This window comes from Nicotiana tabacum, chromosome 14 (assembly GCF_000715075.1).
Source record: "Nicotiana tabacum cultivar K326 chromosome 14, ASM71507v2, whole genome shotgun sequence".
Lineage (NCBI taxonomy): Eukaryota > Viridiplantae > Streptophyta > Magnoliopsida > Solanales > Solanaceae > Nicotiana > Nicotiana tabacum.
Window position 1 is genome coordinate 11742504 of NC_134093.1, and position 72089 is coordinate 11814592.

Here is a 72089-nt window from a genome sequence, read left to right on the forward strand (position 1 = left end):
TCTGTAAGTGTTTTTTTTTTGCCCAAATCTGCTGAGGAAAACTGATTTTACAAATACTTGATGGGGCCTAGATGCTGCCTGATTGATACAATAAAAATAACCTATTACTCTCTTTGTGGTGTCAGCAAACATGACTTGCCATTTGGAAAGCTGTGTTAAATCATTGAAAAATTCTGAGGTGGGTGCAAAACAAAGCTAGAATCAGGATACATATATATATATAAATGTTTTTTGGTTGGTTTTTTTTTGGGGTGGGGGGGGGGGGGGAGGATAGAATCAGGCTGAGTACTTGTCAGATGGGTATGTTTGGCACAAGTGGTTGGATCTTTGCTACAATTTTGAACTGAATTTTTCTTTCCAAGATATTTTTGGAGAGAATAACCTGAGAGATAGATGCAAAACTAGTTTGTTTTACTGGTCTTGGCATTTGTATCTGCTTGACTTGAAATTTTATGCATTTTAGAACTAGAAAGAACATTGAACACCAGCATAATCTGTGAAATTCTGTTGGGGGCTATGGAGAACAGTGAATAGTATCAGTTTCCCTTATTGTGGATAAATGTGTAACAGCTAATTATTCTCTTTATACAGGATGGTGAAATTTGGAATTTCACTGTTCGTTCATTTGATCCACCACTCCCAGAACGCACCGTTACTGTTAACTATGATGGCTTTGCTGAAGGTTTGTTGCTCTATAGACTGTTAATTATGATGGCTTTGCAAAAATAAAATGATCATTTTTGCCAAGACTTTCTATATGTTTTCACTGTCACTCCTTATACTTGGATCAATTTTTAATTTTCACTTAATTTTTGGCTTAACGACTTCATTGCAGATGTGAAAGTGGGTGATGAGCTACTAGTAGATGGTGGAATGGTGAGATTTGAAGTGGTTGAGAAAATTGGCCCAGATGTTAAGTGTCTTTGCACAGATCCTGGACTACTTCTACCTCGGGCTAATCTGACGTTTTGGCGGGATGGTAAACTAGTAAGGGAACGCAATGCCATGCTTCCAACAATTTCCTCAAAGGTTTGCACCTATATTCCTTTCCAGATCCTTTGAATATAATTATGAGTTTTGTTTACATAGTTACAATTGAGATCTACATCTCTGGTGTAGCTGTTTTTGACATGAACTATTTTTCTTATTTTGCACCTTTTATCTAGTTCAGTTATGTTGCACCTTAATGTTGTCAAAATTAATTTAATCAATAGCTCGGACCATTAATACTCACTATTCCAATTCACGTGACATTTTTTCCTATTTTGGAAAATTGTTTGACACCACTCTACTAATATTATCATTGGATACACCTTTCACAAGTTTCAAGTATTCAAATTCATCTTACAAGCATAAATTAAAAATTCTGATGTGACAGCTTTCCTATCAAACCAACATTTAGACTACTACTTCAGTATTTTCTTCCACTACTACTAATAGTACAATACTGTTAAATTAACTTAATTTGTGCCTAAACACTTGTTATCACATAACTTGAGAAAGAGGGATTATTAGAATTTAGGGTATCTACTTTCTCCCAATTGCATTCTTCTTATACCTAGCGGCTAGCACCAAGGATCTTCTTCCAGATAATTGTTTAACTTTTTCCCGTAAATGTTTGCTTACATTTTGAGTAGGCATTGTACTTCAAAAGTTTTATGGGACCCACTAATTCTCTCTTATTTGCAAAAATAATAATTCTGTGTCTGTACCTCTTGATTTTTTGGAAGAATATTTTATTTTACTCATAGAGGGGAGGGGGAGGGGAAACGGGGAGGGGATTACAAGGTGGGGAATCGAACCCCTATCAATAAGGTGGAAGTTCAGCTAGATAGCCAACCAGCCGGGCTACATAATTTCCCCTCTACCTTTTGACTTATTGCTCTTAAACGCGTGTATCATGTTTTTACTTAAATCTTTAATAACACACCCCAATCAGAACGAACACAACAAAGATGGGAAAAAAGAGTAATTTATATCAGCTAAAATTTCCAGATATTCTAACTTTAAACGGAACTAGGAACTCTTAATAGCTGTATCTGACGACTGTACTCTTGATACTGCAATATTACCTGTGTGACAAAAATTTTGTACTGTGACTTCTAGTATAATAGCTTGTAGAATACACTGTGATCTACTTCTACCAAATTTAACACAGGATCCATGTATACAGCTGTTTTAATTTTGCTTCACTGAAGAAACTTAGTATATTTAGATGGTCTCTATCTCATGAATTTTGTTGCTGCAGGATTGGCTAGACATAGACTTTGGTATTGCTGAGGGTGTTGATTTTATTGCTGTATCATTTGTCAAGTCTGCTGAAGTCATTAAGCATCTTAAGAGCTACATTCAAGCCCGGGCTCGGGATAGGTAAGAATGTAGTTTCAGCATGGAAAGGTGCATTTAGCAAGATGCACCTTTTTACTTCCAAATATCACTAAGATGTTAGATTCTCAGTGATCAAATTATTCATATATCCACCTTGACGGTGCTGTGCAGTGATATTTCTGTAATTGCAAAAATAGAGAGCATTGACTCATTGAAGAACTTAGAAGAGATAATCCAGGCATCAGATGGTGCTATGGTTGCGAGAGGAGATCTTGGTGCTCAAATTCCATTAGAACAGGTTCCATCAGAGCAGCAGAAGATTGTCCAGATATGCAGGCAGCTGAATAGGCCTGTTATAGTAGCCTCCCAGCTGCTGGAATCTATGATTGAATACCCTATTCCAACTAGAGCTGAAGTTGCTGATGTTTCTGAAGCAGTTAGGCAAAGGGGGGACGCTTTGATGCTTTCTGGTGAGTCGGCCATGGGACAGTTTCCCGAGAAGGCATTGACTGTCCTAAGAAGTGTTAGCTTGAGAATTGAAAGAATGTGGAGGGAACAGAAACGCCGTGAAGTTATTGAATTGCCATCCATAGCATCTTCATTTTCAGATAGTATTTCAGAAGAGATCTGCAACTCTGCCGCCAAGATGGGTAAGATTCTATTTTTGTGAATACTGATTGTATTGCTTTTTTTAAATTTGTTTTATCTCCCGCAGATGTAAAAATACCTTCTTAATATTTTTATGCAGATTAGACTAATTAAATGGTAAAATAGTAAAAATCATGAATATTCACAATAAATCATGTATAGTATTTTCCCAATATTTATAAAGTGAGTAAGTAACTTCAAGAAACTGGGCATGTTTATAGTTTATAAACAAGCAAGAAATAAATCTGAAAAATAGGAGAATTAACAGAAAGCTGCATGATACGAGGAATTTTTCTGGGTTAACCAATCTGCTCAATTTTCAACATAGTTAGAAACAATTAAAGGCGGAAATAATAAAACCCTCATAATTATGTCAGAACAACTTGAGTATCATGAATCTCAAATATTCTGGCTGTGATGCACAGCTATTAGATTTTCACGGTTATTGCATGCCTTAATGCTAGAACCAGATAAAAAACACAATAAATTTCTATTTATGGTTCAAAGTGTAGGGAATACTGAGAAGTGTCTAAAAATCTTGTAGCATGTCAACTATTATCTGAAAAATTATCATGTGGACACATTTAAGAATTAGTATAGTTATTCAGGATGAGTTTTTGGAGAATTCAGTTATTCTAGGAAAATGCCTGGTATTTAAGTGGAGTATGGTAGACGGGCAGGCCCATTTCCACTGAGGTTCAGACTGCGGGCCAGATGGCCTTCGCGGATTTTCTCGGTTATCAAAAATATGTGGACGGTTAGTGCACTTGGGGGGGCGGTGGGATGGAGATTCCTTGGACCTCTACATGAAGGCTTGTGATGCTTTATGATAAAGTCATTTTGACCCGTGCTTTTTGGTCTCTGTTAAAATTTCAAATACAGTAAGGTTATTAATTCTTCAAAAAGGATGTGTATGAAAAGATTTGTCATGCCCTTTATAATAATGTCAGTAAAGGATATAGCATCTTCCAAAGTAATAGGTTTTACAGTATACTAGCTCTCTTACACTTGTATTTTTTGCAATCTACTTTGTGGGTTTTTTTCGCAGACATTACCCCTTAGGGGGATGTACTAAAAGTGCACGTCATCCTTACATGTGTCTAACATTATGTCACTATCAAGAGAGAAGGGGTAGCGAACACATTTGATTATCATCTACAAAAGAATGTTATTGACCACAGCTTTTAATTCCCTGATAGTTTAAGACCTTTACACTGTAATCCTGCACGTAGTGCTGCAAAGATAAATAAGTAGATATTATGTGCCTTTTCTTTTTACAAATGATATGAAGTACTTATTCTATGCTATTGATTGGATAGAATAAGGCTGATTATATATTTGTATGTGGGTTGGCAGTCAGCTGACAAAAACTTTACATATATGTCTATTGCCTTCTCAACCACACTTTTCAAACATGTCATCTCTCAGTTCAGACTTAACTGGAAAATGTTACTTCCTTTTTCAAATACTAATGAAATGGGTGGTGGGAGTAAACCAAAAAGCACATTTCCACCCTAATAGTCATCATATATTGAAGGGGAGTCTTCAATATTACACTTCATAAAAAAGATGGTCCTGAATATTACACTAATTTATAAATACAAAAAATGGATTCTGAATATAACCCTACCTTTGCATAAAGGACCGTAATCTTCTCTACTTCTCTATATAATTGCCTTCCATGAAGCTGCCTTCTGGACAACCCATACGAACTGTCTTGTCCTGCTGTAGTTTTTTTGGTTGAGAAAATACAGAATTTGGGCTGATCACTCAGGTACTCTTTTGGTCATTCTATTTTTTCCTATCTTAAATAATGAAAGAGGTAACTCTGCCCAAGCCTTGGTGGGCAAAGTTACTTGGTACCTGTGCTGGTGGAATTAGTCGAGGTGCGCGCCAGCTAGCTTGGACTCCACCGCCATTAAAAGAACAAGGTTGCTGAACGGGATTAACTTTTCAATGTTCATCTTCATGAAAGTACATTCTAGAAATAGAAGAGGAAAATGAAAGATTTAACTAAGCCAAGCTTCTCTTTCCGAGCTGGAAGAGACAAATGTCATTTCAAAGTGAAAGTGATTCTCGTAAGAATTTTATTTCTCTATGTGAGTGGGAGAAATTTTAATATCTTCCAGAAGTATTACATTACAGTTTTGTGGGACAATAGCAAGTACTTTGTTCTGAGCATATTGATGAGAGTTTGAACTCAGGAGAAGAAAACATATCCTAATATCTAATCATGATCTTTTATATTCTAATGTCTTACTGTTTGATCCAATGCTTATTTCTGTTGTGCTGTGCAGCTAACAATTTGGAAGTTGATGCTCTTTTTGTTTACACCAAGAACGGGCACATGGCATCTCTCTTGTCACGCTGCCGTCCTGACTGCCCAATATTTGCATTTACAACGACAACATCTGTACGCAGACGCCTGAACCTGCAATGGGGTCTAATGCCTTTCCGCTTGAGTTTCTCCGATGATATGGAAAGCAACCTCAACAAGACATTCTCTTTACTAAAAGCTCGGGGCATGATCAAGTCAGGTGACCTCATCATTGCTGTTTCCGACATGCTGCAGTCCATTCAAGTTATGAATGTTCCATGAGTGCACATATTAGTTCTGTGTTTTGAGTTTTGAGCTAGGCAACCCCAATTATATGCCAATTAAACCAATTATGAAGTTCAACAGTTGGTTCTGCTAGGGAGTAAAACAACGATGAGCAATCCTTCCTCGGTGTGTCCTCGTTTCAGGTGCTGGATCTCAATGACATTTGGTGTAATTCAACTGTCGCTTGTAGTCAACATAGATATGTTGCAATGTATACCCCCTGTTTTCCTAGGATTCTGAAGATGTATCTTCAACTTGAGTTATTGATTTAGAGGTGAGCTTTAGAAATGATCGCGATAATTATGGATTTGTTCTTACAGTTGCTATTAGCATGCTGTTGTTGGTGTTTTTTTTAATTATCTATCGGTTTGGATTACCTTTTGGAAATTTGTTTAATAACATTTGGCCTAAATAGAATTCATCTGATTGACATTGAAAGGATATAACCTGTCTTTAGTTTGTCAATAGAAAGAGCAGTACAATGGGAAAATTATCAGCCTCATATATTCTGATTTTGATTTTTGTTTTATTCGACCGAGATATATTTGTTTCAATAACTATACTGAAAATATTTCAGTACTTTTCATGAATTATTAGTCGATTTATTATAAAGGTGTAGTTTATCATTTGATTGCTTATTGATATGGAGGTTGGAATAAAGAGTGAATTTTCCTCTGTGGGGTAAGTATGAGGTTCTCTAATAATTGAAGGTTCATTATTAGTTTCTGGGTATTTTATTTATACATTAATGATTCCAGCTCTACTACGATAATTAATCATAATTGAAACAAACATAGAATATGATTGATGTAAGTGGAATAGACTCCAAAATCACAAGGACCCTGTATTGACAAGGAAATTACATTTTTTAAAATAAAGTAGAAAACATAAAATAAGAAAAAATAGCTGGCAAGACGTAGAGACAAGAAAAAACAACAAATGACCAACAAGAATTGTGGTAGTATTCATTTATCTTTAATCAGAGATTTAAAAAAAAAAGTGTAACAAATACTCCTTCGGCCCACTTTAATTGATTTTTTGAATATTTTCATACATATTAAGAAATTCACTTTTCTACATTAGTTAACAATAAAATTGATCATATTAACCTTAATTTGTTCATTGAAAATATAACAAATATTCCTATACTCTTTACTTCAAGGGTAACTTTGAAAAAGTAAAGTTAATTTCTTCTTGATATTTAAAAAAAATCAAATATTATGGACCATCAAAAAAGATACAAAAAAAATTAAATTAAAGTGGACGGGGGTGAATAATTGAAGAAGGAATAGGAGATCTGAGATACTAGGTTCAGATTTATTCTTTCAAATAAAATTTTGTCCCAAAAATTGATGGCATTTAATTTTAAATGAGTTGTCATCATCTTTCTTATTAATTAGTGTCTGTTTCTTGTTATATTGTGTTGAAAGTCATTTCTATACTGTTCTTATCTTTATTGTTATAGTTATTGCCTTGTAAGTCATTCTCCTTATTGCTTTTTTCTTTTCTTTTTCAATGTGGCTATTTTTGTTGTTGCATTGGAAGTTCAGTCCTTTCTTTAAAAAGATAATAATAATAATATTAAAACAAACAATACAGTCTAGTATAGTCTCCTCTCGCATATAAATATTAGACTCTAATGGCAGAAGAAGATGGTTATTATTGATGCCTAATGTCATTCACTACTATAAAATATTAACAGAATTGATGGATTTCCATATCCTTTTCAATCTTTTAGCAAAAAAAAGGAATCAAACTTTGATGTTCCAAACTATGTGATATTATTCTATTTTCAAATGTTCATTTTGCCAATATTTAGGTTTACATAACCACAAAAAGTTTGCCTAGTATGAACACTTAGGTTTCAACTGTTGAGGTACCTTTTGGGTTAAATCTCAAAGGGACAAACTATGAAACTGCAAAGGTTGGGTTAAAATAGATTATACATTGAAAGTTGGGCATGAATTGTTACAAGTGGTATAAGAGTCTCTCGTCGTGCTGATTAGAGGACACCTCTGATCATTCACTTCTAATGTGACACGTTTCCTCCCAGTTATATGATCAACGGGATCAGTCGGCTAGAGAGCGGGGCTATTCTTCTTCCGGGGAGACAAAGTCGTCCCTTCTACTGACCGAACCCTTAGTTCGGGGGCCTTCGACAACATGTTATGAAGCTCCAGTCTTCGGTGGGTCACCATTACTTGACTTAGAAAGGCGAACATTTGGGCAAGGGAAAGCGCAGTGCGCCTGGTACAAATGGCTTTCTTTTTTCATGATATACCAATCAGAATGGAGGGTTCTACCTACGTACATTATTGATAGAAGTCATTTTTTCTAGTACCGTGGTGGAGCAAACCTCAGCTAGGAAACTAAAGAGCCCGTTTGGACATAAGAAAATTTTTGCTTTTTTCGAAAAAAATTCACTTTATTTCCGAAATCATTGTTTGGCCATAAATTTTTAAATTTTCACTTGAAGATGAGTTTTGAAATTTTTCGAAAATTTGAAAAACTCCAAAAGGCTATTTTTCAAAATTTTCACTCAGATCACTCACAAAATTAACCCAAAATTATATTCATGTCCAAATACAATTCTAATTTTCAAATATCATTTTCACTTGAATTTTTTTTTCACTTTTTTCCGAAATTTTATAATTTTTATGTCAAAACGCTTACTAAATCCCTAAGGGGTGAGTGTGATAACCTACATACCGCCATCGATTGAACTCAAAAGGGATTTCACTTGAAGCTTGAAGTTAGGATTCATATATAAAAGGACGAATTCAGAAATAACTCTCCTTTTGGGTTAAATCCTAAGGGACAAAAGCGTGAGACCTCATAGGTGTGACTAGGGGCGTTCATCGTTCGGTTTGGGTCGGTTTTTTCCGAAAAAGAAACTAAATCAAGTAAGTCGTTGTTTTTTTATCGATTCGGTTTGATTCGATTTTTGTCTGTTTTTCGGTTATTCATCGATTTTTTTCTTAAATATGAGATATACACTACCAAACGCATATTCCGGTGACTATATTTTCAACGTAACACTATCAAATCAATTACTCTTTGAGAAATCTATCATTTACCAAGATATATTGATGATGATTGAATCAAATAGTGATAAATAATTAAAGTACTCAATTAAAAATCGATTATTTTTAGCATGAAATAAATTCTTGTACTTAGCAAAAGAAAACTACCAATCAAGCTAGAATGTAAAGGCAAAGAATTAGATTATTATAATAGCAAGGAACTAGACTAAAAATATAAATGACTAGTATGTACCATAAAATTTTATATAAAAATATACATATATATATGTGTAATAATAAATTTAAATAGCTACTTTTATAGTCAGTTTCGTTCGGTTTTTTCGGTTATTTTTTTTATTAAAACCAAAATCAAACCAAATTTGATCGGTTTTTAAAATTCAAAACCAAAACCAAACCAAACCTAAAAAATATCGAATTTTTTGGTCGATTTGGTTCGATTTTCGGTTTGATTTGATTTTTCGATTTTTTATGAACACCCCTAGGTGTTACCACAACAGACAATACCTTGCCAGGCCAAAACCTTTACGAGAAAATAAAATTTATCTACTATAGAACCACCAAACTTCCTTAGAAGTTCAAATTAGTGTTATTTTTTATAAGTAAATAAATTTGCACGCCATGTTTAGTTTGTTTTAATCTTGAAACATAAAGTCATTTTTGCATAATTTTTTATCGAGTAAAAACAAGAAGAATAGTCACAAATGTTATTTCTCCTCTTTCCAAAATATATATATGTGTGTGTGAGGTTAGTAAAGAGAGAAATTAATCCAAGCTTTGCAAAATGAGATTGTGATCAACATAAAACATGTTATTATTATAAAGAGGCAAGTAGATGGTACAAAAGAATTTGTTTCCATATAAAATTTACCATCCAATAAAATAAACCTAAGATATATTTTTTCTTATATCTTTGAGTGTAGTGGTAGAATGTATATGGTTGTACAAGACAAGGAAACATGAGTGCCTTTAACAAGTTAGCCACTTGGAAGTATATTCCTGAATGATATGCAGAATATAATTTCCTTTCTTTTTTTGAAAATAATAATTGGATTAGGTTGAAATGGGCAAATGATTCATAACCACCAAACTTTCTTTTGCACAAGTCACAACCATGGCCTCAAAAACTATCAAGTTCTATAATTTCAAAGTGGGACCCTTCACCTGCTTTTTTTTTATTTTTTATTTTATTTTTGGAAATAAAAATAAAAGAAAAAAGGGTTTTGGATGTGACTTGAAAGCCTATTATCACCTGCTACACTAAAGTAACATCAATTTCAATGACAACCACATTCACACATCACTTAATTTTACTACTCTTGTTACCTATATAAGTTATATGTTTGAGCTGTAAAAATAATTATTAATATTTGTAGTATGGTAGATTGTTTTCGTCACACTTCTTGACGAGTATTTATTCACTAAACTATGCGTAAATACGAAATACCTTGTGCACCTAAGCTACCCTTTTTATGTTCTTTACCTTCAAATTGTGGGGTTTTTCTGTTGTCTTTCCTTCCCTGTTATTTTTCACTAGTAATTCATAAAGGTCCTTTTCTAGTGATCATGGACTTAAGTCATGCCTATAAGAAAGGAATATTACCTCTAATTAATCTTACTACATTTTTTACTTTAATTTTGAAAGAGTGACACGAACTTGAATATTGGAAAAAGAAAAGTGATTACGAAAAGATGGATTTGGGATTTGAAATTTATAAGTTCTTACGACAAACTCGAGTTATATATACATAATAACTAGGTTCAATAGTCAAATAATTGTAAATATTCAGTAATTTTTTAATATAAATTATACAAAATTTAGGCAAAAGTTACTCGATTCACGGGAACTCATAAACATAAGGCTAGATCCGCCCCTGGTGACCAACAAGGGATGTGGTGGGAAGAATGAGATCAATCCCTTTAATCTTAACCAGAGAGTTGTAGAGTTCAAGCCCTGGGAACGGAAAAACCCTTGATAGAAAGCACTTCTCCATTTAATGGTCTTACACAACATGAATCTGAATTAGCCGACTCAATGAGACAGGATACAAGAGGTTATACCCAAAAAAATAAAAGTCAATTTAGAAATATTACTATATTATTTTATATGTTTCTTTGATTATAACTTTAGAAAAATTTCGGATATTTTCAGTTATACAAAACTGTGATTCATACTTTAAATTTTAGGTGAGTTTTAAATATTTAAATCTTATTTAAAAAAATAAAGAATCAATGTTTGGTTTGAGACTACTAATTAAATAATTCGATCAAAGTATTTTGAACTTTGCAAATTTTTTTGGGATGAAGAGATTAATAAGTGCATAATTAATTTTTTAAAGGATATTGTAATGTTTAGGTTTTTTACCAAAGTAAAGAAAAGAAGCCAAAAGCAAGAATTCAAACTACTACTATGATGAATCTGACTAGAAGTATAGTATTGATAAAGAGAAATGAACAAAAATAATGCCTTGTATTTTACATAGTTTTTCCTTATCAGAACAAGCTTCATGTCTTTATCAGTCATTTTCTCACTTTAAATAAAATCATTATTTCTCTTGTGAAGTTTTGATACCCTATTTTTTTCCCCGAGTAGTAAAAACATGGTCATTGTGAATAATGTAGCTTCAAAATATAGGCCATGCAACAAAATATTTTAGTATGATTCCAATTTTATGGGTTATAATTAATTCTCGGTTGAGATTAAGCTAGTTTAATCAGCTTATAAGTTTAACCAAATATCTTTTTAGCATTAAATTTGTATTCGGTCTTATGAGCGGACATGTATTGTCACTCGCTATGCTTAACCCAGTCCCGTGTTAGCTATTTAATCGAGATGTGAAATATCCTTCGTGCCGCTACCTTTCTTCAGAGATAGCCCGATTGAAATCTTCCACACTTTAAAATCGTTTCGAAGTGTAACAGTAAAGTTACTTTTGTGAGCCCTATATGTATGGGTTCGAGCCGTGGATAAATTGTCTATATATATCATACCCTTTCGGGTGCCGTCCTTCTCCGAACCTGTCCGGGATGCTTTGTCATGCTCTTTTGAAAATCGTTTCGATATCTTGAAGAAAGATAGACCCTTATCCTCTTGTATTTTAATAAAACCAATATAATATAACGGCACGCTAATGAATATGAAAAGCCACTTCTCCAATTTTGATAAATGGTGTTTTTTTCTTTTATTAGGGTATCACAATGAAAATACTATATATCATGAAGATTAGAAAATTGTATTTCCTTAAAATATACGATGACAGCAAAGAGACGATTTGAAAGATTATCTTTGAGAGCTTAAGAACATTGAAGATTACAAGGCAAAATAATAAATAAATAAATAAATAAATAAATAAATAAATAAAAACATAGCTATGATATAAAGCAAACCTCTACTTTCATGTGGGTCATTTTTCATCTATAGTTAATCAAGATTTAATATTTTTAGACAAATATAAGTGTTCCCCACACACCATTGACATGACTTTTTTTGGATCGGATCGTCCCACAAAAACAACATAAAATATAAGCTAAATAATATATACACCTACATACATCTACATAATCTTGAATGTTTACAACTAAATCTACGTACTGCTCTGTTCGTTTCATTTTAAATGAAGGTGTTTTTATTCTTTTATTGCAATTTTCTAAAATTCTTTCTAAGTTAATTGAATAGTGTTGTGCGAATTCACATTGAAAATTAAGTGCTTTGACTTCTGTATGGCGAACCTCTTCACATAAATTGAGACGGAGAAATTATACGTTATGCTTAGGGGTGGCAATTTGAGCCCAAACTCATCCAAACTGTCCAACCCGCCCAGAAATATAAGATATGAACAATTTGTGTAGGCATAAACACTATATTTGGCTCGAATTATGTATAAAACTACTTGAACAAAATTAAAAGGTATATATACTTATACTAACTTAGTATAAATCGACACAAATAGGTTCAATGGTACTCTAAACCCAAAACTTAAACACATGAACAGAGTTAGAGTATAACTTACAGGTTAGACCGAACTCAGTAACTTTAAATCAAATTAAGTATTTGTATTAAGAAATTCATTAAATATATATAAATTATTAATTTAAACACTAAATACTCCATAACTTAAAAACTAAAATTACTCATTCATATCCCGGCTCCGCCTCTACTTAAATGATCCATTTGCTTCTAATTATCTTGTCCTTATGGATAAGGAAAATTTGTATTTGTAGGAATTATAAAAACAAAGGAGTGTAGGGTGCAGAGGGGGGGGGGATATAGGTATTGACTATATTTAACATTTAGGGATTTGTTGGCCAACGAAATAATGTTTGAGGTGGGGTCTTTCTAGGATGTTTTATTAATTAATAATTAGACTGACGTATTCTATAGTTATTTGGATAAGATGTTGAAATAATTCCTTTTAAAAATAAATAAATAAATAAATAAATAAATAAATAAATAGGATGAGATTAGTGTGGAATTTTACAAATGTAGCTTCTCAAAGGTTGTCACCAAACTTTGGCATTTTGCCAGGAGAAAACTAAATTTAGCCTGCAAGTCAAGCTACTAAGATATTGTGATGAGCTTGTATTTCAGAAAGATTTATGAAAAAAGATATATTTAAAATTTCTTTTAGGTAGTAAGTTAGAAACTAATAAATTTGATTTTGACCTTTTGAAAAATTCAAACCTCTACTTTGTTACGTTTTTTTTTTTCTTACATAAGAGGACAAAAGTGATATGCTTTGCACAAGTGGTCACAAATTAAAATTTTTGTTTGGCCAAAAGGTTGAAGGAAATGATAAATATCTAAAAAGAAATTGGTTGCTAATCCTTAAGACAATATAATAAAATTGGTTTATACAAATGAACATTGCTTTCAATGATCAAGAAAGAAAAAAAAATACAAAAACTATTAAATAATTCCACATGCATAAGTCCACATTGGAAAAAATCTTCATAGTTCTATTAAGCGACAAGTCTTTTATGAACAAAATCATTTGCACCGGGTGTTTACATTAAATTACATCAACTTATTATGGTGAAATGATTTAATAGGATATAAATATATTAATTAACCATAGTTAGGTTAGGTAAATATTTTTCTTGAGCCGAAAAGGTCTATCGAAAACAGTTTTCTATCTTCACAAGGTAGGGATAAGGTTTGCACATGCACTACTCTCCTCAGACCCCATGAAAAAACACCGAGTATGTTGTTGTATAGTTAGGCTAATGTGCAAACACATACAATGCACTTATTAATTTGCTATAAGCGCGAATAATTTTACCTAAATGTGATACCCCAATTGGTAGATATTCCTATTTTGCATCAAAACAATTAAAAAAAGAATGTGAAAAAGAGAAACCAGCTTCTAGTATAAGCTTCTAATGTCTAGGAACTAAAATAATTGTGATAACACAAACAATTGAGGAGGACCCCTCAAAAAACTCCATAATTATGATGGGATGTGTAATATTGTACAAAGTACTATCAAAATTCTAACACTCGGAATTTGATGTCTCATCTAATTTGGTGGAAGTTTAGTGAGGGGTGTGAAATGCAAATAAAGGAAATTAAGAGGACCCACATGCAAATTTTCTTTTACAAAAACCTCCTTCAAACTGCAATAATTTGATGGGAAATAATCCCTTGTCCGTTTTCCAAAAAGAATGAAAAGAGTCTGAAGCACCAGAGTTAAACTTTTTTATGTTAAATCTTAATTTGCACATTGATTTTGTAGGCGATTGAACATAAATGTTGTTTGAAAATAATAACATATATTTATAAATCATCATCTATTTTATAATTTCGTTCAATTTTAAGTGAAATAATGCATTTCCCTCGTATTAATTCTTTCCCAAGTTAAATTCATATCCAGATTAAATACAATTTTAATTTTCACATACTTTTGATCTGGCCCTATTGCTAAGTAGAAAATGACGCTTCATATTTGCTTACACTTTAAGCTACTAAATTAATTCAGATTTGTGCTGTATATGACCAATTCTAATTTTGATATCATTTAGGACGTTAATCGTTTGTATTTTTTTTCTCAAGTAATAACAATATCATACTTATCCCACTTCTAACAATTTGATATTTTAGATAACTTTTCTATATGACGCAATAATATAATCAGATTTCAATTATAAAGATAATGGAACAAATATTCAAGATTAATTTATGCTTGGAGAAAGAAGATAGTAACATATATATACTACTATTTATTTTTAAGGGCCATTTTAAAATGCATAATTATGAGATTAGGATTTCGAGGAGATTGATATCCCTAAATCTAATTATGAAATTTGGGTCCCAATAATTTCATTATTATTCTTTTCCCCCATACATAAAGTGTGCAACTTTACCTTAACGTACAAAAGGTAAAACAAGGTAAACAAAAAGCACATACTGAGTTATAAAATTAAAGCTACTAGTACTCTACTTAATTACGATCCCATGTTCTTAAAAGTCTATAAAGAAAAAGAAGATATAATGAGTAGTGCTAAAGAAAGAGGTTTGATTATTTCAAGAGACAATCATAAAAAGTATTGTGTTATTAATACTATTGTCTCTCTAAAGTTCCTACACAGAAAGAAAAAACATACCTTTTTTATTAAAATCAGTAACGACTAGTTACATTTTCTTTTTGCATTTTTTGAAATGTTTCTTTATTTTATTGAGGGTAAATTATTAATTATTCTTTTCCTTTTTGGGTCTGATTTTGTTTTAATGGGTAATTTTCGTTTGCAAGGTTTAGGTTTTTATTTAGGCTAGGAGGTAATACAACGTTCTTTCTTTCAGTTCTGTAGTTGAAGTAGTAGTCTAGTATTTCTTTATTTTATATTTCTATTATTAATTGTTGTTTTTCTTGCTTCAGTTTTCCTCTTATCTTATTATTATTGCTATTGTTTCTCTTTTTATATGGTTACTTCGATATTGTATTTCCTTTTCATCAATGTCGAGATTTTATTTTTTTAAATCAAGTGTTTATCGGAAACCGTCTCTCTATCTTCACAAAATATGAATAAAATTTGTATACACACTACACTCTTAAAACCTTACTTGTTAGATTACAATTATATTATTATTGTTGTTAGGTTTTTGATGGCTATACAGTTGTATATTGCTAACTTTTCTTTGTTAAGGATTCACATTTGAAAATATCTCACGATATTATTGACTTTCGTTTTCCCTATTATTAGGTCAAGTCAAGGTGTTCCAATTTAAAAATAATTAGTGCAATTGTAAGAAATTCTCGGTCAGACCATTCCATTTCTTTTAATTATTCAATATATTTTTGGAAATTAATATGGATTTTTTGCTCTTCTTATCATACTATATCAAGGAAATAAAAGATTCACTTTCTTTTTAAAGTTATCTCCGTGTGACCTATAAGTCACGGATTCGAGTCGTGGAATCAGTCATTAATACTTGCATCAGGGTAGATTGTCATTTTCATCACATCCTTAGAGTACAGCTCTTCCTCGAACCCTGCGTGAACTTGAAATACTTCGTGTACCGTGCTGTCTTTCCCCTATATTGGCAAACATTAAGTTACTATTTTAGTTTTAACACCAATTGTTATTACTTATCAGAGCGTCTGTTTAATGGTGAAAACTACATAAAAATTGAATTGTTATAGAAGAAATCTTAGGCGACGGTATAATTAATTAGATTTAAAATATTAGTCCTTTTACACGTGTGGCTTAATGTATCCGTGTGGAGATATTGTCAATGGTTGTCCGGTGGGGACCAGTTTGAAATGATAGTTTCTCTGTTCCCAATTCACACGTAATAACTTCTGTTTGCACAAAATGGTACATTGTCGTTTAGTGGATTTATTTTTTAAGTATGGGTCCTTCCGTCTAATATTATTAGTCGTGGTTACTAAATATAGTTGTCTCAAATTATTTGAGACTTTAAAATTTAAAAATAAAATGATTATATTTTTTTTTTTACCCTTAGTAATTATTATCATTGGAGACTACAAACATCTCAATTATGAATAACTTTGTTCAAATATAAATAAAGAAAAATTAAATATTAAGACATGAATAAGGGTAAAGTAGTCTAAATTTCATCGTAATTAATTTTTTTAAGAGTCGTGTACAAGAGAATCATGACATATAATATGAGACGGATGGAGTATTGTACTACTTTCTTTTGGTTTCCTATCCCATGTCCGATACTCGTATTAGAAACCGATTAAATACAAATTCGCTCTAAAAAATTTTATATTAGGGCTAAAGCGTTTCCGAACAAAGACGATTTCATACGTCTCGAACCCGAGACCTCTAATTCAGAATCAAGAAATACTTACCACTCCATTACTATATTTGTTTGTTATTTACGTACTACCAGTATGTCGTATGCGTGCAAGAATACAGTATTCTTAATCTTTTTTCTTAGGTTTTTTGACCATTTACCTAATGAAGAAGATTTTTACTCTAAATATGTACTTTATAATAAAACTATACACGGGTTAGATCAGGAACTATTTCGATTGCACGGTTTAAAAGATCATTTAGTTCACATATTAATTATTCAAAAATCATAATATAAGAGTTATTTATACAATAGATAATAACGAGTGGATTATTATACAATAATTAACAATATAAAAATCAAAAAATAATAATTAATAATAAAAAGAGTTATGACGTAGAGATTACTTACTTTAATTTAAAGGGTATATTTGTCTTTAACATGTATAAACCATGTGGAATGGTGTTGGCCATAGTAGATAGTCATAACCAGGGGCGGCTCTAAGATTTTGGGCAGTGAGGCCATTGCCTTAGGCCCCAAATTTTTACCTTCCCCATTTTTTATTATTATTCTTTTATTTATTTATTTATTTATTTATTTATTTATTTATTATTATTATTATTATTATTATTATTATTATTATATACTATATAATTTATATAAATAATTAGTTTTGATATAGTATATTTTTTGCTATTTGATTGAGGTTATTTTATAAAATAAATTTATAAATTATGATAATTTTCTTCCCTCATTAATTAATATATTTGCTTCACTTTTCTATTTTAATTTTATCTTTTACATATAAGATTTAAGTTATATATATCGACAATATAATAAATTTCTTTTATAATGTTCTCTGAAACTACATGAACACAAAAACATTCATGCACCGATTTTCTTTACATATTATATTTGGTTATTTATAATTTATTTTAGATATTCACCAATAAGTGTTACTTAATAGAATGAACTAGAATCACCGTTTAAATTGATCGGACAGAGTAAATATTTTTTACACCGTTAATACTCGAAACGTAAGCTATTATGTTATGTACGTTTATTTTATTTTTTTCTGATTTATGATGATAGCCGAATCAAAATTTTTACTTTGAGTTCTGGACCTCAATATTCGATAGTCCTCCACTTTATTTTTTGTTCTCTTTTTCCTATTTTTTTTGAAAAAAATTGTAATGGCCTCTAAATATGATTTCGCTTTAGGCCACGAGATTCGTTGAGCCGCCCCTGATCGTAACGAAGGAGAGGTATTTCTGCATCAATTTTATAACGTCAGGGATAATAGTAGAACGAAAGTATAACAACTTGCAAAAATAATCTTTTACTCATAGTATAAGATTATTTTTGATCCTTTTTCTTTTATTTATAACCAATTTATTTTCTAAACTCACATGATGGCCTACAATATGGGCCCCACAGCCTTATCTGAAATTTGGAGTACAAATACATTACTAGGCCCAAAATGTCATCCAATAGCAACCATGGGCCATGTTACTATTGACACTTTTTTTTATTTCATTTTTTCCATATCAATAAACAATTTTCTCAAAATCAAATGCAAACACTCATAAAATTAATACAAAAAAAAAAAAAAAATCGTTCTGTTCTTTTAAAACATTTATGTATATATGAAACTAGGGGCTGACATCAGATTAAATAGAATATCTATTACCAATGGACATTTAGACCTAAAACAAAATTTATTTCATGTGCATCTCATATGTCATTCTCAGAAATTTAAAATACTAAAAAAAGAAAACGACGGGCAATTTTCGAAACTAATTAAAAAACAAAAAATAGGAAATATTTTAAAAAAGAAAAAGAAAAAAAGGAGAAATATAAATCAGTAGAAACTAAAAAAGAAGTAAACACAGTTAATTATGATGGGCTGGTAGTAGGCAACAGTTTGAGTATGACAGTAAGTGCTATTTTTACAACACAATTCAAGAAATACTAGTATAAAGTTAATTTTGAAGTATATAGTGATAAAAAGAAATATTAGGAAATTTATATGTTGTTAAAAGATAAAATATTTGGATGGTTTTTTGAGTTTATAATGTGTCATATACGCTTCAAAATTTTCAAATATCCTTTTTTTAATTTAACACAAGTTATCTTATAGGAAAAATATACCGTATTAATTTCTTGAACTCATCAAATTTAAGACAAAGTAGCACAATAGGTGCGGAGTCTACTTTGCACGTATCATCTTTCAGCCTTTCGTCAATTGGTTTGAAGACAAATTATCTTGATTCGTCTTTGACTTCAATTCATCATACTAGAAAACTCGAAGTAGAATGGACCAAACGAAATTGAATTGAGTTTAAAGCACACAGAGAAAAGGAAAACAGCTAGGGAAAGGAAAAGGAATGGTCCCCTTAAAGTTAAATGGACACTTGGCAACAAGCTATTCCATCTTTTGTCTATCTTTTTCTTTTTTATTTACCTCTTTCTTATTTTTGTAAAACTCAATAAATTGTTCACAAATTTCAAACTTTATCTGATTTTGGATTTTTGGAAGTTAACTTTGCCTGGCAGTCATGTTTTCTTTAGGAGAACAATCACAAAAAAGAAAGTGCCATGTGGACCCCCATTATTCTTTGTTGGTCGGCCATGTGGACCCACTTTAAATATTTTAAAAAAATAAATTATAATGATTGAGAAAACAGTTTAATTCCGTAATTCATACTTACTATTTATAGTTAAAAATTACGTAAAAGCTTGTAAAATATTACTCCCTCCATTCCACTTTAATCAAATTTTTTTTTGTTATTTTCATACATATTAAGGAATTCATCTTTTAATATTAATTAATAATAAAATAGATTATATTAATGTTAATTTATTTAATAAAAATACAACAAAAACACATTGATTTTTTACTTCAAAAACAACTTTGAAAAAAAAAATTAATTCTTTCTTGATATCTGAAAAAATTAATATTATGGACTATAAAAAAAATGACAAAAAAATCAATTAAAGTGGATCGAAGATAGTAATCCTCTTCTTTTGGAGATAGAGTAAGTAGTATGACAAAAAAAAATAATTAATTTTTGAATTAGTGTGTAAAGCTACCATATTTTGTTAAAAAAATTTATTGCATAGGGGCTATGAATATGAAAACAACAGTTTATTGTGTTTTCGACTTCGCTAAAGCACTACACTAAATAATCAATTCTTTAGGATTCATTTATATGAAGAGAGTAGATCAATTTTTCACATGAAAAATATAGCATATAAAATAAAGTTGTTAGTCTTAGGCTTTTCTAATTGAGTAAAGTGCAGTGTACTTGGTATGACCTTTAACTTATAGCCATGGACCCCATCAAAAAATGGTTTCAGAAATAAAATGCTAAAGACGAAAAAAGAAAAAGAAAAAGAAAAAGAAATAAAATGCTAAACATTACCCCTATTGTCAAGCAACCAGAGCAATGGTCAAGGTATCTATTCAATTTTTTTTTTGACCCAAAAACCAATTTAATGCCAAATGGAATCTTTTTGCGTTTAACTGGACCAATAATACAGTGCAATTTAATTGTAGTATTCGTAAACTTCAGAAATCTTTGAGGGGAAAAAAAGAAAAAAAAAAGTGATCGTATGAACTATGAAAAAAGAATTGTACCAATTAATAAATGTGTGATTTGTATTTCAAAATAACTTTGTTTAATGCCAAAAATAGATGATATATATATAATTTTTATTTTTAAGCTTTTAAAATAAGATTTTCTTTGCTTAATAGGTAGCTATTTGTTACCAATAGATCATTTCTTATCATCTTAAATTCTAGTGATTGAATTTACACCAATCGAAACCAAAAACTTAATACACAATATATATCTTATAGGACATTATAAGAAATATACGTCTATACATACACAGGGGCGGGGCTAGCTTATTAGTACATATGAGTCCCAATGAATTATGCAGTTTCTTCTTAAATTTGTATTTGTATTATAAAATTTATTAAATAAGTTTAAATATATAATTAAGAATCCAATAATTAAAACGAGTAATGAGTTCGATGATGAGCTAAATATCCAATTCTGAATCGGGCTCTTACGTATATTATATATACACATGTATTTGTATATGTGTGTGTACGTGAGGGAAATTCTATCCGTTCCGTTAGGGGTGTCAATGGTTCGGTTCGGCCATTTATTTTATAAAATTTGTACCATACTAATTTTTCGATTATTCTATTATGTATAACCAAAATTAGACTTTTCGAAACCGTCTCAATCATGTCGGTTTCTCTTTGTTATCGGTACGGTTCGGTTAATTTTCGGTATTCTTTTAAATATTATGTAAAATTCACCATTAGAAGTAGAATGCAATAACATACATTCTTTTATAGGACTTGACAAAATTCTCTAGACATTTTTACTGTTTAAAGGGTGATGAATTAAAAAAAAATGGTTAGAGTATAGATCCATCAACTATTCTACAACAACGTAAAAGAAATCAAGCAAAGGCAAATAAAATATAAATCACACGAGTGGAAAGATATTAACCAAGTTGGGACTGAAGAATAAAGTCTATAGAAAATTAAATATTCAAAAAGATAAATCTAAATTATATGAAAAGAAACATATTCAATACATCGTAGTTTGTTACTCATTATCGCTAGAATACTTTGCGTCTTGCTAATAAAGATAATTAAAATAACTTAGTTCATAATTCTTAAAATTTAATGCCCAAAGAAAATTTTAATGCATTATTATTTTTAAACTTACTAGAGAAATATATTTTTCATATGTAAAATTTATTCGGTACGGTTCGGTATTTTTTCGGTTTATTTTTATAAAATAAAAAACCTACCCTAATTATCGGTGCGGTTAGAAATTTATATAAAAACCTACGGTTTCTTAACAAGAAATTTAAAATTCGGTTCCGTGTGGTACGGTTCGATCGATTTAGTCGATTTTTGAATATCTATTGACACCACTAAGTGCAGTCAAGGTCAATTTAAGTGTTCATTAAAAATTAAAGACAAAATAATTACAATGATGTGGTCATAATTCAATAATGCTAATACCAATGGTCCCATACTTAATAGGACACTAGGGCCTTATAGGGCAATAATAAAAACAGAGAGAATGTAATGTCATGAAGCATGAAAATTTGACTAAATAAAGCTAGTTTTCACCAAAATCCTCAACATTACACTTTCATATGATCAAAACCATTTGTTGAAGAAGTTGATATAACAGTTGACTGTGACATCTATGCCAAAAATAAAAACTAATCTCTGTTTCAATTTATATAAATCTTTTTTTTATTTCCTCCAAAAAAGAGTAACATCTTTTATAATTTTAAAATAATTTATATTTATGCAATGATTTATAACTATACAAAATATATGTGACCCATTTTACATCACATATTTAAAAGTCTTCTTTATTTTTTAAAATTCTGTGTCCAATCAAATAGGTTCACATAAATTAAAAGAAAGAGAATAGAACAATTAAATTATCTAGAATACTATTTGAGTGAGAGAATCACTCAGTAACACTGTTACCGTAGGTGCAATCTTTTTTAGGAAAATGACACTATATACCCATTGTCAAAATAATAGCTGAAATTTTATTATTTATTTTTTGAATATATATACATTTTGTATGTTATATACAAAAATTATATCGAATGTAAATAATTTCTGACGCAAGTTAAAAGTGAAAAAAACTAATTTTTTTCTTAAGAAAAAACGTATCTGCGAATTTGAGCTTTCTATTAAAGATTATTTAATTTACAGTCTCGAATTCGAAAATTCTGATTAATGGTTAAAGAATACGATTAATAAAAAATTAATCGCATCTATAATTTATATCATACCAATAGATGTATAATGTGTTTGAACATATTTACCTCTTTCACTAAACCATGATTAATAACTGCACGTTTTTACCCATAAGAAAAGTAAAAGAATGAGAACAGCCAAATTACCTCTGCCCCAACAACGCCATAACTCCCATAAAACCAGGGTCACGCTCTTCACATAGGCCATAGCTCTAATCTGAACCGTTCACGTAACACCTTTCACTACGTGTCATAATCTTAAAGCCCTTAACTTTACCCTACGCCTTAATACCTTCACTTGAGCAAAAACCCCGTAATTTGTACAATAATTCGTGCATGTAATTTCCGACGTGGAATTTAATATCCTAGTCAGCAACCCCCCCACCCTCGTTGTTCTTCACCTCACTTCCCGCTATATAAACACCTCAAATCTCGTATATCATTTTAACTTCAACTTCACAAAAAACCAAAATCTGAGCGAAAAACAAAAGGCAAAAAAAGGTAGAGAAAATGAAAAGTCATTCATTTTTCTCCTTCACATAGTTTCCCCTTTCCCGGCGATAACGACCTCCCGTCGGAAAATGAATATTCCGGCGACATATTCCTTTCTTCACAAATGCAATGCTCGTGTTTCTGTTCATTATAGTCACGTTTTCCATGAAAAAACCTTGACCTAAAAATACACTCATTCTTTTCTTTTCCTCAACTCCGAATCCAAATTTTGGCCAATCTTTCCTTTTTCTTTAAAAGTAAAAGTACGTATGACTGCTTTGATTGATTCGATGAGGTTATCGTTGATATATGTGACGGTGATGATGTTGATTGGATGATGTGCAGTTGTGTAAAACTGTAAACTTTGGTCCAATTTTTGGTAAAGGAAGTGGTGTAGGTGAATATTATGATGAACTTGATATTTTCAAAGCATTGATTTTAGGTGAAATTTTATTTTAATTTTTCTTGTATTAGTGAGCTTTTCCTTTTTCTTCGTGTATCTGTGCGGAAAAGTGAAGTTGTCTGTAAGGATTTTGGGCTGCTTTTAGTTGAATGGTTTCAGATGCAGAATTCTGATTTTTGATTTTGACATCATCACGCAAAGCGAGTAGGTTTTTAAAAGCTCTGAAAATTGAGCAGAACTGACGCAGAGTATAATTAGGCTCTACACAGAGAACGAGAGAGAGAGAGAGAGAGAGAGGGAGTGTACGATTAACAGAGGATGCCTCCGATGAAAATTCAGCCGATCGATTCTCCGACATACAGAGAATCGATCCAAAACGATACAGCAAAGCCTGTGGTGAAATCGCGACTCAAAAGGTTCTTCGATCGACCGTTCCCCAGTGTCTTACGGATTTCGTCGGCAGTAGAGAAGCCGAATGCCGCCGGCACCGGCATTGAATTGCCTTATGAAAAAGATGGAGGAGCAGTTACTGAGTTTGAGCCGAGCTCAGTTTGTTTGGGCCAGATGGTTCAGAATTTCATCGAGGAGAACAATGAAAAGCCGTCGACTGCTAAATGTGGACTGAATCGTTGCAATTGTTTCAACGGCAACACCAATGATAGCTCCGATGACGAGTTTGACGGTTTCGCTGACTCAGTTACAAACTCCTCCTTCGGTGATTTCTCTGATACTCTCAAGGTAAGAGAACTATCACAGAACTATGAACTATATATCTATGAATTTCCATTCGTTATTTCGAATCAATCTGATTGTTACTTTTGTCGCGATAATTCAGAGCTTAATTCCGTGTGCAAGTGTGGCCGAGAGAAATCTATTAGCTGATACCTCAAAAATTGTTGAGAAAAACAAAGCTTGCAAGCGTAAAGACGATTTGCGAAAAATTGTGACCGATGAACTCTCGAAACTTGGCTACAATGCTTCCATCTGCAAATCCAAATGGGAAAAGACTTCTTCTGTACCTGCGGGTAGATGATTTATTTTTTCCCTTTTGTATGTGCTTTATTGATGTATTAAATTTTGGTCAATTTTGTACTGAATTGTTTTCTTTTGAAAATTGTTCAGGTGAATATGAGTACATTGATGTGATAGTGGAAGGGGAAAGAGTGTTGGTTGATGTAGATTTTCGATCGGAGTTTGAGATTGCCCGATCGACGGGGAGTTACAAGGCGGTTCTTCTGTCGCTGCCGTTCATCTTCGTCGGAAAATCCGATCGGCTTCTGCAAATAGTGTCGATCGTCTCGGAAGCGGCTCGGTTGAGTTTGAAGAAGAAAGGCATGCACATCGCTCCCTGGCGTAAAGCCGAGTACATAAAATCCAAGTGGCTTAGCCCTCACACTCGAATAATTGATACCGCCGCCGTAGCACAAGCCGGAGCCGAGAAAACAGCAACTGGGACCGACGGCGTGGCCGAAGCACAGGCCGGAGACGAGAGTGAGGTCAAGGAGGAGGAGGAGGAGTTAGCTGAAGCTGCTGAGATTAAAGAAATATCTGATTCTGAGTTTGGAGAATTAGAGCTGATTTTTGGTGAGAAAACGCCGTCGTCCGCGTCTTTAGAGTCCAGTAGCAACGAGACCAAATCGGCAACGTTGCTTACATCGCCGCTGCCGGTTAAATTTTCCGGCAGCGAGGAAGAGAAGCCGGTAAAGCCGTTAATGATGACGTGGCAACCTCCGGCATTGAAGCCCAGGAGTTATGACAGAGGAAATAAGGTCGTCGTCACCGGATTGGCTTCCCTTCTCAGGGAAAAACCCTAAAAAAAGTTTTGTCTACTTTTTTCTGAAAATTTTCTAACTTTTTTCCAAAATTTTTCTAGTACGTACAAATTATAAATATATATAAATATATAGAAGCAATCGGAGTTTCAGATTTTATGATCGGAAACCCTTTTTTCAAATTTTCCGTTCTCCGTTATAATTCCTTTTTTTTTTTTTGCAAGGGCCTGTAATAAGAATCAAGAACTATCCTTGTTGTAATAATTTTCCAAAGCATTAAAAATCGCAAAAAAGAGATCAAATCATTACGCGTATCGTTTGTCATTTTAATGTTAATATTCGAATTTCATTATATTAACTCGTGATCTATAAATAGCTTGCGTTTGGCTACATACTTTTCTCTCTATATCTCATTCTTTAGATTAAACTGAATTTTATAAGTTATGCGGATATAATTTTATAGTCTTCTTGCGTTTCACTCTCTTGTCTTGGGTAAAGTTTTTCGATATTCTAATATAGCCTGTTAAATGCATATCCAAATGTTTCCTAATTAGGGAACAATCTGTATTTTCAGCCTTTTATTTTTAATTTCACATTTATTAATTTGAGAAAAATAATTTTAGTGGTATGGAGAAGAATACATAGAAAGAAGAGAATGCAGCAGGGTGTGGGAGGGATGACGGCAGGAACTCGTGCAATCTTGAACGCCGTGAAGAAGAGGCAAAGCGGTAAGGGGAGGAGTCATTAGAATAACGTGATATTCTCTTTTCGTGTGTGTTCTCAAATGGAGTAATTTTCTCTCTTTCCCCCCCTTTTTATTCTTTTTTAAGTGTTCAGTTTTTTTGTTTTTCAATTTCTAGGTTTAATATAAATTTATCTTTTGTATTATGCCATATCGAACATTGAAAGCACGTGTATCATGTAAACTAATTTTATGTTTTATAAAATAAAATTCAACACCTCTTATTCAGAAACTTGTCAGCTTAAACCGCCCTCGTTAAAAAGTTATTAAATGTGACTGATTGGATGAGATTTCTTCAATCTTTGATAATTATGTGAAAAGAAAAGAAAATCTTGAACTTACTCGTTACTCTACCTCGGCCTTTATTTTCTTTTTGTAATTTTACTCGATTATTTTTATATTTAGCATATTCTTTAATAGCGTGGGATTATGTTATGTGGGTGAACAAACTTGACCTGCTTTTAACTTTGTGAGCTTTTTAGAAAGAGAAAGTAGAAGTTACAAAAATTACTGAGCTTTAACACGTGGTTCAAATATATTGGGAATGGTAATAATTAGGGTAAGGGCAATAGTAGGAGTGGTTGATTTCAAGGTTCCAACTCCCAAGCAAAGAATACTTTCTTGGATTTACACACTATTGACTGTTTGTTGGGTAATTACCTGATAACCTTTTTAAAATATGTTTAATTTTATGATCTACTATAAATTATTATTTTAATTATTTGGTCTTTTTCACATAACATTGATAAAAAATAAAAATAACACATGAGATCCCTAAATAAATATAGAAAATCTTTGTAGAATCATTTTCTTTTATTTGAACTTTTAATGGGTCAATGCAAAAACTTAAATAGAGTAGGTCAACAAATTGAGGTGGAAATTTATGATTGTCTACGCGGCAAGATTAGAGTCAAACAACAGAAAAGATAGCAAATACAAAAGTTTTGTTTTCTTTTTTTTTGGGTTTCCAAATATTAGAGTTTTAAGTATAGAGATTACATTTATTTGACCAGAATTTATGTTTTACAAGCAGAAAGAGGATGCTAATATTTTTCTAGAAATCGGTAACTTGCAGAAATGGTAAATAGTTATCCAATTTGCTTATTCTTCTTTCATATACAGAGGTTCAAAGGTTTAATAAATTGAATTGACAAGTATAAATATCAACGATATATTGAACTAACTTACGTCTCTTTTAATTTTCAACAATAAATAATAATGGTCTTCAGATTCAGATTCAGGAATTAAATTTTATGGGTATAGATTCACAATTCTATTATATCTCATATAATTGAATGAGTCCAAAATTTATTATTTATACATATTTAATAATTTATTAGGCAAAAATAAAAGGTATGGACAAAATCTATAGGTTTGGATGAACCCGTAACCTTTACACCGGATACGTCCTCGGTGAATTCAAAAAATATCACTAACCAAGACTTTAATGTACAAATTATTTTATTGTAAGCACATTAACAATGTTTTAAGTTTTTAACACATAGGCTAGGCACCAAACTAATTTTTTTTTTTTAAAAAAGAAAAAGATGGGATTATAATTTTGGGCATATTCCATGAATATATTTTTTTATGAAATCATTAGTAAAGATTAATTTGGTTCTTATTGATCCCAGCTTGGAGGCACTGACATTTATCTTTTTTCTTTTTTCCAGATTAGCCCATAATTAAAGTTTAATAAATCAAAGACTAAACTCTCATTTTCTGACACCAATTGTGTAAAACCACGTTGGTCAATCAGAGGTATTTTATCTGATTATACCACTTTAAATAACAAATGGCCTCTGCTACAGACCTAATCTGCTGTCATATTTTATCACAATAATTATACTAATTAAGTACTATATAAGTAAATCATCATGTTATTTCATCTTTAAATATTCTAAAGTAATATTAATATTTCTTTAAATATTTATTTATTATATACACACAATGATTGTTGTGGGGCTTTTGGCAATCCATTGTGTAGTGTATATCCTATATATTTTAACCTTATTTTATTTGCATAAAAATAATAAAGGTGGGGTCTAGTAACAGTTAGAAAACTCTGAGAACCAAAATTTAGATGAGAGGAGAAGTTTGTGGGGTCACTTTCTTTATAGTATTAATTATAGTAATTCTTTTATATGTTTTTATGAGTGGTAGTGGGGTCCAGATATCTGTACAAAGCAAATTAAGAAAAAGCTATTGCCCAAAGCTTTGACAATAATAATAGCTTTATGAAAGCAACCCTCCACCTACTCTCCTTTATTTACTTTTTTTATTTTTATTTTTTCCCCTCTCTCTATTTTCCTCTATTGTGGTATTGGAATTGAGATTTGCAACTTTTTCTCTATTGTAAATTTGTGTTTTCACAGACCTTAGAAGAGGATGAAATGAACTTTTTTGCCAAAGGCTACAAGAAAATAAACCATTGAACATATTAAGAGCCCGTTTGGACATAAGAAATTTTTTTTTTTCTAAAATTTTTTTACTTTTTTTCGAAATCAACGTTTGTTCATAAAATTTTCAATTTTCACTTGAAGATGCATTTTGAAAATTTTCGAAAATTTGAAAAACTCCAAAAAGTTGTTTTTCAAAATTTTCACTCAAATCACTCACAAAACTTCAAAAACAACCCAAAATTATATTCATGTCCAAACACAACTCTAAATTTCAAATACCATTTTCACTTGAAATTTTTTTTCCCCCTATTTTGAAATTTTACAATTCTTGTGTCCAAACGCCCACTAAGCTTTTGAAAATTTCATTCCTCCATTTGCCACACCTTTTTGTTTTTTCTTTCTATTTTTACTTTTTTAACATGAGGATGTCGAGATCGAGAATTAAAGTAGAAGGTTAGTAGGTAGTACTTAGTAGAACGTATTTATTTTTCATATCAGTAGTGTCCAAAGGACACGTAGCCGGGGGCGAGTTAAAAATAGAATCGTTTCATTTTCCTTCTTCTTCATCAATCGGAAATCAAGACAAAGTAGTATTGTTCTTATATTTTTTTATTCTTAGATTTTTATTACTATTTATTATTTTTTTTTACTTCGGTTATCTTATTATGTTGTTGTTGTTACTGTTTTTTTTTCATGGCTTCTCCATTATCGTATTTTTTTTTATTACTGTTGTAACTATGCTTGTCTTTCTTGAGTCGAAAGTCCATCAGAAATAACCTCTTTACCTTCACAAAGGTAGAAATAAAGTTTGCGTATGCATTACCATTTCCAGATCCGAATTATGAGATTATACTGTGTTTGTTATTGTTGTTGTTACTATGGTAAATTTCCTTTGTCATAGAACTTATTACAAATAATTTGTGAAAACTCCCTTTTAATTTTTCATTCCCCATGTTTTCCTTGTGTATCTAGCCAGAAAATTGGTCTTTTAGGGTAATAAGTGAATAGGAAAAGATATACTCATATATGGTGTTCACATTAAGCAATTTAATATTACATGTTTTTTTTGGTAACTAACAATTTTATATTAATCACAAGTAAACTTTACATATCCATAGCATGCTTATAACTCAGCAGCTATAACTCTTACAAATTCTAACGCCTACACTAACTATCTATATTAAACATTAAATGTTGCACCATGCTACTAATCCCAGTGGTGGCTCTCACGTTACATATGCAACCTAACTCTCGTGTAATACTATCAACTCCTCTGCTTCTCTTTTCAAACAATCGCGGGTTCCTTTTAATCCAAATGAAGTGAGTTATCTCAGTATATACTATCCTAAAGACTTGTGCTCGCTGTGTCCTACCCTTAGCACATTGTATAATCCATTGCATATGTTGTTCCCAGTTATCCCTAGTAACATCCTGCCTTTGCGTCCAATGTAGGATTCTCTACCATAATTCCATAGTAAATAGACAGTTGACAAACAAGTGTTCCTTGTTCTCATCATGAGCTTGGCATAAGGAGCACTTTGGATCTACAACTAGTCCCAATTGTATCAGCCTATCTGCAGTCAGCAATCTCCCATGTAATTGCATCCACATGGTAAATATAGATTTTGGCCCGGCATTATTTTGGAACATCAAGCATTTCCAGTTAACTCTTGGTCTGTCTCCTAACATGCAACAACTGCAAGTAGAAACTGCTGATCATACTCTTTCTTTGATGTTGCTGATGTTGCACCTGTTGAAGAGTTGTTCTAGCATTTAAGATTTGTCTCACCATCCAGCTTGCTTGTTGGAAAATTGCCACATCTTCAAAGAGTTTGTCTTTGATGTAGAAAGCATGTATCCATCTTATCCATAGTCGATCTTGCTTAGGTGCTACATCCTAGCATACTTTAGCTAGAGCAGCCTTGTTCCATAAATGCAAATTAATCAGGTTTAGGCCCCCACTTGATTTAGGTGTACACATTTTATCCCAGGCTACCAAAGCCTTTTTGTGACCACATTTATCCCAGACCAGATGTAGCTTCTACAGTATGAGTCAATCATCTTCAAAACCTTTGAAGGCAAAGTAAACAGCAGCGACCAATAAGATTGAATACCAAATAGCACAGTTTGAACAAGCTGTACTCGACCAGCATATGATAATTTTTTTGCTGTCCAGGAAGAAATCTTTGCAACTATCTTCTCTGCCAAAGGATGTCATTGTATCAATGAAAGCTTCTTGGTAGCAAGTGGGATACCAAGATATTTGAAAGGCAGTTCCCCCAATGTGAAACCTAACTGTTGCAGGATATCCCTTCTTACAGTCTGAGGGACTCCACCAAAATACACTAAGTTTTTCCTCAGATTTGCTTGCAGTCGAGATACTTGGAAAAATTGACTAAAACATCTATGAATAGCAGAGATTGAGGGAAGGTCACGTCTAGCAAATAACAGGAGGTCATCTTCATAACTAAGGTATGTGATTCCTAGCTTTGCACATCTTGGATGAAATCTTAAACTTTTCACTTCTTTGAGACTGTTGAGACTTTTACTGAGATACTCCATAACTATGGTAAATAAGAAGGGGGAGATAGGATCTCCCTGCCTCAAACCTTTAGAAGCATCAAAGGGTGGGGTGGATTCGCCATTTATCATGACAATATAGTTAACAGTGGTAACACACTCCATTATCCATGCTATAAATCTCATACGAAATTCCAGCTCTATCAGGACTTGTTCCAAAAAACTATACTCGACTGAGTCATAGGCTTTTTGAAGATCAATCTTGATCATACATCTGTCATAAATGTGTTTCCTTGTATATGCCTTTACTAGCTCATGTTGTAGTATGATGTTATTAGCTATTCTCCTGTGAGGAATGAAGCCAGCATGTGCCTCACAGATGATAGAGGCAATGACTTGTTGTATCCTGGCTGCTAGCACTTTAGATATCAGTTTATACAACATGGTGCAGCAGGCAATTGGTCGATAATCTTTGACTGTATTTGGAATGGGTATTTTAGGCACCAGTGTGATAGTAGTGCAGTTAACAGCTTTATATAATTTCCCAATAATAAAGAAATCTTTGACAGCTTGAGTAACTTTACCTTTAATGACCACCCATGTCTTCTTAAAGAAGTAGGCATTGTATCCATCTATTCCTTGTGCTTTATCACTATCAATAGCACAAAGTCCAACATATATTTTTTTGTCAGTAACCTCAGCACAAAGAGCAATCTTTTGCTGCTGTGACAGTACTGCTCCATTTCTCATAACCAGTCTGTTTATAGCAGGGAGAGAATGAGCTATTGATCCCATTAGTGACTTATAAAATTCAATGATCTCCTGCTTTATGCTGTCAGGGTGGGTAAGTTTATCACCTGTGAGGGCCATAATTTTATTTAGTTGTTTCTCCTGACTTTTTCCCTTCATGACAGCTGCAAAATACTTGGTGTTTGAGTCACCAAGCCTAATCTATTTTGCTCTTGACTTCTGCTTCAATACATTCTCTTCTATGAGAGACTATTTTTCTAAATTCTGTAGTAGGCTCATTTCTTAGCAGTGAATCATTACATATTGTATTGATCTTTCCCTGTATGTTTTCTAATTCCACTCTAGCCTGTTCAATCTTCAAGCTAATAGTTCTGAACTGTTCATTATTTAAAGCCCTGAACAGTAGTCTTAGAGCCTTCAGCTTCATCCAAACATTCTTCATCTTACAAGTAGAATATGATTGTCCCCAAATCCTTTCCATAATATCAATAAAACTATCATGCTCAGCCCAAACATTAAAGAATCTAAATGGTACTTTGCCATATTTTGGAGCTGAGTGTAAGGTGAGTATCATGGGAGTATGATCAGAAATAAATGGCAGCCCATATTCAGTAGTCACATGACCTCACTACATCATCCATTCAAAGTTACCAAGTGTTCTGTCAAGCCTGCTACATATATCTGCACCATATTGTTTGTTTGACCATGTGTAATACTCCCTTGTCCTCGACAGTTCATTCAGAGATAGTGAAGTCATGCAATCAGCAAAATTCTAAATTTCTGTATAGTTAATAGGATTACCCATAAGTCTGTCATTACAATACATAACATTGAAATCACCACATAGGAGCCATGGCTTGGTAATTCTTACTGCTAGCTTCTTTATAGATTCCCACAATTGTTTCCTTTGTTCTAGGGTATTATATCCATAGATAGTTGTAACTTCACAATTCACCACACCCAGCCTATCCTATACCAAACAATGTATAAGTTGAGCTTCAGTTCTCAGCAGTGTAACAGTATACCATTGAGGATCCCATGTAAGCCACACTCTTCCATTTGGAGCGTGTTGATAGTTTGTAAAATAGTTCCACCCTGGAATTACTTTTAGCATTACCTTGCTTGCATTATGTTCTTTGACTCTAGTTTCAACTATAGCTACTAACTTTATTTTTTGACTACTAATATAATTTTTTAACTCTTTTTGTTTGTATCTCTTATTTACACCTCTGATATTCCAGAAGAGCCACTTCATTAGCAAGTCATGTAACCCCTACCCTTATCAGGTGGTGGGGTGTTAGCATTCCAACCTCCCCTTTGTAATGGCTCGAAGGCATTTTTCACTGCTATAGCTGACAATGCTGGAAAATTTACCAAATTCAGTTCAGGCATAATTCCTGCAGCTTTGCTCTTATCTACTGTTGTCTCCAAATTGTCCTTGTGGTATTGTATAGGTGTTTGAAAATTTCCTTGCTGCTCTTGTTCATGAGTACCAACAATTGTTTGCACATTTTCTCTACCCTATGAACCTCCATTGGTCTGCTGAGGGGGAATGTCTTGTGCATGTTGCTGAGCTTGGTCTCCTAGTTGGTTAGCTTGATTGTCTCCTCCATTCAATGGGCCTTTGCATCTCATTCCATTGTGACCTTCTTAGGCTCTCTTCTCCTTATAGGTTGCTTCTCTTGCTGATTGTTTGGCCGTTGCTCTATGCCACATTTGTGCCCCACCACCAGATATTTCTGGCAATACTCAGGTTTCCAGTCATACCTGACTAGCTGTGTGAATTGCCTACCATTAGGATCCATAACCATTAACTCTAGGAGCAACTCTTTAGTGATGTTTACTTCTATCAGCATCCTCGCAAATGACACTCTAGTTTTCTTTGCAGTACACTCATCTGCATAGATAGGAGTCCCAATTGTACTAGTCATTCTACTTAAAGAATCATGACCCCAATAGTTCATAGGCAGCTTAGGAAATTGGACCCACAAAGAAATTTATGTAGGAAACTCCTCATTGAAATCAAAATCTGGTGTCCAAGGCTTTAAAATAATAGGTCTATTGTTGATCGTATATGGCCCAGAATAATAAATTTTCTTCATGTCTGCTTCGTTTTGAAATTTAATGATGTTGTAGCCCTTCTCATGTAGGCATAACTCAGGTTCAACAACATTTGCCCAATTCATCCCAATGTATCTCTTCATAGTGTTGTAACCTGGTACTTCCCTAATGATATAATCTATCACAACACTTCTCCACTTCTCTGTTTCTAGATCAATTTCAGCTTTGTCTAATTGCACAATAATTTGGCTATCAATAATTTGTGGGGGTATGTAAGATAACGACATATCATTCTCAACTGCTCTATTCCTCTGAAATAGGTTTGTCCACGGTTTGAAATTCACATCAACAACCTCATCAGGTTTAGTATTCTCCACAATCATTGTTCCAGTAGCAGCATGCACAGGATTCACTGTTTCATTGCCAGAAATTTTTGTTTCCTTACTTGCATGTTGGATCTGGTACTCCTCAGGGCTGTTGACTTCAGTCGCTATTGAAGGAGTGTTTAGATCTAGCCTCTTCTTAACACTAGAGCTTGTTGATGATGATCCCGCTTCACAGCTCGTTATCCCCATTGCAATTCCAATTTCTTGCACCACCTGTTTATGAGAAGGTGTGCCTAATTGATCCTTTTCCTTTTCATCAGCTTGGATTCGAGCACCCACAGAGCTACTATAAATAGCTACGAGGTTCTTCTTGGGCATACCACGCCCACGTCCATGTCCACGTCCCCGTCCTTTTCCATTCGCCATGGATGAGCACAGTCAGCGCACGTTAACTATTATTAATAAAATATCATAAATATTATTAATATGACATGTTTTCTAACGAATATTTCACTTTTATCTCTTAACTAGTTTTTAGACACCTGCGCTGCACGTGTATCAGTGTTTGAATTATTTGGATCGAAATGCATAAACTACCATGCCATTTTTTTAATATCTACTTCAATTTATTGGAATTCCATTGAAAAGTTTTCATTAATTATGATCTACATGGTTGGCAGAGGCTGATTGATCCATGATTTAAATTCTATGGGTTCAATATTTAAGGTTATTGACATAAAATCAATTATATATTTAAAGTTATGGGTTCACATATACTATTTTTATAAATTTAATAGAATTTTACACATAAATTTATACTCTACGATAAAAGTACGTGGTTCACATCAACTTAGTGTTTATTTAAAAAGTTAAGATAAGCATGAAAAATAAAAATGTAATAAGATCATAATTATGAACACTTCAAAATTACAAGAAATTTTATGAAAAAACTAATACAAATGGCGATGACAGAATAAATAAGTAGAACACATTTTTTTCTTGAGGAAACAACTTATGGTTTGGTTGTTACTTTACAAACAAGAAATGGAAAAGGCTAAAACCCCTCACTTCCATAAAGCCTCACTTCTGGTTTGTTTTCGTTTTACCGCTTTATATCAACCAAACAAGCAAACCATATTCAATGCGACCCAAGCCTCCTTTTATAAATGCCTAAGAAAGTGCTATAGTTCGTTACGGCTTAATATTAACGTTTGGAATTTAACAGTAGATAGGATATGAAATCAAAGTGTTCGGTAACTAAAGGTAAAACACAACTCATATATTGTTGTGCGCGTTTCCTACTCAGCTGCCAGCTCTTATATATGCAGCGAGAGAGCTCTGCGGCCCTTAGTATTCCATTTGGAATATATTTTCAAGTCTTAACTCAAACGTTTTATGAATTAATTAGTTTAGAATATAATAAGTAGCACAATTAATTAGTTAGGAATACTAAAAGAATTACAAGTTTAAAAGTGTATCATATACATTGTATATTGTAGTCTAGTGTTGTTACATTTTTATACATCAATAACCAAGAGATAATGTACTTTTAAAGGGTAAAAATGATGGGTAAAACTGACACTTAATATTAAATGGGTAAATTTGTAAATTAACTTTGACTTAGAGTATTTGCACTTATAATATAGTATGATATGATGGTTCGATGTTAACACATGTTATGACAAAAAATTTCTGAGAGATTTATGGTATGTTAAATATTACATTTTGACTAGGTATTTATAATAACTACATCTTATATTAAATTCTTTGACCAATTAATTGGTGCATTTTGTTATCTGAGGTGAAATGTTAAGCACAATATGCCAAATAACAGAGACCAAGATGAACAGCGTTTTTTCTTTTAAATAATCCTACTAAGAAAAGAATCATTTTTGAAAATAAAGTTGAAGGCCTAAGTTAATAATAGTAATTATCTATACCTAAGTACTCATTTTCACTTTATGAATTTCAAACCTATCTCATTAAGGCTCCAAATCTTTTTTTTTCTAGCCCTTAGTCCTCTCAATAAATTCTATAACAAACTCAAAAATAAATAATTCTAAAATATCATGGGATGTGAACTGTGAAGTGGGATCAAATCCAAAATACTGTGATTGTAAAACTGAGTTGAGAATTTTGGAATATTCGTTAGATTAGGGTAAATTTTTGAATGCACATATTCCAAGATTGTACCATAATTAGAGCATTGGAAAAGTTGAAGGCCCCTACCTCCTTTATTTCAAGCTTTTGCAAAAATTAAGTTTACAAATTAAGTCTAAGTTTATTTTCTGAAAATTTTCCAACTTTATAAAAACTCAAAATGTGAAAAACTTATCTGAAAATGTTCGCAACTCAATAAATTTGAGTCATTAAAAGGAGATAGATAATCTGTTAATGTCAATCAAATTACCCAGAATGTGTAAACTTTATAAACTTCAGCATATAAAATTTGAATTCTCTTTATTCCTATTTTACGAATTATTACTGCTACAGTTCAGGAGCACTATATTATGCTAAAAAGCTGGACCATTTTGTATTTATCTGTTACAATAATGGGGTCTCTAGTGTGTTAGATATATAATGTGGTCCTGATTTTAAACTAAGGTCACATCCTTATAGTTCTTTCTTCAACTGCCAACCCCACTTCTCCACTCCCTATAGTTTTTCTCTAATTTATTTTAATTTTATCAGTATACTAAATTACTACTATTGGACTGGATAAAATTAGAAGAACCACCGTCACTATTAGAAATTCGGGAAAAACCGTCCAAAGTTGATCGGTAATGGCCAATAACCGTCCAAAACGCGACCATTAACGTGTGGTCGATATTTTGAAGGTCGGAAGGGCATACCGACCAAAGTTGGTCGGTCAATTAAATTTCAAAAAAAAAAAAATTACCGAAAAAACCGACCAAAGTCGGTCGGTGTTTTAATTATGTAATTAAAAAATATACCATCTGGGAATCGAACCGGATCTGTACTGTGGCAGGATATTATTCTACCATTAGACCATTGGTGCATTTTGTTTTAAGACTGTCTTTTATTTCATTTATACGCTTTAATTGTATTTTCGCACGAAAATAACCGACCAATGTCGGTCGGTTTTATTAAAAAATAAATTCGGTCGGTTTTTTAAAATGACCGGCCGAATTAACCGACTGATTGCGGTCGGTTTTTTTAATATTAATTTTAATTTCTTTTAAATGAAAAAACGACCAAAGTTCGTCGGTTTCTTGAAAAATAAATTTCGCGGGACTCAAAAATAATTTCCCGCATTTTTGCGCCAAAGAAAACCGACCAAAGTTGGTCGGTTTCGTAAAAAGAAATTTAAAAATATTTTGAAAAATCGATCGACTTTGGTCGATTTTTTGACCGACCAAAATAGGTCGGTAGACCGCGATCGATTTTTGCCGAATTTCTAGTAGTGAATATATAAATATATCCTAATCGGCGTTAATTTTAAATAAAGTATGATTTTGACTAATTATCACTATTTGCATCCTAAGAGTAAGAACGAAAACTTCTTTTTCTGTATAACTATATGATATTCGGTATTCACTAATCGGACTAATTCGAATTCACCTTGTGATCCATTAAAAGAGAAACACTTCCTATATGAACTTCTCTATTTTCAAAGCTCCACCCGAAACATTGGGCAAAAGGATAGAGGAATTCCACCTGTCCATCCCTTGATAATAGTAAAAAAAAAATAGTGGGAAAAAATGTTACTCAAAAAAATATTTTGTTACATACTGTTAAAAAGAAATTATTATATACATATACTTGTTAAGTTATGGAATCTTTACACAAATATCTTATCATATTTACTGTTTTTTTATTATTATCAATTTATATAAATTATATACATATTATACATGAAATACATTCGCTGATTTATTTTTTTCCGATAGGTATTTAGGTTAATTCTTCTTTGAGTTATTGTATTGTTGGTCTCAATTTGGTATGTACCGATTATTTCAAACAGATAGGCTTCTTCCTCAACCACCAAAAAAAAAAGGGAAAAGAAAAGAAAATGTCGTAAAGATATTTAATTGTTTAAACATGTGCCTTGTAGTAGATATATTAAGTTGTTACTTGTTAGGCATGTATTTAAGAAATATTTGCTCTTTCAATTTCAATTTCTTAATTCAGTAAGAAAGAAGAGCTGAGACTGTTTTCTTGGGATATTTGCATGCTCGACAAGTCAAAGAAGTTTTTAAGAAAAGTAGTTACTACTTACTAGTAGTATTAATTTTAAGTTAGGTTTATCCGAAACTTTAAATCCTAGTTAACCATATTTTATTTGTATAACAAAGATTAGAGTTAAACCCAACTTATATCATTATGTTACTTTTGGTAACATAGGATTATACTTAAATTTCTTCTACGCAATGCTAAACCGTCATGTATGTATGATTAATTTGGATTCATATAGAATAAATTCTTACAAAAAAAATCTATATTTTCAGTACTTGAATCCCAAGATATATAATTAAGACTGAATAGATCCCGACCGTGTCACTATTACAGACTTGGATTAACCAAAAGTCAAAAAGAGTCTTAAAATGGAAAAAAGTATTTAAAAGTTATATGAGAGGTTTAAATGCTTCCTAAGGGTTGATCAAAAAATTTATTTTTTAAAATGACAACTGAAGTACGAGAACTTTAGAACTCGTATTTACTGCTATACAAATGAAACCGACAAATCGCACCAACCTGATAATCCTAATCAAATCGAGAAAAAAAACCCGACTATGATTTGGTGTTGGAAAAAAAACCCGACCATATTTGGTTTGGTTTGGTTTTAACTAAAAAAAGTCAAACCGAAACTAAACCAACCCGACATTATATGTATAGAAGTTTTAAATATATTTAATACATAAAAATATTTATTGTAGTGTGGTTTATAAATATTTCTTAAGTTTTTTCATAATTTTATCTTTTAACATATTATTTCAAGCTTGGACTTATAATTTTTGGATGCTCCAATAAGTTTTATAGTTCATAAATATTAGTATCTCAAATAAATCTTAAACCAAAATCAAATAAATACTACTACTAATAAAACATTCAATTCAATTGTACTATGAATGAAAATAGTGTTGGATATCTATTTTTTAGTTTTTTTTATGGTTTGGATAAAATGTATAACTTATTTTTTTTAGTAGTTAGTCATGTATAATAGTACTTATTAGTCGTAATTTTAAATTATGTTTGTTTTCATTATGGCTTATTAATAATATTAATTTTATGTAACTTTATTATTTTTATTGTTGAATATTTTAGTACAATGCCATGATTCATCTCATATTTATATTATTTTATTAAAAAATACCTTATATAGTTCTGTCTTACTAGGATTAATTAAAGAAATATTTGAAGCAAAATTTTACGTTTTGTGCTATGAAGACTTTATGAATTTTTTTTTTGAAAAAATCCGAAAACCCCGATTTTAAAAAACCTGAATTTTATTGATTTGATTTGGTAATTAAAAAATCCGAACAAATCCGACCTATGTACACCCCTACTTATATACATGAGTGCATTGTTCATCATTATTTGACACTTCTAAGTATATCTTCAGAGCTGCAGAACTAATAATTGTTTTTCAGGATTTATTATTTATTCTTCTAATCTCTGGTTATCACAATGAATTTTGTAACTTCATGTTAACTATAAGGTCCATGACGTATGTCGAAGATGACTGGCGTACTTTTAAGCAAATTAACTTTCAAAAAATGAATATATATATATATATATATATATATATATATATATATATATATATATATATATATATAGTGATATTTTAGGCAAATCTTACATAAGGAAAGGAAAAGTAACCTTCTTTCTAGTTTCGCATTATCATCTTTAGAATTTGACTCCAAACACTATAAAAATTAAAATTAGCTATGAACTTCGTTGTTAAATCGTTCTTAGCTAAACAAAATTTTCTAAGAATTTGTGGCTAATCCGTCACTAAATACATTGAGAATGAGATTATGATATAATTAGCTTGTAGTGCAGAAGATGACGGTGTTAATATTAGAAGGAGTTGATAGCTAATATGGAAAACGACTTATCACTAATACCAATTTCAAAATAGTAATAGTTGTCCTGCATTTAATCTCTTAATTGCTATATAAGCTATCCAACTAGTTATTGACCTAATGCTTGCTTAAGAAACCTAAGATTGAACACTAACACAGGGTGTGTAGTACAGTCTTTTACTCCAACTATCATATTGTGATCTGAATTTATTATTTATTCATTCAATCCTGGTTACCATTCATGTTAACAGTAAGTAGAGGCGGAGCCGAAATTTCAAGCTTATGGCTTAGTGATCCTAACCCTTTTAAATGATCGAGTTCTAAATTAATAATTTATACATATTTAATAAAAAAATTTAAAATAAATACATGATTTGAACCAAAACTACCGAGTTCGGCCGAATCCGTAGTCAATAATGTGGCTCTACCTCTGACCGTAAGGTCCGTGATTGAGGTCAGGATGATGAGGACATGGTGAAGAAAATAACCGGCAATACTTTTAAGCGGATAAACTTTCGAAAAAAGAATAGATATAATACTTTAGGCAAATCGCTCATCGCTAACAGAATTTTTTGATAATCTGTAGTTCATTCATCACTAAATAGAATTAACAACGAATTTTTGTATTTAGCTACAGAATTGATTCGTCTTGAATTCATGTTTTAGCAGTAGTGAAACGAACTAAATGTAGTAGCATGGACAGGAACATACCATCTTCCCTTAAAATTGTACTCCTAGAAACTATCTAGAGAAAGACATTAAACATTACAGTATTTGCTAAATTTAATGCCAATTGGTAGGACAATTGGTACTTTGTACTACATTGGGAGTCAACAAGAAGATAAGGTTAAGGCTGAGAGAAGCAATTGTTGAGTGTTCCTATCAATAATCCTTCAAATTGATTGATTTGTAATTTGGATAGTTGGTTCATCAATTAAATATCCAACATTATATATTTAAAAAATCAATTCTTGAAATTTTATATAAACTTTAGTGCATTTTTATAGTAACCACTAAATCAGCCAGCATCAGCAGTCCATTTCCTTTGCCAAAAATCAAGCACAAGTAAAGGAGCAAGTGGGAAAATTGAAAACTTGTAATTAGTCTTGCTGTTGAAGTTAATCAACAAATGAACTTGACTATGATCCTCTAACTGCAAAATAATAAATATCAACTTGATTAGATTACTTATAATGTTATTATTTCTCAAGATTACTCTAGGAAAACTAACATTTAAATACTACCCTAAAGTTAGCTGCTACTCTTCTTGAACATATCCCACCTTGTTCTTTCTCCTCTCTGCTTTGTATTAGTAGTAATTATGTAATAAGATAGCAATAAAAAACTACTCCCTCAGTTCCAACTCACGTGAACTTGTTTGATTGGACTCGAAGTTTAAGGAAAAAAATAAAGACTTATAGAATTTATGATCCTCAACAAGTCAGAACATTTATATGACTATAGTTCTTTTGAAACTTGTGGTGGTAAACATGCCAGAATATTTGTATGGTTATAAAAGCTTCTCACTGAGAGTAGAATTGAAAATTTAAGCTAAATTGTTTCCAAATTTAGAAAAGAGTCCTTTTTGGAACAGACCAAAAAGAAAATAGATTTACATAAATTGAAACGGAAGGAGTATTAGTTCTTAAATGCTGGGTAAATATGTCAATTGAATACCCTCCGTCGCCAGAAAATTATATTGTGCATATAGGTCAAATATTTTATTTTTTTATATAAAATACTAAATCTTACGAATCACGCGAAATTCCTGACTTCGTCATTGTTTAAATAGTTCGAATATAAACTTAGTATAGGTAGTACACCTAATTTTCATGGTACTGCAAGGGAACATAGATAAAAGTGACTTAAGGTTTTGACAAGAAGTTCAAAGTTCTGCAGCCTAAGGTCGTTGTAAAATTATAAAAAAACAAGAAAAACAAGAAGAATAATTAATTAGTGAGATTTTAAGGTTTGTTGGGTTGTTGAGAAAATAAGTAAAAGAGCATATGATTTTGTTGTTTGTAGTCAATAGAAATTTCAACCACTTTCAAGCAGCTAAACTTTACCTCTTGTTGTTACCAATAGTCATTTCTTAAAAGGAATGTCACACAATTTGAGTCTTCTGCCCTTATAGTTTCAACTGAAAAGCATTTGCTACATAAGTAAAATTGGTTGGAGTTTTAAAACTAACACATTCTTGGTAGATTTCATTGTATATAACGTTGGCAAGTTGAGTGGTTCCACCACCAAAAGTTATGATAGAGTGGTAAATCTTCCAATATCCTTAATCAGAGATTTCGGGTTCTGGGCATGAAATCGTCTTTGGCAGGGAGCGTTTTACTCCCCAAAGTGGGCTTTCCTGACGCTAATCTGAATTAATCGGACTCCAAGGTGGATACTGAATACCAGATGGAAACTAAAAAAGATAAAATTGAGTGGTTCCATTAAGTACCTACAGAACAAGACATCACTCACCTTTAGACACAGAGATACAAAATTGACCTAAGAAACTAAATCCAAACTCAGAAACTCCAAAACTTACTGTTTTTCTAAGAAAAAAGAAAGAAATTAAATCTATTTAACTGTTTTTTCCTAGGAGTAAAGTTTCATTCATGATGTACCGTCACAAGTAGAATCCAGAGATCAAAGTATACTGATGTAAATGCATTAATAATATATACATTGAGAATGAGATCATGATATAATTAGCTTGTAGTACAGATGATGATATTAGAATTAGAAAGAGTTGATAGCTAATATGAAAACAACTTATCACTAATACTGATTTCAAAACAGTAATAGTTATCCTGCATTTAATCTCTTAATTGCTACATAAGCTATCCAACTAGTTATTGACATAATGCTTGATTAAGAAACCTAAGATTGAACATTAACATAAAGTGTAGAACAGTCAAAACCTCTCTATAACGGTCATCCTCTACAATAGCACTTCATATAATGGCCAAGTTTTCTTTGGAACCAATTTTTCATGCTATGTTATAATATATATATTTTCTATAAGAGCACTTCAATACAACAACCAAAAGATATCAGAACAAACGAGACTGTTATAAAGAGGTTTGACTATACAATCTTTTACTTTGCTCTTACTATGTGTCCTAGTTTCACACATAAGCTCCTTCTTAAATGTTGGAGATCAAACAATATGTTGGTTATGTGACAAAAAAAGTAGAGAAACACCCAACTTCTAACTTAATTGGTCAGCAAGAAAAGAGAATCTGGGTTTTGAACCATAGATTATCTGAATAACTATGCTTAAGAGTTCAGACAAACAAACCTTAACTGTTCTAGTGCCTCAAAGAATCAAATTATCTACTCTTGTGAATTTCCATATAGACTTACCTCAAACATTGTCTATGGAAAATGACTTCCGTCGTACCACACTGAAGTAAAGGTTCCAAAAGATTTGTCTTACAGAGACGGAGTTATAAGGAACAACAACAACAACATACCCAGTGCGGTCCCACAAGTAGGGTATGGGGAGGGTAGTGCGTATACCTTACCCCTACATTGTGAAGATAGAGAGGTTGTTTCCAATATACCATTGGCTCAAGAAAAGCATGTAAGACAAAATTATAAGGAGTCCGAAATTTCTTTTTTTAAAAGGAGCAAGAAAATGATAGATTGATAGCAAATAGCAAACTGGTGTCCCGTATAAACTAGGACAATACCATAAATTCATTGAGACAGCGAAAACAAATCACAGAACAGAAGCATCTACTAAATCTCTCGGCATTCTTTTATAGGTGCAAGGAGGGTGAAGTAAAATAAAAGCTTTGGCACAGAATATAAATATATATCAATAGGTAGACATTCCACGCGACCAAAACATGGTGGAACTAACAAAGAAGGCCGTTGTGCATACTGAAAGATTCAGTCACCTGGCTTCATCTACTTCACTCTTTTCCGTCAGCAGCACGTAGAGATCCCAATTGAACTGGAGCTTGTGTTCCCACAACTTTCGATGACCCATAAACGGACACATCGGCACCCTGTACCTTCTCTTTCTCGATTTGTTCCTTGATCCAGAAATATGTAATTCTCAACCCATCCTGAATCATTTGGAACACAGACATTAGAAGTGCATCACTTATACAATAACATAACTCTCAAACAAATGCCAAACGATACCTTCAGTTTCATACTAGGAGCCCAACCAAGCTTTTCCTTGATGAGAGTGTTGTCGGAGTTTCGGCCGCGCACGCCCTCTGGTCCGGGGATGTGATGAATAGGAAGCTTCTTGTCCTCAAAGCTGAGGACCATCTCCGCCATCTCATTCATGCTTACCATCTCATCGCTTCCGATGTTCACTGGCTCTCTAAAGTCTGATTTTGTTAACCTAAATAGGAATAAATTAGTTTGAGCAATGGAAATGCATTTCCCAAAACAAAGTTTAACCAGTTCCCGGTTACTAAAACATCACCAATTAGGACTAGCAATGTTCAGAAGGTCCTCCATTTCGTTTTAGATTTCTTTCTTGTGAGGTCTGGGGGCCAAGGGGGGTGTGTTTTAGAAGAATATTTTTTTTAAATACCAGAGGCGTAGACCAAAACTATGCTAAAATCCCTTTTTGTATCTTTTGCCAAGATTATTGAGGTGCCACAAGATTCCTGAGAAATGCTATCATGCTTAGAGCTCCACGTACCTGAGAACACCCTCAACACATTCATCAATGAAGGTGAAAGATCGAGTTTGCTTTCCATCTCCCCACATCTCGAATTTATCAGTGGAAGTTTGGGCTTTTCTACAAAAAGCTGCTGGTGCCTTCTCGCGTCCACCTGTAGTTTTAAACAAAAAGTTGATGATTTCATGAAAAAAATATAATGACAATGCAATGACATGTAATATAATTCATTGAAATTACCTTTCCATGTCCCAAATGGGCCATAAATGTTATGGAAACGTCCAATGCGACACTCAATTCCGAAGTCCTTGTTGTAATGTTTGCATAACTCCTCCGTTGCCAACTTTTCTAAGCCATAAGCATCTTGAGGCTAATACAAAAATAAAAACTGCCATTAATGCCACAAATGATCAAATTCCCAAATACAGCAAAGGTTTAATGGATTTAAGATCAAAACCTCTGCAGGCCAAGCATCAGACTCCTTTAAGCTGACGTTAGTTTCCAACTGCTTAAATTCAGGATAGATGCAAGCACTGGATGCATAAAAGAACCTGTAACCAACATTTGAAAAGTTAATATCTGGAACTAGTACTGTCTCTTAGCTACTATAAAGTCAACAGAGGAGACGAATATGAAAAACCAGAAACAGCTACAAGGTAGAAAAGTTCCCTGTGGTGGCATTAATGACACAGCAAATATACTAAGAGATCAAAAGCTAGAGAAATCAACAGCATGAAAAATGTGCTTCTGAACCAGATTTTTGAGTCTATTCCCGCAAAGTCCACAACCTTGAGTCACAGGTTCAAATCTTGTATTTGCAACATCTTGTTTTGCCTCATAAAGGAACATAGCAGCAGATTGTGGTGCTCGAAGAGAAACTTGTAATAATATTTTTCTTTATTTTACTGTATATGAGAAAAGGTTTATGGATGTACAAGATTTGGCAGCAAATGCAGAAGGACGAGACAGAACCAACATAAGGAAAGGTCAAAGGAGTGCGAGAAATAGATTCAATTTCGTCATCTTTCAATACATAAAATCTAGCAAAACAAATTGATAAGAGTAGACTCAACCATCTACAACAAAATTGCAGCAGTAGTAACCTACACCCAAAATTATGAATAGCAATCTATATCTGTGTGTGTTTATAAATATTATTGTTTTCTTTTACTCTCTGGTCATTGGGGCCATCGTGTTGCGGAGGAGATTTTTAAAGCATCGAAGTTAGATGGCAACATTATCTCCGCATCTTCCCACCTATCTAAGGTAAGTACTTCATCGTTTTAGAACGAAGGAATGCCAAAAGATGGTTAGGCATAAGTAGTATTGCAAGTGAAACCACAAAGCCCTTGAATAGTGCATAGGTGTCTTGCATTAGAACAGTAGTCTGACGCTAAGAACTAAACAACACTTAGAAAGAAGCAAAGATTGGCTAACCTCTTAACACCAGTGATTCTTGAAGCCTCCATCATGTTAAAGCTTATCATAGTGTTGTTATACATGATCACCGAGTGGTTGGACTGAATGAAGCCCATACCTCCCATATCGGCAGCGAGATTGAACACATGATCAACTCCTTTAGTGACTTTCAAACAGTTATCCATAACCCTGAGATCAACAAGATGGAACTCGTGACAGAACATGTCCTCAGACATATGCTCATTCTTCTTCCAGTCGGAAGCAATAATGTAATGCCCCTCGGTCTTAAGACGCCTTGCAATGTGTGAGGCAATGAATCCACCAGCTCCAGTAATAGAAATTCGGAGCTTCTCTGAAGGCCAGTAGGGTTCCCTCTCAAGGTTTTCATATGTGTATTCTCCATAACTGGTTCCACCGGAACTTCCCATTCTATGCATACATAAATCAAATGGAAAATGTGAGGAATCCTAGGCCAAATAGAGGAAAGCACGAGCCTAGAATCAAAATACTCGTAGACAAAAGGGCCATCATAAGGGAAGTGAATCTCCATGTGGTTAATACAGAAACAACAAGTTTAAAGACATATATCCAGGTGGACGAGGGACAAACTCTAGGACTAAAACACAGAAAGGAACATCAAGAATGAACTTTTATCTGAATATACTATGAAATAAATCAAATAAATTAAGTTAAAAGAAAAGGGAAACGGTCAAATTTGCTATTCGAAATTGCTCAACTTTGCCACTAATTATATTTTTGGTATAATCTCACCCCGCCATTAGGAAAAAGTCTCATTTTTTGCCCTCGACCTCTACCGAAGATCCAATAAGGGTAATTCCAAAACCTAGTCAAAAGTTGAGAGGTAAATTTGGACCTTTTTCTCGAAGAATTTGAACACGTGGAGTATTTCACGTTGAAGCTCCACTAATGACAAATGGCAACACTAATAATTTGCTAACGGCAAGGGCATGAATAGACTTTAAAAGTCTAATGGAGGGAAAAATTGAGTCATTATTAGGAGTACAGGCCAAATTTAGACCTTCTCCACACTTAAAAAAAAGGAGAGAAACCACTCCATCTCAGACAAGACAAAACTAAAAGGTTCATTTTTTGACAAAGAAAACTAAAAGATTCACTTGACAAAGGCATGCTATTATCACAGCATTAAGATATATTTGCAGAAAAAACAAGGGACTCTACTCTATAAACAAAACTAAAAACTAATTCAGTTCAGAACATCAATAAATTAAGCAATAAACGTGACAAGAATACACATAAACACCCAGCTTAAACAGAAAATTGTATTGAAACTTGCAGCTAATATGCAGAAAATCAAGAAAACAAAGATAACCAAAAAAGATAATTTTTTTATTTTTCACACCCCAAAAAAGAGAAAAGAACAGAAAAGCACACTAAAACCTCAAAAGCTAAAAGATGAAAAGCAAATTACATTAATGACCACTTAGAACCCCAGCTATTAAAATTACAGATTCAAAGAGAAAACAAATCCAAAGTAAAATTTCAAACACAGAAAAAAACAGAGAGAATGCCAAATACCTTGATGCTGAGGTGTTGAAGGAGATGGCGAAGCTCAATGATAAGGGGCTATACTTTTTTTGCAACAGATCTCTGATTTATAGCCAATATATAAATATAAATATAAATATAGTTAGTCAATAATTTCCAAGTTACAGGGGGGTTTCTTGGTTTAAGTTTAAAATAGTAAGCATATAATTATGTGGACAGAAAAGTGTTGTGTCTGATCTGGAATTTCTAACATAGGAAATAGAGTCGGTTTGAACTATAATCCATTTTCATCGGTCTATAATAATCCTAGGCCTTGAAAAATGAAAATTTTCTATCTTAAAGTTTACGAGTTTAAAATAATATTATACTTATTAATTATTTAAGTTATTAGGTTCATGATTTATTATATGTTTATATAATATATATATATATATATATATATATATATATATATATATATATATATATATATATATATATATATATATATACACACACACACACACACACACACACACACACACACACACACCCCCCCCCCACCCCCACCCAAATGATTCTCTTTTTGGATCTTTCTTTTTCTTTAAATATCTAAAATTCACTAACTTAATCCAATTTTATGTCTCTCATGACCTATTAAAAGATAGTATAAGCTATTTCCGTCAGGAATTTTTCTATTTTCAAAATTCGAAATAGAAAACTTTGATTAAAAGTAAAATTTGTACCACTCACTTTACTCTTCCTTTTTGGTTTGTTAAGTAAAAATTGAAACCTAATTTTAAACTTAATTAAGTATTGATTCTTTATTTTTTTTTAAATACAATATTATATATTTAAAATATTACATAAAGATACGAGTATAAGTTATAAGCAAAGAAAAGAATATCTACTCTCCAACAAGTAATGGGAAAAAAATAAATGAAAGAGGTGGAGTAGATTGAAATTTTTTATAGTTCGAATGATTTTGAATCTTTGATTAACCAATTAGCATCTTTGACAACTATCCTCGTACCAACGTGACCACAACAATAACAACCCAGTAAAATCTCACTAATAGGGTTTGAGAAGGGTAGCGTGTACGCAGACCTTATCCCTACCCCGAAGGAGTGGAAAGGCTATTTCCGAAAGACCCTCGGCTAAAAAAAAAAACGACAATATTAGTATCACCACATAAATCATAGAAAAAATAGAAACAACATAAAATCTAGAAGAAAGATGCCAAGCAAAAGCGATAGCTAGTAAATAGGTCCTGCACTGAAAAGTGAAATAGTAAAACACCACATTCCTACTAGCTATCTTAAACACAAACCTTAACAGATTGGTCTCATAATGGTACAAAATAAGGAAAGATTCAACTACCTCCTAACCTACAGCCCTAATACTCGACCTCCACATCTTCCTATCAAGTGTCATGTCCTCGGAAATCTGAAGCCTCACCATATCCTGTCTGATCACCTCTCCCCAATACTTCTTAGGCCGTCCTCTACCTCTTCTCGTGCCCTCCACTACCAGCCGCTCACATCTCCTTACCGGAGCATTTGGGTTTCTCCTCTGAACATGCACGAACCATCTGAGCCTCGCTTCCCGCATCTTGTCATCAATGGGAGCCACATGCATATTCTCCCGAATATCATCATTTCTAATCTTATCCATCTTAGTGTGCCCGCACATCCACCTCAACATTCTCATTTCTGCTACTTTCATCCTCTGGATATGTGAGTTCTTAACATGCCAACACTCAGCCCCATACATCATGGCCGGTCTAACCACAGCTTTACAGAATTTACCTTTGAGTATCGGTGGCACTCTCTTATCACACAGGACTCCAGATGCTACCTCCACTTTATCCATCCTACCCCAAGCATCTCCAGAAAACTGTATTGGGGTAGGATGGATAAAGTGGAGGTTAGCATCTGGAGTCCTGTGTGATAAGAGAGTGCCACCGATACTCAAAGGTAAATTCTGTAAAGCTGTGGTTAGACCGGCCATGATGTATGGGGCTGAGTGTTGGCATGTTAAGAACTCACATATCCAGAGGATGAAAGTAGCAGAAATGAGAATGTTGAGGTGGATGTGCGGGCACACTAAGATGGATAAGATTAGAAATGATGATATTCGGGAGAATATGCATGTGGCTCACATTGATGACAAGATGCGGGAAGCGAGGCTCAGATGATTCGTGTATGTTCAGAGGAGAAACCCAAATGCTCCGGTAAGGAGATGTGAGCGGCTGGTAGTGGAGGGCACGAGAAGAGGTAGAGGACGGCCTAAGAAGTATTGGGGAGAGGTGATCAGACAGGATATGGTGAGGCTTCAGATTTTCGAGGACATGACACTTGATAGGAAGATGTGGAGGTCGAGTATTAGGGTTGTAGGTTAGGAGGTAGTTGAATCTTTCCTTATTTTGTACCATTATGAGACCAATCTGTTCAGGTTTGTGTTTAAGATAGCTAGTAGGAATGTGGTGTTTTACTATTTCACTTTTCAGTGCAGGACCTATTTACTAGCTATCGTTTTTGCTTGGCATCTTTCTTCTAGATTTTATGTTATTTCTATTTTTTCTATGATTTCTGTGGTGATACTAATATTGTCTTTTTTTTTTTTAGCCGAGGGTCTTTCGGAAACAGCCTTTTCACTCCTTCGGGGTAGGGATAAGGTCTGCGTACACGCTACCCTTCTCAAACCCTATTAGTGGGATTTTACTGGGTTGTTATTGTTGTGGTCACGTTGGTACGAGGATAGTTGTCAAAGATGCTAATTGGTTAATCAAAGATTCAAAATCATTCGAACTATAAAAAATTTCAATCTACTCCACCTCTTTCATTTATTTTTTTCCCATTACTTGTTGGAGAGTAGATATTCTTTTCTTTGCTTATAACTTATACTCGTATCTTTATGTAATATTTTAAATATATAATATTGTATTTAAAAAAAAATAAAGAATCAATACTTAATTAAGTTTAAAATTAGGTTTCAATTTTTACTTAACAAACCAAAAAGGAAGAGTAAAGTGAGTGGTACAAATTTTACTTTTAATCAAAGTTTTCTATTTCGAATTTTGAAAATAGAAAAATTCCTGACGGAAATAGCTTATACTATCTTTTAATAGGTCATGAGAGACATAAAATTGGATTAAGTTAGTGAATTTTAGATATTTAAAGAAAAAGAAAGATCCAAAAAGAGAATCATTTGGGTGAGGGTGGGGGGGGGGGTGAAGGGGGAGGTACTACGAAGGGGATCAAGGGCGGAGGTGTGTGTATATATATATATATATATATATATATATATATATATATATATTAAAAAATTTACTAAATTATATAAACATATAATAAATCATGAACCTAATAACTTAAATAATTAATAAGTATAATATTATTTTAAACTCGTAAACTTTAAGATAGAAAATTTTCATTTTTCAAGGCCTAGGATTATTATAGACCGATGAAAATGGATTATAGTTCAAACCGACTCTATTTCCTATGTTAGAAATTCCAGATCAGACACAACACTTTTCTGTCCACATAATTATATGCTTACTATTTTAAACTTAAACCAAGAAACCCCCCTGTAACTTGGAAATTATTGACTAACTATATTTATATTTATATTTATATATGAATACCATATTGTCATACGCTTTCTCCAAGCATCTCCAGAAAACTTCTCTAGGAACCTTGTCATACGCTTTCTCTAGGTGAATAAACACCATGTGCAGATCCTTCTTCCTTTCTCTGTACAGTTCCACCAACCTCCTAACAAGGTGTATAGCTTCTGTAATAGAACGACCCGGTATGAACCCGAATTGGCTATTGGATACAGACACCGTCATCCTCACCCTCGCTTCAACCACCATCTCCCACACTTTCATGGTATGACTCAATAATTTGATACCCCTATAATTATTACAACTCTGGATATCGCCTTTGTTCTTATACAATGAAACTACCGTACTCCACCTCCACTCATCCGACATCCTCTTCGCCTTAAAAATAACATTAACACAACCCAGTCAACCACTCCAAACCTGCTCTCCCCCACACACTTCCAAAATTCTACCGGAATCTCGTCTGGCCCGGTTGCTCTGCCCCTACTCATCTTACGCATAGCTCCACCGAACTCCTCAACCTTGATACGCCTGCAGTACCCAAATTCACGGTGATTCTCGGAATGGTCCAATTCGCCTAGCAAAATATCCTGATCCCCTTCTTCATTCAGAAGTTTATGAAAGTAAGTCTGTCATCTCCTCTTAATTTGGGCATCTTTTATCAATACTCTACCACCTTCGTCCTTGATGCATCTCACTTGGTCCAAATCCCGAGCCTTCCTCTCTCTCAACTTGGCCAGCCGGAATAACTTCTTCTCCCCGCCTTTTTTTCCCAGTTCCTCATACATACGACCATACGCCACAGTCTTAGCTTCTGTGACCGCCAGCTTAGCTTCCTTCCTGGCTACCTTATAACTCTCCATGTACGCTCGCCTCTCCTCCTCGCCGATGCTCCCCACTAACCTTAGATACGCCGCCTTTTTCGCTTCCACTTTACCTTGGACCACTTCATGACCACATGACCACAATCATTCAAAAACAATAAAAAACGCATTATATAAAATATCATTAGTGTTTTGGTAACCAAATCTAGTAAATTAGTAAGAGTTGTGACGTCAAATATTCTAAATCATAAGGTTAACTCATTTAACTTTTAATCTCTCAAATATTCACACTTCGGTTCTTTAATATAAATTTGCATAAAAATGTTTATAAATCACGTTTTTTAGAACTAAAAGTATTACATCGAAAATCTGAAAGAGAAAAAAAGGCACTTGGGACATAAAAGTATAAAGAAACCCATTATATTCTTGAGAAATAATAGATTATACAATAACTTTAATTGGCTTCATTAATTGCGAATGATATTTAAACTATTATGATCTGTCGACTTTGTATCAGATATTTTAAGATGCATTTTAATAAGAATATTAAATAACTTTATCAGTGTGAATATTTATTTTGCATGATAATTGATCTTCTTTGTGTTTTTTTCTGTTCTTTTTTATATATTTTTATTTCTTTCATTTTGTTGTAAGGAATAATGGAATCATGATTTGATTCCTCCAATAATTGGAGACTGAAAGAAATGACTGCTATTCATCGTTTAACTTTTGAAAAAGACTTTCAAAAAGTTTTGGAAAGGATCATACAAAATAAATACAATCAATAACAAAAAGAATTGTTAGCATTGATATTCTTTCCACCTAATATGTAAATGAACATAATGTTAGTAGTTAGAAAAGCCATGCAACTTGGCTTGTGTATTTCTCGCGGGATGGAAATGTTTAACAAAGAAAGAATAAGAAACGAATTAGAGGATCAAAGTTTCAAAAAATCCCCCTGCTTAAGTCTGGATGGATAAAGTAATCCGATATTTTATTAGTAGAAAAAGTAAAAAAATTACCTAGTTTACTTATTCAATAACAACGAGTGATGTTTCTAATGAAGGAGAATTTAATATTTTATTGTGCACATAATGATTAAAATATTTATTAAACCATTAAATGAGTAATATCACGTACGCCAAGTGGGAGAATGTAAAATATGGCCCACGTATAGTTTATAAATATTTTGGTTTAACAAATATATTGTCACGACCCAATTTAGGATCATGACCGACACTTAGGAGCAAGTGCCCCCAAGTAAGCCTCATCGGTATTTTACAGAAAATCGGACAGAGTTTTCCCTGTTTTTGGACTATTCCAAAAATTTTTCTGTCTCAAATTAACAACCAAACACCCTAATATCAATCCAAACAACAATAACTTAATCAATTAACCCAAAAAAATATCTATCATTAATAGTCTACCCACTTACAGCTAGAAATACTAATTTATCTTCAACTTTGATAATAACGAGCGATACCCAACATAAGTTTATAATAACAAACGAATACTCATGACATTAAAAGAATGACTATGGAGCGACTCTAAGAGTTCAAAGAAAAGACCATAACAATAAATAAAATCTTCGCCCACGCGAACAAGTGCGAGGCTCACCAAGAACTATCAACCTGTGCGCTCTAATTAACGAAATCCTCGCCCACGTCAACTGCTGTCTCTGTAAAAAAAATTTAGCAGGGAATAAGCCGCTAGCTCAGTGAGTAATAACACTTAACCACAACCGTTTTTAATTGGGGACAAGTCAGAAAACATGCTAGTATATTAAACGAAAATATCATAAGAATGCCCTTTCAGAAACAATAAATTATTTTCATTCTCGTCATGTAATATAATTCAATTGACAATTCAGTAATAAGCTCGGTAGATACTGTATAATATCAATATTCATATTTGGGAGGTTTAAATGAACAGATCATGTAATCGGTATAACTGTGGATTTCTTCGCAAGAAGTCAAATATAACGGTAGTCCCTACTCGAGGGAAATCAGTAACTGTATGCTAGTTCTAGCTTCCCACTAGCGAGGGCTATAACGGTAATCGATAATTACAAGGTGCACCGGGTCTAACAAACCCGCCATTAGCTACGGAATCCTTCAACGCCTACTCCCATTTATACTTGTCTCTGTAATCCGTATATACTCGTAGAAAATATTTTAAAATAATATAGGGCATTTCGGTTCTTATCAAATCATGAAATTTCATTTCGATAACAATAAATTCAAGTAATGGTAAAATAGATCTAGTGACATCGAGAATATTAAAAATAACAGTATTCATCTCAAATTACTATTTCGGTATCATATCGAGTAAAAGACTTGTCCCGCATACAACTCAAAATAATCGGTAACATATTCATATTAAAAATCATGTGTAAATAATGCAAGCTATGATAACACAAATTGCGGTAATATTACTACTCACAGTACTCGTATTGAGATACCAAACACTTCACCTCGAGCAATCCGTACAACTTTTTTCAATTAATCTATAACCACATCAACTTCGATCTCGTGTTAATTGCCTCATTTAGGCTAAATTCATCACTAATTTAGAATACTCAATCCTCCGAGTTTTATATTTTATCATCAATTCACCGAATTATATTTACCCATGCTATGAGTAATTTAAATTAGTCCAAAATCTTTTAAATAAAAAGGTATTTATGTAGTTTATTCCATGTACTGTTCAATTTCCTTAATCGTGTGCATAAGTTGAAACTGAAATAACATTGTTGTCCATAATATTTCTTCTTAATTGGTACTTATCTTTTGTACTCCATACTAGACTTATCACATTCAAAGCCAAATTCAATATTGTCCAGTGCAATACAGTTCAACACCAAAACTCAATCTTTGTATCCTAACTTAATTTACACCTAACAAAGATCATATATAATGAGACTAGTTTAAGTACAAATACATCAATACCCTTCTTTTTCCAAGTGAATTTATCCTACAGTAGCATTAAGCCAACTTCCAATTGCATAATTTGCCTAGAATAACTCTTATTGGTATTAAATTTCTTATACCTTGTGAAACCCTTCAAATATATAAACTGAGATAAAAAGAATTACCAGAAGAAATGAACCCAGATAAGAAATTTGAGTATTACCCGTAAGAGCCAGTACGTATTTAAAATTTCTCAAAGGTTTGGTTCCAGCCTCTTTCTTCTTCTTCTTCTTCTTCTCCTTTGATTCCTCTTATGGTTTTTTTTCTTTCTTTCTTAGTTTTTAGCTTCTGTTGTTTAGCAACAACTTTGTTGCGTCCCTTTTTCCCTTTTCTCGTTTCTCTTTCCAGTGGGCTTTAGCCCATTCTTTGGGCTTTAGCCCATTCTCCTATTATATCTCTTTTTTAAAAAAAATAAAAAATCTAGTTAAAGACTTATATGCCCTTATTAATATATAGGGCATTACATTCTCCCCACCTTATGAAATTTGGTCCCCGAATTAAATTCTTGTACGTACCTGTAGATTGAAATATATGAAGATACTTGACTCGTATAGCATCTTTCACTTCCCACGCAGCTTCTTCAACTGTATGATTTCTCCATAAGACTTTCACGAATAATATTTTTTTTGACCGTAGTTTTCTTACTTGTCTATCAATAATAGCCATCGGCTCCTCCTCGTAAGATAACTTCTTATCGAGCGGTATAGTCAGTGCTTCAAATACCTAAGATGAGTCTAATATATATTTTCTTAGCATTGAGATATGAAACACTGGATAAATAAAAGATAACTCAGGAGAAAATGCCAAACGATAAGCCACAACTTCCACTCGGTTTAGTATCTCATACGGTCCTATAAACCTGGGGCTCAACTTGCCTCTTTTACCAAAACGCATCACACCTTTCATAGGGGAGACTCGTAGGAATACTTTGTCCCCAATTGTGAACACTAAATCTCTTCTTCTCTTATCTGCATAAGACTTTAGTCTGCTTTGAGTTGTGAGCAATCTCTGCCTGATTAATTTGACCTTGTCAATAGCTTCTTGTACTAAGTCGGGTCTCAATAAGTTAGTCTCACCAGCTTCAAACCATCCGATAGGAGAACGACATCTTCTACCATACAGTGCTTCGTACGGTGCCATTTAAATACTGGACTGGAAGCTATTATTGTAAGCAAATTCAGCTAAAGGTAGATAAGCGTCCCAACTACCTCCAAACTCAAGAATGCAAGCTCTCAACATATCCTCCAAGATCTGTATGGTACGTTCAGACTGCCCGTCTGTCTGTGGGTGAAATGCAGCACTAAGATCTACTCGTGTACCCAATGCTTCTTGAAAAGATTTCCAAAAGCGTGAAGTGAACTGTGATCCTCTATCAGAGATGATGGATACTGGAACTCTGTGAAGTTGGACAATCTCGTTCATAAATATTTGTGCATATCTTACTCCACTATATGTAGTCTTTACTGGCAAAAAGTGTGCTGATTTTGTCAATCGATCTACAATCACCCATACAGAGTCATAACCTCTAAGGGTTCGTGGTAGATTGTGATGATCCAAAATGGTCATCTTTAAATTTAATAAGTAATTCTATATTTTAAGACCTCGAAAAGTACCATTTATTATTCCTCGACTTGCGTGCACAGTCCGTAAAATTTCTCGGAAAGTTTTTATATGAAAAAATAGATTAAAAATGTGAAATAGAGCTTTAAAAACTCAACTGAGTTGACTTTAGTCAATATTTTGAGCAAATTGATCCGGATCAGTATTTTGACAATTTCGGTAGGTCCGTATCGTGATTTGGGACTTGGGAGTATACCCAGAATCGAATTCCAAGGTCCCGAGCTCGAGATATGGAATTTTGAAGAAAAATTAAATGCTTGAAAGCTTAATGATTTTTAAGAAATTACTGATATTGGATTTATTGACCTCGGGTCCGTATTTTGGTTCTGGAGCTCGGTGTAGGTCCACTATAATATTTATAACTTGTCTGCCGAATTTGGTGAGAATCGGAGTTGATTTGACGTGATTCGGACGTCTGGTTGTAAAACTATAAGTTTTAAAGTTTTCTTGAAAATTTCCTTTGATTTGGTGTCCGATTCGTAGTTCTTGGTGTTATGTTGGCGATTTGATCGCGCGAGAAAGTTTGTATGATATTTTAGGACTTGGGTGCATGTTTGGTTTGGAGCCCCGAGGGCTCGGGTTGGTTTCGGGTGGTTAACAGATCATTTTCGGACTTAGGAAATCTGGTTTTCTGCAAACTTCTGGTATGTTCTTCTTCGAGTTCGCGAAGGTATTCTCGTGAATGCGAAGAGCAAATTGGGGTTGGTACGTTTTGTGCTTCGCGTTCGCGACAGAGTAATCGCATTCGCGAAGGCCTAAGGTTCAAAGCTTCGCGTTCGCGACCGAAGCCTCACGTTCGCGAAGGGAAAGAGGCTGGCCAGGATTATTGCCTTCGCGTTCGCGAAGGGCATCTCGCGTTCGCGAAGGCCAAGCTAGGTAAGCTTCGCGTTCGCGAAGTAGCCCTCGCATTCGTAAAGTGTAAAATGGGACAGCACAAATTTGTGCTTCACGAACGCGAGGCACTGACAGCGTTCGCGAAGGGTAAAAGTCCCAAAACATAACTTAAGTTGTGAAAAATGGGATTCGTCCCATTTTCAACCCTTTTCCAATTTTGAGCTCGGGTAAGGCGATTTTTGGGCGATTTTCGCGGGACAACATTGGGGTAAGTGTTCCTTATCCTATATTGATTATGTGTCATGATTTCATACTCATTTATATCATAATTCCGTGAATTTATGGAAGAAAAATTAGATTTTTATAAAATCTTCCAAAAAGGAAAATTTAAGATTTGAAGGTCCATTTGACATCGGAATTGGATAATTTTTATATGGTTGGACTCGTCTCGGAATGGGTGTTCAGATTTCGTAAGTTTTTCTGGGATTTGAGATGTGGGTCCCACTACCAAATATTTTAATGAATTTCGAATTTTTATCCGGAAAATTTATAAATTCCAAATCAGGGAGATGCATGAAGTGCTGAATGAAATGGTTTGGGAGGATGACCCCTACCAAAATTACCCCTACCTCCAGACGAGGCACCACTGAAACCACCGAATTGACGAGGCCTCTTATCGGACCTCTGCCCTCTCTCCTGTGCAAGAACCATCTCGATCCTCTTTGCGACATTAGCAGCCGTCTGAAACGAAATCTCACTTCCGGTCTCCTTGGCCATCTGAAGTCTGATAGGGTGAGTGAGTCCCTCAATAAACCTCCCCACTCTCTCTCTCCCTCCATAGGTAGTGAAAGGAGATCATGACGGGCCAAATCCAAAAAATGGGACTCATACTAAGTAACAGTCATATTGCCCTGCTGTAGATGCTCAAATTGCTTGTGGAATTCCTCTCTCAGTGTGATAGGGAGGAACGTTTCCAGAAATAGATGAGAGAACTGCTCCCATATAAGTGCAGGCGATCCAACTGGTCTGGTCAATGTATAATCTCTCCACCATCTCTTGGCGGAACCCGTTATCTGAAATACAGCAAAATCAACCCCATTGGTCTCAATTATACTCATGTTCCGCAGCACCTCATGGCAGCGTTCAAGATAATCCTGTGGGTCCTCAGAAGGTGTACCACTGAAGTGAAATGGAAAGAGCTTGGTAAACTTATCCAGTCTCAATAAGGCCTCAAAAGACATGGCGGGCCTATCACCGATCTGTGCCGCAATAACTAGCTAAACTACCCCAACTGGCGGGGCAGCTGGAGCCTGATTCTGGGGAGCCATCTGCTACGGAGCGGGAGTAGTAGGAGTTTGTGCTCCTCCCCCAGGTTGTGAGATGGTTGGTGCCACTAGAAATGTACCATTCTAGGCCACATCCTCCATAAGACTTACCAAACGGACTAGAGCATCCTGAAGTACCGGAGTGGCTATGAATCCTACCGGGACCTAAACTGGTCCAACTGGTACATTCTAAACTGGAACTTCCTCCTGAAGGTCCACCTGAGGTTCTACAATAGGTGCAGCTGCTCAAGCTCTGGACTGAGCTCTACCTCGGTCTCTGCCTCGGCCTCTAACATGACCTCGATCTCGACCTCCACCCCTGTCCGTAGTTGCCACCGTGGGTTCTAGTCTCTGTCTATCGGTAGAGGTATTACTTGTAGATTAGCGAGTAACATATCTCGGAAAGATTTTCGTGCCATCATACCGGCACCGGTTGCTTCACCGCTTGCTCAGCCAGCTAGAGGTAGGGGTCAGGCAGCTAGAGGTGGAGGTCAAGCTATTAGAGGTGGAGGTCAGACCGTTAGGGGTGGAGGCCAGCCAGTTAGAGGTCGTCCCAGAGACGCAGTTCAGAGTGGTGGGGCCCAGCCCCGATTTTATGCTTTTCCAGCTAGGCCTGAGGTCGAGTCATATGATACTGTGATCACAGGTATTATTCCAGTTTGCCATAGAGATGCTTCAGTTCTATTTGATCCAGGATCTACTTATTCCTATGTGTCCTCCTATTTTGCTTCATATTTGGTTATGCCTTGTGATTCTCTGAGTGCTTCTGTGTGTGTATCTACACTGGTGGGAGACTCTGTTGTAGTAGATCATGTTTATCGTTCGTGTGTGGTTACTATTGGTAATCTTGAGACTAGTATGGATCTTTCTACTTCTTGATATGGTAGATTTTGATGTCATCTTGGGTATGGATTGGTTGTCCCCTTATCATGCTATATTGGATTGTCATGCCAAGACAGTGACCCTAGCTATGTCGGGGTTACCTCGGTTAGAGTGGAAAGGAACTCCTGGCCATTCTGCCAGCAGGGTTATTTCTTATATGAAAGCTCGGCGTATGGTAGAGAAAGGATGTCTAGCCTATTTGGCTTATATTCGCGATCCCAGTGCGGATGTCCCTTCTATGGACTCAGTACCAGTTGTTCTTGAATTTTCAGAAGTATTTCCTGCAGATCTACCGGGGATGCCACCCGACATAGATATTGACTTCTGTATTGATTTGGCTCTGAAAACTCAGCCAATTTCTATTCCACCATACCATATGGCCCCGCCAGAGTTGAAAGAATTGAAAGAGCAGTTACAAGACTTGCTTGATCAGGGATTCATTAGACCTTGTGTCTCGCCCTGGGGTAAACCAGTATTATTTGTAAAGAAGAAAGATGGCTCTATGCGGATGTGTATAGACTATCGGCAGTTGAACAAGGCCACTATCAAAAACAAATATCCGCTACCAAGAATTGATGACTTATTTGATCAGCTTCAGGGTGCCAAGGTATTTTCGAAGATCGATTTGAGGTCTGGTTACCATCAATTGAATATTAGGACCTCTGATGTCCCTAAAATAGCTTTTCAAACTCGGTATGGGCATTACGAATTTCTAGTGATGTCATTTAGGTTGAAAAATGCCCCAGCAGCATTTATGGATTTGATGAATCGGGTGTTCAAGCCTTATTTGGACTCTTTTGTGGTTGTATTCATTGATGATAACTTAATTTACTCCAGCAGTCGAGAGGAGGATGAGCATCATCTTCGAAGTGTGCTTCACACTTTGAAGAATAATCAGTTATATGCCAAGTTTTCAAAATGTGAGTTTTGGTTAGGCTCAGTTGCCTTTTTGGGGCATGTGGTATCGGCAGAAGGCATAAAGGTAGATCCTAAGAAAATAGAGGCTTTTGAGAATTGGCCTAGACCTATTTCAGTTACAGAGATCCGGTGTTTCCTAGGTTTGGCAGGTTATTATCGTCGGTTCGTGGAAGGGTTTTCATCTATAGCAAGCACATTGAACAGACTAACCCAGAAGGATGTCCCATTCAGATGGTCAGACGAGTGTGAGTTGAGCTTTCAGAAGCTCAAGACCGCTTTGACTACGTCGCCAGTATTGGTATTACCCACAGGTTCAGGATCGTATACGATATATTGCGATGCATATCACATTGGGCTTGGTGCAGTATTAATGCAAGATAGCAAGGTAATTGCATATGCATCGCGGCAGTTGAAAGTTCACGAGAAGAATTATCATGTTCATGAAGCTGAAGATTTGGAGGCATTACCTCTACGGTGTCTCGTATGAGGTATTTACTGATCATCGCAGCCTTCATTATCTGTTCAAACAAAAAGATCTTAATTTGAGGCAGAGAAGATGGTTGGAGTTGTCGAAAGACTATGATATCACCATTTTGTATCACCCCGAAAATGCCAATGTGGTGGCAGATGCTTTGAGTAGAAAGGCTGTGAGTATGGGCAGTCTTGCATATATTTCGGTTGGTGAGAGGCCATTAGCTGTAGATGTTTAGACTTTGGCTAATCAGTTCGCGAGGTTAGATGTTTTCGAACCTAGTCGGGTTCTAGCTTGCATAGTCACCCGGTCTTCTTTATATGAGCGCATCAGAGAGAGGCAATATGATGATTCTCATTTGCTTTTCCTTAAGGACACAGTGCGACACGGTGATGCCAAACAGGTTGTTATAGTGGAAGATGGGGTTATGCGAATGCAGGGTCGTATTTGTGTGCCTAATGTGGATGGGCTTCGTAAATTAATTCTTTAAGAAGCTTATAGTTCCAAGTATTCTATTCACCCAGGTACCGCCAAAATGTATCAAGATTTGCGGCAACAATATTGGTGGAGGAGAATGAAAAAGAATATAGTTGCATATGTAGCTCGGTGTCTGAATTGTCAGCAAGTTAAGTACGAGTATCAGAGACCTGGTGGTTTGCTTCAGAAGTTAGAAATTCCTGAGTGAAAATGGGAGTGTATCACTATGGATTTTGTTGTTGGGCTCCCACGGACTGAGAGAAAATTTGACGCAGTTTGGGTCATTGTGGACAGGTTGACCAAGTCAGCACATTTCATTCCAGTGGCAGTTACCTATTCTTCAGAGAGGTTAGCTGAAATTTACATTCGTGAGATTGTCCGCCTTCACGGTGTGCCCGTGTCTATTATTTCAGATCGAGGTACGCAGTTTACTTCACATTTCTGGAGGGCTGTACAGCATGAGTTAGGCACGCGGGTGGAGTTAAGTACATCATTTCATCCACAGATAGACGGACAGTCAGAGCGCACTATTCAGATATTGGAAGATATGCTTCGCGCTTGTGTTATAGACTTTGGAGATTCTTGGGATCATTTCTTGCCACTTGCGGAGTTTGCTTATAATAATAGCTATCAGTCAAGCATACAGATGACTCCATATGAGGCATTATACGGAAGGATATGCCGATCGCCAGTTGGTTGGTTTGAACCGAGAGAGGCTCTGTTGTTGGGTACCGATTTGGTAGAGGATGCCTTGGATAAGGTCCAGATTATTCAGGATCGACTTCGCACAGCTCAGTCTAGGCAAAAGAGTCATGTCGACCGTAAAGTTTATGATATTGTATTCATGGTTGGAGAAAGAATATTGCTCCGAGTTTCACCTATGAAAGGTGTAATGAGGTTCGGAAAGAAGGGCAAGTTGAGCCCTAGATATATCAGACCCTTTGAAATTCTTGAAAGGGTGGATGAAGTAGCCTACAAGCTTGCATTACCACCTAATTTATCAGCGGTTTATCCGGTGTTTCATGTGTCTATGCTCCGAAAATATCATGGTCATCCGTCCCATGTGTTAGATTTCAGCTCAGTCCAATTGGACAAAGATTTGACTTACGAGGAGGAGCCGGTGGCTATTCTAGCCCGGCAGGTCCGACAATTGAGGTATAAGAGTTATCCTTCAGTTCGGGTGCAATGGAGAGGCCAACCGGTAGAGGCATCTACCTGGGAGTCCGAGTTGGACATGCGGAGTAAATATCCACACCTTTTCTCCAGCTTAGGTACTTTTTCTAACTCCGTTCGAGGACGAACGTTTGTTTTAGAGGTGGAGAATGTGATGACCCAAAATATCATCTTTAAATTTAATAAGTAATTCTGTGTTTTAAGACCTCAAAAAGCACCATTTATCATTCCTCGACTTGTGTGCGCAGTCCGTAAAATTTTTTGAAAAGTGTTTATATGAAAAAATGGATTAAAAATATGAAATAGAGCTTTAAAAACTCAACTGAGTTGACTTTAGTCAACATTTTGAGTAAACGGACTTGGATCAATATTTTGACAATTTTGGTAGGTCCGTATCGTGATTTGAAACGTGGACGTATGTCCGGAATCGAATTCCGAGGTCCCGAGCTCGAGATATGGAATTTTGAAGAAACATTAAATGCTTGAAAGTTTAATAATTTTTAAGAAATTGCTGATATTGAATTTATTGACCTCGGGTACGTATTTTGGTTCTGGAGCCCGGTGTAGGTCCACTATAATATTTATGACTTGTCTGCCGAATTTGGTGAGAATCAAAGTTGATTTGACGTGATTCAGACGTCTGGTTGTAAAAATATAAGTTTTAAAGTTTTCTTGAAAATTTCCTTTGATTTGGTGTCTGATTCATGGTTCTTGGTGTTATTTTGGCCATTTGATCACGTGAGCAAGTTCGTACGATATTTTAGGACTTGAGTGCATGTTTGGTTTGGAGCCCCGAGGGCTCGGGTTGGTTTCGGGTGGTTAACGAATCATTTTCGAACTTAGGAAATCTGGTTTTCTGAAGACTTCAGACTTCTGATGTGTTCTTCTTCGTGTTCGCGAAGGTACTCTCACGAACGCGAAGAGAAAATTGGGGCTGGCACATTTCATGCTTCGCGTTTGCGACAGAGTGACCGCGTTCGCGAAGGCCTGAGGTTCAAAGCTTCGCGTTCCGCGATCGAAGCCTCCCATTTGCGAAGGGAAAGAGGCTTTCCAGGATTATTGCCTTCGCGTTCGCGAAGGCCAAGCTAGGCAAGCTTCGCGTTCGCGAAGTAGCCCTCGCATTCGCGAAGTGCAAAATGGGATAGCACAAATTTGTGTTTCGCGAACGCGAGGCACTGACCGCGTTCGCGAAGGGTAAAAGTCCCAGAAACAGAACTTAAGTTCTGGAAAATGGGACCCCTTTTCCATTTTTGAGTTCGGGTAAGGCGATTTTTGGGCGATTTTCACGAGAAAACATTGAGGTAAGTGTTACTTATCCTATATTGATTATGTTTCATGATTTCATACTTATTTATATCATGAATCCGTGAATTTATGGAAGAAAAAATAAATTTTTATAAAATCTTCCAAAAACGAAAATTTATGATTTGAAGGTCCATTTGACATCGGAATTGAAATTTTTTTATATGGTTGGACTCGTCTCAGAATGGGTATTCGGATTTCGTAAGTTTTTTCAGGATTTGAGATGTGGGTCCCACTGCCGAATATTTTAATAAATTTCAGATTTTTATCCGAAAAATTTATAAATTAATATGGAATTAATTCCTATGATTCGTATTGAGTATATCAAATTGTTTGTGAATATATTTGAAGCTTTTGGAGACAAAATTAAAAGAAAAAGCTGTGGTCGAGTAATTGATTGAAATTTGCAAAGCGAGGTAAGTGTCGTGGTTAACCTTGACTTGAGGGAATAGAACCCTTAATTTAATTGTTATGTGAATTGCATGTGAACGACGTATAGGCGAGGTGACGAGTGTCTATACGTCGTCAAATTAATTGTTTGCCTGCTTACTTGAAAAATCATAAATTATTTTAAATCCTAAATTAATTATTATAATAATTGTTTCTCTCCTATTCTTTGTCAAATATTAATTCTTGAATTTCTGCATTAATTGTTACATACTATTTGGATTATGTGTTTTAATTATTATTTGACATTTAACATATTAAATATTAAACTGCCTATTTTCTCCGTGATTTCCATAACAATCTGCTATTTGTCATTGTTTGTTTCATAATTAAATTATAATTATTGTATGCTTGTTGTCTTATAATTTTATATTAATTATTGTATTTATTGGAGAAATTTCTTCTATAAGAATTGGTAAATGAATATGTTGGAGGAGCGGGTTGCATGCCGCAACAGAATTAATTATAATGAATATATTGGAGGATCGGGTTGCACGCCGCAACAGACTTATGAAAAGTCCATATTGGAGGATCTGCTTGCATACCGCAACATACTTATGAAAAGTCCATATTGGAGGATCGGTTTGCACACCGCAACAGACTTATGAAAAGTCCATATTGGAGGATCGGGTTGTATGCCGCAACAGACTTATTAAAAAGTCGACATACATATATATATATTGGGGGATCGGGTTGCACGCCGCAACAGATTTGATTAAAGGAATATATTATGAGAGCGGGTTGCACGCTGCAACAGAATTGAATGTGAATATATTGTGAGAGTGGGTTGCACGCTGCAACAGAATTGATGAAAATGATAATTGGTTATGACTGCTGAGTTGGCTTCAATTATTATAAATGAGTTACCTGATTTATTTCTATTATTGTTGTTGTTACTAATATTGCGTACAGGTAATGTAAGTGACCCGCCTTAGCCTCGTCACTACTTCATCGAGGTTATGCTCGGCACTTACCAGTACATGGGGTCGGTTGTACCGATACTACACTCTGCACTTCTTGTGCAGATTTCGGAGTTGGTCCCAGCGGCGTGCCATAGACTTGCTCGGATTTCTGCTATTCAGAGGAGACTTGAGGTATAACTGCATGGCGTCCACAGTTCTGAAGTCCCCGTTTATTTTACTTTAGTTGTGTGTTTATTTCCAGACAGCTTTATTTTATTTAGACCTTTATTTGTATTATTCTAGAAGCTCGTACACGTGTGACACCAATTATGGGATGGTATTTAGACACCATTATTTTTATGGATTATTTCACTATATTTCTAACTTTGCTTCCGCTTTTGATTCCTTGATTATTAATAATGTAAAAATTGTTTAAAAATTAGTTAATATTATTCTAACGTTGGCTTGCCTAGCAAGTGAAATATTAGGCGCCATCACGGTCCGAAGATGGGAATTTTGGGTCCTGACATAGATGGGCGACAAAGTCCATAGTAATTCTTTCTCATTTCCACTCTGGAATCTCAATTTGTTGTAATAGTCCTGCGGGTCGCTGATGCTCAGCCTTGACCTGCTGACAAGTCAAACAGTTAGAAATGAATTTAGCAACATCTTTCTTCATACCTTCCCACCAATAAAATTGCTTCAGGTCATGGTACATTTTAGTGGATCTAGGATGTATAGTGTATTTAGAGTTGTGGGCTTCTTTAAGAATAACATGCCTCAACCCATCTACGTTTGCGACACATAGCCTGTCACCCATTCGAAGAACACCATCACTTTCAACAATCATATCCTTGTTTTTACCAGCTAAGGCCTTATCTCTGTATTTGCATAATCGCTCATTCTTATATTGGGTGGCCTTAATGCACTCAACTAATGAAGACTTAGCCTGAGTACAAGCCAACAATGCCTCTGAATTTTTGACACTAAATCTGATACCTGTATCTTCTAGTCTCTGAATATCTTTGGCCAAAAGTCTCTTTGCAGGAGCTATATGTGCCAAACTCCCCATAGAATTTCTGCTCAATGCATCAGCCACCACATTGGCTTTTCCAGGATTATACAAAATATAACAGTCATAGTCTTTGAGTAGTTTCATCCACCGACGCTGCCGAAGATTCAGATCTCTATGCTGAAAGATATACTTCAGACTTTTATGGTCAGTATAAATCTCACAAGTTTCATCGTATAGGTAATGCCTCCAAATTTTTAGAGCAAATACCACTGCAGCCATCTCCAAATTATGTGTAGGATAGTTTTGCTCGTACCTTTTCAATTGTTTTGAAGCATAAGCTATAACGCGCCCATTTTGCATGAGAACACATCCTAATCCCACCCTCGATGTGTCACAGAACACCGTAAATCCTCCGGAACTTGATGGTAAGTCTAATATTGGTGCAGTTGTCAAACATGTTTTGAGTTTTTGAAAGCTCTGCTCACATTCCTCCGTCCACTGAAACTTTACATTTTTCTGTGTTAGCTTGGTCAGTGGCGCTGCTATTCTGAAGAAATCATGCACAAAACGCCTGTAATAGCCTGCCAAGCCTAAAAAGCTACGAATCTCAGTAGGAGAAGTAGGTCTGGGCCATTTCTGCACAGCTTCTGTCTTCTTAGGATCTACCATAATTCCATCTTTGGATACAACATGCCCTAGAAATGCTACTGAGTCTAGCCAAAATTCACACTTCGAGAACTTAGCATAAAGCTGATGTTCTCGCAATGTCTGCAACACAGTCCTGAGATGATTCTCGTGTTCTCCTTGGCTACGAGAATATATGAGGATATCATCAACAAATACTATACAAATCTATCCAGAAACGGATTGGACACCTTATTCATTAAATCCATGAATGCAACTGGAGCATTAGTCAGTCCGAAAGGCATCACAAGAAACTCATAGTGCCTGTATTGAGTTTTGAAAGCAGTCTTAGAAGTATCTTCATCTTTAATTCTAAGTTGATGATAACCAGAATGGAGGTCAATCTTTGAAAAGAGGGTAGCTCCTTGACTCCTTGTAACTGATCAAACATGTCGTCTATACGAGGCAAATGATATTTATTGCGTACAGTTATCTTGTTCAACTGCCTATAGTCAATGTACATTCTCAGGGACCCGTCTTTCTTTTTTACAAACAATACTGGTACACCCCATGGAGATATACTCGGTCTGATAAAACCCTTATCTAAAAAATCTAGAAATTGTTATTTTAGCTCCTTTAACTCTGCTGGTGCCATCCGATATGGGGGTATTGTATGGGTTGTGTGTCAGGTGGCAAATCAATACCAAAATCTATTTCTCGTACTGGAGGCAATCCTGGTAAATCCTCAGGAAATACATCAGAAAATTCTCTCACTATTGGTACCTTTTCTATACTAACTGTTTCCTTTCTTGTGTCATTTACAATAGCTAAGAGACCCAAGCAATCTTTCTGCAGAAGTCGTTGAGCCTTCATAAAAGATACAACTTTGCAAATCTCTGGAACCTGACTCCCGCTTAGAATAAAACTGGGTTCGTTCGGTATCTCAAACTTAACTATCTTTGCATGACAATTGACGATATCATAGCAAGAAGATAACCAATCCATTACCATCAGCATGTTAAAGTCAATCATATCAAGTACAATAAGGCTAGCTAGAGTATCTCTACCCTCAACCCGAATCTGATAAGCACGGTATACATATTCAGCTAATAGAGACTCCCCAACAGGAATAGCAACTAGAAAAGGATCATTCAATAGCTCAGGTTGTCTACTAAACCTCAAAGCAAAGTACGAGGACATATAGGAGTGAGTAGATCCTGGATCAATCAATGCAAGTGCATCAAATGAACAGACAGAAAGAATACATGTAACCACTGCATTCGAGGCCTGGGCATCACATCTAGTAAATGCAAAAACTCTCGCTTGACCTCTACCACTATTCCCTTGTCCTTGATTCACAGTAGCACGATCTCCAGCACCTCAACCTCTATTTCCTGTACCTGTAGCACCTAAGGTATTACAAGTAGTCTAAGTAGGTGCAACTGACAGAATAAAAGCCTAGTTAAAATTCCTCGAAGGATGAGGGCAATCCCTCAAGTGATGTCCCAACTAGCCACATCGAAAGCACTCTCCAGTCACAATACGAAACTGGCCCAAATATGATCTACCACAGGTCTGGCAGACTGGAGCAATGACATATATTTTCCCAGAATTACAATGTCCAGATAATGATGATGATGGTCCCCTAATACCCTGTAACGACCCGATCGGTCGTTTTGCTTTCTAGAACCCCGTTCCTCTAAATAAGACTCCCCGAATATGCTTTTACTATCTTATAACTTGCGGGGGTGGTTAGTTTGAGATTTGGAAGGGTTCGGGTTGAAATCGGAATAATTAGTCCCTTAAGTTGGCCTTAAAAGGATAAATTTGACTTCGGTCAATGTTTTGAGTAAACGACCTCAGAATTGGGATTTGACAATTCTAATAGGTTTGTATGTTGAATTCGGACTTGGGCATATGCTCGGCTCGGGTTTTGGATGAACCGAGAGCGTTTTGGAGCCTAATATCAAAAATTGGTTCTTGAAAAATTTTAAAGTTCTTTAAATTTGGTTTGGAGTGGATTTTGGTCTTATTGAGGTCTAAATAGAATTATGAGACCGGGAATAGTTTCGTAATGTTATTTAAGACTTGCACGCAAAATTTGGTATCAATCCGAGTAGTCCAAGTACGTTTCGGCGCATTTTGAGTGAATAGAAGAACTTGAAGTTCATAAGTTTGATTCAATTGGTTTTGGGGTGCGATCCTTAGTTTTAATATTGTTTTGGGCATTCCGTGAGTTTGAGCGAGTCTGCTATATGATTCTAAACTTGTTGGTATGTTCGGGCGGGGCCTGGGGGGCCCGAGAGTCAATCGAACGAGGCTCAGACCAAGTCGGAAGCTTGGAGCAACAGCTGAAGCTCCCAGATCTGTCTTAATCGCACCAGCGCTTGGCCAGCCGCAGGTGCGGCCTCGCATGTGTGAGCCACGAGACGCAAAAGTGAGAAATGGAGGGCATCCCAGAATCCATAGATGCAGAAGATTGGACGCACCTCCGTGAGCGCAGGTGCGAGAGCCTTGGTCGTTGGTGCGGCTAGGCTCGCACAAGCGGCCCTCCTTGTCTGCATATGTGGAGCCCGGCCAGGTGAAGGAAAGGTGCACCTGCGAGGCATTTGACATAGATGCACGACCGAAGATGCAGCCCAAAGCACCGCAGGTGCGGAAGTCACTGGGCAGTGATGGTTCATTTAATACGGGATTTAGGCCATTTTTATTCACATTTTCATTCACTCTTGGGGGATTTGAGAGCTTTCAAGGAGGGAATTTCACCCTAGCTTTTTGAGGTAAGTAATTTCTACTTAATGTGTGTTTAATACATAGATAATGGGTAGATGTTAACATGAAAATTGGTAGAAATCATGGGTTTAGATGAAAAACTTAGGGTCTAATAAAAAATGGGATTTTACCACAAAAATGATTGTGAAACTTAGTGAAAATCATATAATTATGTTTCGAAGGTTATGGGTAACAACTTTCTTCAAAAATTTCTGGAATTTCGGCACGTGGGCCCGGGGGTATATTTTTAGAATCTTGCATTTAGGATTGGGTAACCTCTTTAATAGTTGGAATACGAACTCTTGAGAACGTATTGATTAGTTTGTATATTATTTGATTAGTTTGGATTGATTCGGCACCGACTTGAGTGTGTGAGCGCATTCTTGAACCGGGAAGTAGACCTTGTGACGGGATAAGTCTCTTTTCTAACCTTGTAAGAGGGAAATTAACCCCATAAGTGAACTTAAATCAATATGTACTTCTAATTGTGGGGGCTACGCACGCATGATATGACGAGAGTCCGTACGTAGCTACTATTCATGCTTATGTCCGGGTAGATCTAGGCTTACACCATGATTTGTTGATACCGTTGCTTGTTTATACTTACTAGTTGTTGGATTAAAGTGGAAGTTGAAGGTCTCAATATTTAAAGCCCCAAGTTGAATTTCTTATTGTTTTGAAAGGAATTGAGGAATACTACGATAAATGGAGAAATTATATGTTCAACCGCTTCGCAAATATATTCCACAAGCGGGGTAAACTTCCACTACTCTCATGGGAGCGGGCCGTTTGCCTCGGCAGGACTTCACATTATTATGTTTTGGACCTTAGTAAGTGTTGAAGTCGACCCCTCGTCACATTATTATATTTTGGATCGGGTACACGTTGTTTACGTACTCACGCTACACTTCTGCACTTGATGTGCAGGATCTGAGGCAGGTGCATCTAGTTACTAGTCCGGCGCGCACGCTTGACTTCTAGCTCGAGACTACACGGTGAGTTGCCCTTCCGAACCCTTCAGCAGCAGCCGGAGTCTCTCTTTTGGATTTATATTTCTATCTATTTACTTGAGACAGTAGACTAGTATTCTTTTGTATATTCTGCTAGTACCCCACACACTTGTGACACCAGGTCTTGGCATACACACTAGTAGACTTATGATTTTGGATTTATTGTTATGACTTCGATTTGCACTCAGTTGCTTTTGTTTAATTTCTTTACAGTAGTAAATTTCTAAAACTTTTATAAATGTGGAAAGTTATTCACTTTGCAAACATATTAAAAGTGGAAATCACTAGATCTATCAATGTTGGATTGCCTAACAACGGTGTTAGGTGCCATCACAGCCTATGATGAAATTGAGTCGTGACAACATGGTATCAGAGCACTAGGTTCACGTAGGTCTCACAAGTTATGGGCAAGCCTAATAGAGTCTTGCGGATCGGTGCGGAGACGTCCATACTTATCTTCGAGAGGCAATAGGGTGTTAGGAAACTACTATTTATTCATCTTCTATCGTGAAGTTGATGGTGTACTAAGGTTTTTACTCTTATTCTCTCACAGACGGTGAGAACACGCGCAACAGACGTTCCAGACCCGGGAGGGGCTGCTCCCCCTGTGATTAGAGGCTGAGGCAGAGGTCGGGGGAGGGCACCAGCCTGAGGTAGGGGACGAGGACATCCCAAAGTTGCCCTAGTTGTACCACCAGCGGATCCAGTGGAGGATCTCATTGTTGAGGAGAAGTGCGGGGTGCCCGCAACAGAGCCGGCACCGGGCTTTCAGGAGGTCATGGGCCGTATGCTGCGGTTCATGGATTCTATGACCCAAGTTAGTTTATTTCTAGCAGATCCAGCCACATCTCAAATGGGAGGGGGAGTACAGACCCCTACTGCTCAGGCACCTGGGCATGCAACTACCGTATATCAGACCCCGGGTACACTACCCGTGGGTGGGGCCTAGCCAGTTGCAGCGGTTGTACCTGAGCCTAGACCAGCTACGGCCGGCGAGCCGCAGAAGCTCTTGGACAAATGGACTAGGCTTCACCCTCTGGTCTTTGGTGATGAGCGACATGAGTATCCTAAGGACTTTATTGATAGGTGCAGGGACATACTGCACAACATGGGC

General features: G+C 34.8%; 3 protein-coding genes across 3 annotated transcripts in view; 2 read left to right on the forward strand and 1 right to left on the reverse strand.

The window, feature by feature from the left end:
- LOC107777547 (pyruvate kinase isozyme A, chloroplastic-like) overlaps positions 1-5965 on the forward strand; it is an 8537-nt gene extending 2572 nt beyond the window's left edge. The window contains exons 2-6 of the mRNA XM_016597602.2: positions 592-682; positions 836-1029; positions 2249-2370; positions 2500-2978; positions 5274-5965. Of these exons, the coding sequence (XP_016453088.2) occupies positions 592-682; positions 836-1029; positions 2249-2370; positions 2500-2978; positions 5274-5575 (1188 nt within the window). The 3' untranslated portion in view covers positions 5576-5965. The remainder of the gene's footprint in view (positions 1-591; positions 683-835; positions 1030-2248; positions 2371-2499; positions 2979-5273) is intronic.
- A 17168-nt stretch (positions 5966-23133) lies between these two features.
- LOC107777544 (uncharacterized) lies at positions 23134-25674 on the forward strand. Its single transcript, XM_016597585.2, has 3 exons — positions 23134-24326; positions 24424-24613; positions 24711-25674. Exons 1-3 carry the CDS (start codon positions 23907-23909, stop codon positions 25400-25402), a joined length of 1302 nt encoding a protein of 433 aa, XP_016453071.1. The 5' UTR covers positions 23134-23906; the 3' UTR covers positions 25403-25674.
- Positions 25675-43822: 18148 nt separating this feature from the next.
- LOC107826294 (GDP-mannose 3,5-epimerase 1) lies at positions 43823-48020 on the reverse strand. Its single transcript, XM_016653257.2, has 7 exons — positions 47833-48020; positions 46294-46704; positions 45314-45407; positions 45097-45226; positions 44878-45010; positions 44364-44571; positions 43823-44284 (listed from the first exon to the last, which is right to left on the reverse strand). The coding sequence occupies exons 2-7, from the start codon at positions 46701-46703 to the stop codon at positions 44129-44131; spliced, it is 1131 nt and encodes a 376-aa protein (XP_016508743.1). The 5' UTR covers position 46704; positions 47833-48020; the 3' UTR covers positions 43823-44128.
- Between the last annotated feature and the right edge of the window lie 24069 nt (positions 48021-72089).

Excerpts from the sequence above, each read along its gene's own strand:
- LOC107777544 (XM_016597585.2), top strand. The coding sequence starts at position 23,907 with ATGCCTCCGATGAAAATTCAGCCGATCGATTCTCCGACATACAGAGAA. Across the intron at positions 24,327-24,423 it reads ATTTCTCTGATACTCTCAAG|AGCTTAATTCCGTGTGCAAG; the intron begins GTAAGAGAACTA and ends GCGATAATTCAG. Across the intron at positions 24,614-24,710 it reads GACTTCTTCTGTACCTGCGG|GTGAATATGAGTACATTGAT; the intron begins GTAGATGATTTA and ends AAAATTGTTCAG.
- LOC107826294 (XM_016653257.2), bottom strand. The coding sequence starts at position 46,703 with ATGGGAAGTTCCGGTGGAACCAGTTATGGAGAATACACATATGAAAAC. Across the intron at positions 45,227-45,313 it reads CTGATGCTTGGCCTGCAGAG|CCTCAAGATGCTTATGGCTT; the intron begins GTTTTGATCTTA and ends TTTTTGTATTAG. Across the intron at positions 44,285-44,363 it reads CTCCTAGTATGAAACTGAAG|GATGGGTTGAGAATTACATA; the intron begins GTATCGTTTGGC and ends CAAATGATTCAG.